General features: G+C 38.3%; 2 protein-coding genes and 1 pseudogene across 2 annotated transcripts; 1 reads left to right on the forward strand and 2 right to left on the reverse strand.

The window, feature by feature from the left end:
- Window positions 1–36,291: 36,291 nt before the first annotated feature.
- LOC119512596 lies at window positions 36,292–43,663 on the reverse strand (annotated as a pseudogene).
- Window positions 43,664–43,684: 21 nt separating this feature from the next.
- Window positions 43,685–44,872, forward strand: LOC119517043 (olfactory receptor 6N1-like). The gene is made up of 2 exons (XM_037813521.1): window positions 43,685–43,727; window positions 44,364–44,872. Exons 1-2 carry the CDS (start codon window positions 43,704–43,706, stop codon window positions 44,634–44,636), a joined length of 297 nt encoding a protein of 98 aa, XP_037669449.1. The 5' UTR covers window positions 43,685–43,703; the 3' UTR covers window positions 44,637–44,872.
- A 10,136-nt stretch (window positions 44,873–55,008) lies between these two features.
- On the reverse strand, window positions 55,009–55,911 carry LOC119517054 (olfactory receptor 6K6). The gene has a single exon (XM_037813532.1). The coding sequence runs from the start codon at window positions 55,909–55,911 to the stop codon at window positions 55,009–55,011; it is 903 nt and encodes a 300-aa protein (XP_037669460.1).
- Between the last annotated feature and the right edge of the window lie 16,178 nt (window positions 55,912–72,089).

Genomic DNA, 72,089 nt, shown 5'->3' on the forward strand with positions numbered 1-72,089 from the left:
CTCTGGAGGGGGCATAGCTTCCCAGGAGGAAAGGGAGGGGCCCAGCTCTACTGCTTGCCTTACCGGAACCAGGCCCCAAAGCCTGGGGGAGGAGAGCCACGGGCCACACCCCCTTAAACCAGCCAGTGACAAGCTGACAGGTGCACTTGCCAGGCAGAAAAGCACAGGGTGTGTCAATCCTCTGAGAAAAACCATCAAGGAAATGAGATACTGAATATTTCCTCCTTCTGTGACTTGAGCCTGTTCTCATCTAGGAAAACCTGATTGGGGTGGACTAGGAGGTCAGATGCCTAGACAACAGAAAACTACAATCTACACTAAGAAAAATGAAGTTATGGCCCAGTCAAAGGAACAAATGTATACTTTAACTGAAATACAGGAATTTAAACAACTAATGCTAAATCAATTCAAAAAGTTTAGAGAAGATTTGGCAAAAGGCTATAAAAGCTATGAAGAAAACACTGGGCATACATAAGGCAGAAATCAAAAGTTTAAAAAAACAACTAGCAGAATCTATGGAAATGAAAGGCACAACACAAGAGATGAAAGACACAATGGAAACATACAACAGATCTCAAGAGGCAGAAGAAAACACCCAGGAACTGGAGAACAAGGCACCTGAAAGCCTACACACAAAGGAGCAGATGGAGAAAAGAATGGAAAAATATGAGTAATGTCTCCAGGAGCTTAAGGATGAAACAAAGTATAAGAATGTATATATCATTGGTGTCCCAGAAGAAGAAGAGAAGGGAAAAGGGGCAGAAGCACTAACAGAGGAAATAATCAATGAAAATTTCCCATATCTTATGAAAGACATAAAATTACAGATCCTAGAAGTGCAGCGTACTCCAAACAGAATAGATCTGAATAGGCCTATGCCAAGACACTTAATAATCAGATTATCTAATGTCAAAGACAAAGAGAGAATCCTGAAAGCAGCAAGAGAAAAGCAATCCATCACATACAAAGGAAGCTTAATAAGACTATGTGTAGATCTCTTAGCAGAAACCATGGAGGCAAGAAGGAAGTGGTGTGATATATTTAAGATAGTGAAAGAGAAAACCCACCAACCAAGAATCCTATCCAGCAAAGCTGTCCTTCAAATATGAGGGAGAGCTCAAAATATTTTCTGACAAACAGACAATGAGAGACTTTGTGAACAAGACACCCGCCCTACAGGAAATACTAAAGGGAGCACTACAGACTGATAGGAGAAGACAGGAGTGCATGGTTTGGAACACAATTTTGAGATGGTAGCACAGCAATGTAAGTACACTGAACAAAGATAACTATGAATATGGTTGAGAGAGGAAGGTGGGGAGCATGTGAGACACCACAAGAAAGGAGGAAAGATAAAGACTGGGACTGTGTAACTTGTTGAAATCTAGAGTGTTCAACAATTATGATAAAATGTACAAATATGTTCTTTTACAAGGGAGAACAAGCAAATGTCAACCTTGCAAGGTGTTAAAAATGGGGAGGCATTGGAGGAGGGATGCAGTCAATGTAAACTAGAGACTGTAACTAACAGAATCATTGTATTATGCTTCCTTTAATGTAACAAGGTGATATAGTGAGGTAAATGCAGATAAGAGGGGAGGATAGGGGAGGTGTGTTAGACACTTGACATTAGTGGTGTTGTCTGACTCTACTCTACTTTGATTTAAGGTTATCTTTCCTTTTGTTGCTCCCTAGCTGTCATTTTTTTTCATCTTTCTTTTTTCTTTTTCTTTTGCCTCTCTACCTTCTTTGACTCTCCCTCCTGCCTTGTGGAATAAATGTAGATGCCCTTATATAGATAGTGGTGAAGGTGGTGAACACAAATATGTGACCATACAGAGAACCATCAATTGTTTACTTAGGATGGAATGTATGACATGTGAACAAAACCATCTAAAAAAAGAAAAATGGGTTGATGAAGAAATCTTGAGGGCAATATACCAAGTGAAATAAGCCAGACACATAAGGACAAATATTGCAGGGTCTCACTGATAAGAACTAATTACAATATGTAAACTCATTGTGCCAGTTTGAATGTATTGTGTCCCCCAAATGCCATTATTTTTGTGGTCTTGTGGGGCAGATATAATAGTGGGGATTAAGTTGGAATGTTTGGATTTGGAGATACGCCCCACCCAACTGTAGATGATAACTGATGGGATATTTCCATGGAGGTGTGGCCCCGCCCATTCGGGGTGGGCCTTGATCAGTGGAGCCATATAAATGTGCTGACTCAAAGATACTGAACAGAGTGCAGCTGTGAGTGACATTTTGAAGAAGAGCAAGCTTGCTAGAGAGGAATGTCCTGGGAGAAAGCCATTTTGAAACCAGAACTTTGGAGCAGATGCCAGCCACGTGCCTTCCCAGCTAACAGAGGTTTTCCGGACGCCATTTGCCATCCTCCAGTGAAGGTACCCGATTACTGATGTGTTACCTTGGACACTTTATGGCCTTAAGACTGTAACTGTATAGCCAAATAAACCCCCTTTTTATAAAAGCCAATCCATCTCTGGTGTTTTGCATTCTGCAGCATTAGCAAACTAGAACACTCATAGACATGAAATATAAGGTACCAAGATATAGGATGAGGCTTAAGAATGGGAAGTGGTTGCTTATTATAAGTGGAATGTTCAACTAAGATGAACTTAAATGCTTGGAAATGAACAGAGCTGTTGGTAGCAAGATGTGAGAATAGGTAACAGTGCTGAATGGTGTGTGAATGAGGTGGAAAGGGGAAGCTCAGAGTCATATGTCACCAGAAGGAAAGTTGGAGGTCAAAAGATGGGAATGTATAAAATTGAATCCTATGGTGGGCAATGTCCATGATTAGCTGTACAAATATTAGAAATCTCTTCCATGAACCAGAACAAATGTATGATAATGCAATTAGAAGTTAATAATAGAGGGTATAGGGAAAATACATATACCTATTGCAAACTATATACTACAGTCAGTAGTATTTCAGTGTTCTTTCATAAACAGTAGCAAATGTACTATACCAATACTACAAGTCGACAATTGAGAGGGGTTCATTAGGGATATGGGAGGATTTGAGTTTCCTTTCCTTTTTTTTCTTTTTTCATCTTTCACTTTATTTCTTGTCTGGAGTAATGAAAAGTTTCTAAAACTTGAACAAAAATTAAGTGTGGTGATGGATGCACAGCTGTATGAGGTACTAGGGGCAACTGATTGCACAATTTGAATCTTTTGTAAACTTTGAATCTTTTGTATGGTATGTGAACACTCTCAATAAAAAATTTAAAAAAAAGAAAGCTTCCTACAATTAAAAGCCCAGAGCCAAATGGCTTCACAGAGGAATTCTACAAAACTTTCCAAAAAAAACTGCCACCAATCCTACTTAAACTCTTTGAAAAAATTGAAGGAAATGGAACACTACCTAACTCATTTTATGAAGCCAACATCACTCTAATACCAAAACCAGATAAAGATGCCACAAGAAAGGAAAACTACAGGCCAATCTTCCTATGAATATAGATACAAAAATTCTCAATAAAATACTTGCAAATTGAATCCAAAGACACATTAAAATAATCACACACCATGACCAAGTGGGGTTCGTTCCAGGCATGCAAGGATGGTTAAATATAAGAAAATCAATTAATGTAATACAACATATTAACAAATCAAAAGGAAAAATCAAAATGATCATTTCAATAGATGCTGAAAAAGCATTCAATAAAATTCAGCATCGTTTTTTGATAAAAACACTTTAAAAGGCAAGAATTGATGGAAACTTCCTCAAAATGATAAAGGACATATATGAAAAACCCACAGCCAGCATAGTACTCAATGGGAGAGACTGAAAGCTTTCCCTCTAAGATCAGGAATGACACAAAGATGCCCGCTGTCACCACTATTATTCAACATTGTGCTAGAAGTTCTTGCCAGAGCAATCTGGCAAGACAAAGAAATAAAAGGCATCCAAATTGGAAAGGAAGAAGTAAAACTGTCATTATTTATGGATGATATGATCTTATATTTGGAAAACCCTGAGAAATCAATGACACAGCTACTTGAGCTAATAAACAAATTTAGCAAACTGGTGGGATATAAGATTAATACACATAAGTAAGTAATGTTCCCATACACTAGAAATGACCTAACTGAAGAAACACCCAAGAAAAAGATTCCATTCTCAATAGCAACTAAAAGAAATCAAGTACCTAGAAATAAACTTAACCAAGGATGTAAAAGATTTTTACACAGAAAATTAAATAAATGTCTTAGAATGTAGAATGTAGGGGATCTAGAGATAATCAGAAGCTGATGAAGGGGGAATGATAATCTAATATGTACCGATTTGATAATGAGAGTGATCTTAATGGTATGGGAATGGTCAGGTGTGGCTATGGCTCATTAATGGGATTATAAGTATCAGTGATGCATTGAAGGCAAACATATTCATAAATGGTTGTTTAAAGGCATGTAACCCACAGAGTAGCACCACAAACCTAAATAAGTATTAGCATGATATGACGTATGACATTGGAACAGAGGGTTAACCACAGAATGGTATGGAAAAACTACCCATTATGTATTAATGACTATATTTAATAGGAAGATCTTATCAGCTCTACACTAATATTAGGGATGAATAATTAGCTTCTGATAAGAGCTCTGGGATGTATTATGTTACAATAATTGTTTAAAGTTGAGAGTGATCATGATTGTACAACTAAGTGAAGATAATGTAAGAAACTGTTTATCTTGGGTTAGAAAAAATGTTAAGTGAAGTTAGGAACCCACTACTTAATAAATCAAGCCCTTGACTTGAGGCTTGCTCTTACAAAATTTGGGGTGGTAAACAGGAAGCTGAGCCCCCCATAATTATAGTTAAGAGGCACCTCCAGGGAACCTCTTTTGTTGCTCAGATGTGGCCTTTCTCTAAGCCCAACTCAGCAAATAAATTCATTAACCTCCCACCATGAGGGACATGAGTCCCAGGGGAATGTATCTCCCTGGAGACGTGGGACATGATTCCCAGGAATGAGCCTGGCCCTAGCAGTGAGCAATTGAAAATGCCTACTTGATCAAAAGGGGGGCTGAAGGATGGGGGGAAGAAAGGTAACAAGCTGAGGTCACAGTGGTGAGAGATCCCAAATAGAGTCAAGAGGCTATCCTAGGGTTTTGTCTTATTCAAGCTCCAGCTAGACATCCCAAATGGCCACAGTATGCCATGCCCTTACCAAAAGTAGTCCCCAAATACCTAGGTTCCTACCTGAGATTCTATAAAAGATGCACTCACTAAGCTTTATCTTTTAGAAACTTAAATCCCACCAGACTGTTCCTATACCAAACAAGTCCTAAAACCCAGAGGCAACAGTCTCCTTAAGATCAACTATCAGATGCAGCTCCTTTCCCTATACTGTCAGCACCCCCTTTCAATATGAACAAGTTAGGGAGCTCACTGTCCAGACACCTTTAAAGTTGGAGAAAGAGATTAAGTGAGAGGAAGGGGTAGCAACAAACAAGATAAGATTTAACAAAGGTTTATGAATACTGAAACTTTATATAATTATAGTTTATTTTGGATTCTGAGATGTTTGAATGGCCAGAAGGAGGTAAATGACATGGTGGGACTGTAGTCTATAGCATCATTTGGGATTTGCTCTTTAGCTGTTCATTGAATTGTACCTTGAAGGTCTTCCCTTTCTGTATATACCTTGTATTGCATATTAAGGAAAGAACTGAAACATTGGAACTGTAACCCATAAGAATTTTTGAAATTACCTATCTGACTGCTTGCTGAGCTGTACATTGAGAGATGACACCTTTCTGCATGTATGTTAAATTTTACAATATTGGAAATGGAAGTTGTGGAACTGTGACCCATGACATACTTTGAAATTTGCTAAATACTTGTGAAATTGTACTTTGAAAGTTATCACTTCTATGTATATATGTTAAAGTTCACAATAAAAAAAATAAAAAATAAAATAAAATAAAAAAGAAATGCAATTATTCATCATTGAGATAGAGGCAGGGAATTAAAGGGAAGGAATCCAGGCAAGTTACATCAACCCATCTGAGATTAGAGGGTTTAGGAGAAAACTATTTAGAAATCAAGCAGCACTTTCCTGCTTTCCCTGGGATTCTAAGGATTAGAAGTCTATACTTTGGAAACTTGATTTGGGTGTTCAGGTTTTTTCTTTACTCTTTTTTTTTTTTTTTTTTTAATAATCTAGAGAAATTTTCTTTTTCTGCCAATCCTTACTTCCTTGGGGCATGCCAAACAGAAAGAAAAAACATGGGGAAAAACCACAGATGTAAAATCATACCTACTTTGTCACCTGGGACTCGGAATCTACTTCTACCAGGCCCCAGCCCTACTTTTGAGGCAATCTGTAGTCGCCCCTCACAGCCTTGGGTTTCACCAGAGATGGGTCCTAAGGCACTCATTTACATGCAGCCCAGTCTTAACCAGGTCTTCTTTATGATGGCCTCATACAGGAGAGTGTGCAAGACTTATCACTATGACCAATGATCCAGTATTTCTACCCGACCCAGGGAGATTTAGGTTCCCGATCTGCACTTCACCATGTTGCATCCCATTCTAGGGTGCCCACATTGGGTCGGGCTCAGTCTTGACTCTCGTACTAATATGACTATTTTCAGTCTGTAAATGAAAGCGCCCTTTCCATAGCAGCCTCCAGCATCTCCCTACGATTGAACATTTACAATCTGTGACCTACGTGATTTGTCTATACCCTCTTATCTGACCTGTAAATGTTCCACAGTATCTCTGCAGGCATTGGCCTACTGCCCTGTTGCAAAGCTTCATTTCATTGACAGAAATATAAATCCATTCCCCTCATTCTCTTTGAAAGAAAGAAATGTTTATTGTCTACTTTGCATGGGCCCTTTGTATGGTTTAATTCATTTTTTTTCAAGGATGCCTCATGCTGTAGGTTATATAAATCACTTGGCACTCTTTTTTAACTTATGCCTTAATGCCTTGATTGCAGTTGTGTACTAACAGGAAAACCAGTGCTGATGGAAGGCTTTATTAACATCAGCTAGAAGTGGTCTCAATGGACAACTGAACTTGCTGTCCATTTACTGTGAAAAAGAATTGCTTAGAATCAACTCACACACACCAAAATCATCCTCTTTGGCAGATGTCTTCTAATACTTAATTGGGTTATATCTAACAATTCTCTATAGTATGAAATTCACCAGTTATCTAGGGATACATTTTTCAACAAGATTACCTTGAAGTATTCACCAGTAAGCTAAATTACTTATATTTAAATATTCTAGGAATGCTTTATTAAGATTTTTAATGTTCACTAAATGCAAATACCTAGCTGTAAAAATCTTCCTGGCTAAACTTATTAGGGCCAGAGGCTGTCCACAAGACTATGTGTGGTAAGGTCCCACTAATTGAATTCTGAGGAAAATATTAGCTCAGCCCACATCCCTGGAGAGTTGAGACAGCCTTCTATAATTAAGACATATCTTCTGACCAGACTCTTTAACTGGAAAAGAGTGTCAATCCTTGCTTCTTCTTAGCTGGCTGTCAGAGTATATGGATCTGCCTTAATTGGGCAACAGAGAATATTGGCACTCCCCATTTTTTTGCCTGCAAATGTATCCTTAACTTTTATGGTTCCAAATGACTATCAGAAGTCATTTAGGAGAATCAATATTCATAGATAATTGCTTCAAAGATTTGTTCATCATCATCCTAATAAGCTGAACTTGATTCTTAGCAAACCAGACCTCTCAACTGCTGCCAACCTGGAACAAGTCTATTGAATTGTGCTTTGGTGATATATTAGGAACCTATTTTTAAGATATAAAATAAAACACCCTAATGATAATAGTAGTAGGTAGGCTTATTATGTGCAAGGCACTGTACCAAGAGCTTTATATGCATGATCTTATTTGACTCTTACAACAACCCTTTGAACTAATTACCATTATTTCTCCCCACTCTATTGGTGAGAAAACTGAGACATGGAGAAGTTATGTTTCCCAAAATCACACATCTAGTAAGTTATAAAACCAGGATTTGAACCTAAGCAGCTGGATTCCAGAGCCTCTCTGCTTAACTAGTCTACCACATGCCTTCCCTAAAATAAATGTAATTATTAAATAATATTTAATTTACAAATAGTCCTATATTTCACACCTATCTGTGGCCTCTGCAGAGTAAATTCAATTGCTCATCTCAGTACTGAAAGGCCATGGTGAAGGACACCTCTGGAGAAAGCCAGAAGCCATTCTCTTTGAGGAGTCCTTTTCTACAAAGGACCCAGGCTCCTGGGGCAAATGCTTTCCAGTCATTGATGCTAACAGGAGAGTCTTGAATCCCAATGATCTTTAGTTTTTGTTCCTCAAAGGGGAAGGAAGGAAGGAAGGAGGGAAGGAAGGAAGGAAGGAAGGAAGGGAGGAAGGAAGGAAGGAAATGAAGGAAGGAAGGGAAGGAGGGAAGAAGAAAGGAAACTTCCTCTCCATCTCCTATTTTTTTGTGCTCTCCTTTACTGCAAATCTCCTGGAAAGCATTATTTGAATTTACTCCCTCCATTTCCCCAACTCCTATTCTCTTCTCAGTCCATACAAATCAGGCTGTTGCTCACCACTCCAGTGAAAGCAACATAGACAAAAACTCTCTTGTCAATTTAGTCATTAATGTTCAGTCCTCATTTTACTCAACTTTTCTGCAATATTTGACACAGTTCATAACTTCCTCTTGCATACATGCATGTAGTTTAAAAAGTGAAATAATTTTAAAGTCTCATGCCTAAAAAAAGTGGTCTTCTGTCCCATCTCTCTCTACACTTGATTTCAACACACAGCTGAGAGATAGAGAAACAGACCTCGAAGCCATGGTTTGAGTCCCTGAGTTCAGTCTCACCTAATACCAGGTTCTTCTCAGGTCTTCTGAAGTCTATTAGCCAATAAATCCTCTTTTTACTTACCTTTACACATTTTGGTTGGTTTTATGATATTTACATTCAAATAAATTTTGACTGATAGATGCACCTGCACAAAAAATGCCCTGAATGCAAGAGGCACTCTATGTCCAGACAGATTATCACTTGCCTGAATTAATGCTATCATTGGCATGCTTGCCACTGGAATCCCCCCAGATAGACATGGCACCACTCAAGGGGTTTACAGAGTGGACAACACTTAGGCTGAGCCACAAAAGCTAAAGTGGATTGTCAAGACTAAGAGAATAATATGACCAATGGTCACCACCAGATTTCATTTTCTGTTGCTTCTTACACAAACTTCCAAAGGCTTGCCTGAACCTATGTGTCTATTATGGTCCATTTTATGCATTAATTTCTTTCCAGTCTAAAATTTGAATTGATTTGCAAGACAAAAATTCTGAGATATTCTTACTCCACAGATTTCTATCAATTCATTCTTTTTATGCCCTCTATCATAATTGATTCATTAGTGAGACTTCTATAGACATTTCCTTTTCCCTAATCACTATTAAAATTGCTGTTCTGATTTACCAGAAAAATGACTATAGTTGTACATATAAAGTATTATTGTGTGTCTCTATTGCCACTATTTATATGAATTTCTTACCAAAATAATCTCTAGAAAATTTGGGCCTAAGGTCTTTAACATTAATCAAGAGAGGCTTTGAAGGATTCTTGAACTAGGAAATAGTAGAGTCAGATGTGTGTCTTAGAATATTTATTGGCAGCAGTATGAAGAATGTAATGTGGACAGACAGCTTAGCATTCACAGCTGGGGTAGACATCAGGCTTTCCCTGGTGTAGCTGGGAGCTGAAATATAAGCCTTGCAGTTGTAGCTGAACAGCTCTGCAAGCTTGGGAAGGATTAGCCACATAAGTATTCATGGGAAGAGTCACACCTGCCCTCCCCTGGCATGACTGAGGGGTAGGTATCCAAGCCTTCCAGTTGCCAAAGATTGAATGCGTGAATAGTTTCCATGGGCACTTAGAGTATGCCAGCACCATTTCTGGGAAGCCAGCTGCAGAGGATCATTTTGGGCAGGTAAAATAGGTTAATACTTACCTCTCAAGAGGTTTCCTCAAAAATTCAGGAATGATTTGAAAGTAGAAAAATCCATCAATGTAATTTATACCACATTTACAGACTTCAATAGCAACATCATAAAATCACTTCAAATGACACAAAAAATTATAAAAATTGAACATTTATCCATTCTTAGCAAATTAAGAGTAAAAAGAGTAGTGACTAGAAACCTATAGTAAACATGATACTTAAAAATGAAATTTTAAATTTTCCTTTAGAGCCAGAGACACAGAAATACGCCCATCTCACCCTACTGCATTTGTTCAATCCAAAGCAATAAAACAAGGAAAAAAAAAGCAATCTAATAAAAATGTATGATTATTCGCACATATGATTGTCTACATTTATAGACAAACTACAGATAAACTATTAGAACAATAATAGTTCATGATTTGTGTTTATATAAGATGACCATAAAACACATTAATAATGTTCCTGTATAGTAGAAATCAATTAGAAGAGGTAAAAGAAAGATCCTAGTTAGCATATCAATAAAACTCATAAAGCACCTGCTAGTAAATCTAATGCAAATATGCAACACTTGTTTTTAAATTATAAAATATTATTAAAGGAAATAAAAATGAGTAAATGGAGAGCTAAACCACATCTATTGGATGACTCAATATTATGATGATGTTAATTCTCCCCAAATTTATATAAATGTTCCATTAGATCTGTTCATACACAATGATTCAGCAATTCTTCTTCTAGGAATATAACCAAAGTGTGTGTTTGGGAGGATCTCTCTCAAAGACAAGTACAGGAAATTCTTTGCAGCATTGTTTCTAATTGGGAAAAAAAAAAATAGAAAGAATCTGAATGTCCATTAGTCAGGAAATGCATATTCACATGAAGGAATGGTATAGCTAGGTTAAAAGAAGTGAGATAGCTCTGTATGCATACTGTTCTGCTACAAATACAATTACCTGCATGCAAATCAGGCATTCATGATTGGTAAGTAAAAGAATGGTGTCACTGTAACGTAGAAGTTTATTTATTCATATTCCATTTCCACATCAGGTTACTGTAATGAAGCAATCATGACCACGCTTCCTCACAATTAAATAAAAATCCTTATTAATATATGAAGATCTTAATGAAAATGCTGATAATTCTGCCTTTAGTGTGGGTAGTCGCTGATTGAATGTCTTCGAGAATTGCTACACATTCCACAGCATTAAGCTAATTTGTGACACTGCAAGTGCTGATGAAGAAGGTTCTGAGATATTCCTCTGTGTTAATTCTTTTTTAAATCTACACTCTGGATCAGATTTAAAATTTTGATGAAACCTATCTCTATTAAAGTGATAGTCCTCAAGGATGTACATCTCAAAGGAGTTCATGTGAGCCTGGAGTGAAGGCTGCAAAGTCGTGACTAGTTATGAGGCTGGGTGAAATTTTCCCAGGAGCCTTTGCTATGCTAATAATTTCATTGGGATTGTTATTGTTTATGTTAATGCTCTAGTGTGTTAGTGCATAGTCTGCCTCTAACAATAATTATCCCATAAGTTCTGTTACTTTGGGGCACAATTATGCAACACATGAGGTTTTTCAGGAATGCATATATCACATTACAGCAAAAAATGTCTGTATTTCCAAAAAAAAAAAAAGAGATGACCTCAAAAACAATATTGGATCTGAAAGACCAGTTATAAAGAGATATATAAATGAGATATCTCAGTTTTAAAAATTTGAAACAATGCTATATATTGTACATAAATTTTTATATATCAATTGCATTTATAAAAATATTTAAAAATAGGTAGTTTTCCCCAAAACACCCATAATTCTATTATAGCCTTTAGGAAAACATCAGACAAACCTAAATTGAGGGGCATTCTACAAATACTGGACTAGTACTTCTCAAAACTATCAAGGTCATGAAAAACAAGGAAAAACTGAGAAACTGTTGCAGATCAGGGGAGACTAAGGAGACATGAAGACTAAATAAAATGGGATATCCAGGATTGAATCCTTGAACAGAAAAAGGACATTAGTGTAAAAACTGAAGAAATATGAATGGAAGCTGGAGTGTAGTTAACAGTAATGTACCAGTACTGCTTTCTTAGCTTTGATAAATGTACCATGGTAATGCAAGATGTTAAAATCAGAGGAAATTGGGTGAAGGACATCGTGCTAGTTTGAAGCTGTATGTACCCTGGAAAAACATGTTCTTAAAACCGAATCCATTCCTATGTTACTTCAGTTAAGAGATGGCCCACCTCAATCAGGAGGGGTTTTAACCCTCTTATTGGAGTCCCTTATAAGCAGAGTGAAATTCAGACAGAAAGAAAGCAGGAAGGAGCATCCAGAGCTGGACATCAATGGAACCTGGAAGAGAAGGGAGAGACCAGGAGATGCCACCATGTGCCTTGCCATGTACACAGTTAAGGACCAAGGATCACTGTCAGCCAGCCCCAGAACCCCACAGTCTTTGGGGAGAAAGCACCCCCTGGATGATTCGGGCTTTCTCTTCACCTCAAAACTGTAAACTAGTAAATTCCCACTGTTTAAGCCAAACCATTACATTCCAAATTCATGCTCCTCAATTTCTAATTCTGCTTATCCCAGCCAGAGGGGCTCCGTGAGAGCCTGGGTAGAGTCAGATTCCTTCAGCACCTGTTGCCCATGTTTTTCCACCAACAGGCTTGTGATTCCTTCATGCCCTGAGAAATTAAATGAGCCCTTCTTTAAGAGTTTAATGGAACACATGACATTGTCATAGCATTAGCACCACAGCCACAAAATATGGAAAATAAGCTAATATCACAGCCGCTATCGCAGGAAAAATTATTCTCCGTAATCTGGGACTAAGTGCTGCCACAGGCACTAATAGAAAAGCCCTCACCTCTAAGGGAAGGAGAATAACTGAAGAAGACAATCTTGGTTTTGGCTTCACAAGATGCTAGTGAATTGATTTCAGTTGTCCCGAGTCTGTGGCCTATGAACATAAACTCAATTGGGAGAGAGATTAATTTGAGGTCCTTGTATTGCCCCTGTCCAGGAGAGAATCCACCTCTGCACAAACTGAGGGTGGCAGTAGAGACCTTGTTACCCTCTTGAGCAGTTCAGTAATCTGCAAGTTGGCAACTCCATTCACCATGCCTTATTTGATGTGCCTTTCTTCTTTCTGCGTGATCAAACACTCTTGCCTCCCATCCATCCCTTTGAACCTTATGCTTCTGACACCTCCTGTTAAGTCAGGTGTGAACATCCATCTAGTGCCACAGCTTTCTCAAGAGATTCCAGGCCGGAATGTCTGGTTCTGGGCCACAGGCACCGCATCCATCATCTCATGCTTAGGAATTTCTCAGGCCTGTGAAACAGGTTTAGGAAAGATCTCTTCCCTCCTCTTCATGTTTGTTTCATCTTGATAATCACTGAAGTTGTTGATGTTTTTGAAGCTTAGCCCCTAGAGGCCAAACACACACCTTAAGAAATCACTTAATCAGCTTTTGTGTGTTCCAGGTCTTCTTTGAACAGTATTTCTTTTTGCCACATCATTTTCTTATGTAATTAACAAAGCCGGAGCCAACTTTGGAGACCATGATTCAACTTACTTTAAAAGAAAAAAAAAGTGCTTGCTATTCAAATGCAGCTTCAAGATAAGGCCCCCGAGCGCCCCATCCCAGCCGGGCCGGGATTCCTAAGCCCCTTGTACCCAGAAAGTCTAGCACCACTGGTCATTAATACACTCTATTCTGCTACAATAGTTGTTTCTGTTAAATGAATTAATTCGGTTGTAGTTGGTAAGAGAATGATATTAGTGTAATACAGACGTTACATCATTGTTTTTCTCAGCCAGTTGCTGTTTTCTACTACAAAGTAGCAGCAGCTACCACAAAATAAACTAACACAGGGGAATGCTGCAAACTGTGGAGGAAGGCAGAACCAAATATAACACTTACTCACCTCCCACACTCTCTCAGCTCATCTGTCTGTGGGCTCTGTCTTTGAAATACTAACTCAGCTGTCCTCTCCCATCTTGGTGTGTTTTATCTTTGCCTCCATTATTCAATCTTTCTGTATATACCTTTCCATCACATTAGATTTACCTTTTCTTTTTTAAGGTAAAGTCCAATATTTGGTGTATTATATGCTAATTTATCCATGATAATAGCTTTATTAGGATATTCCTGTTTTTGATAGTGCTCTGATTACATTGTCGCATAGGTTTTGAATGGTATGCCTTGAACCATAATTTCCCCACAATTCCTGGTTTTTTGTTTTTTTTTTATTAGGGCCTTATTTTGAAGACTAGCATATTTCTTCATGATAGTTTGTGTTATAGCAGAGATGTCAATATTGAGAAATACTCAGAGGGAGATTGCAACTCTTATGAGATCACTTATATGTGGTTTTCCATCTTCTGGGTTGGGCCCAAAACTTAATTAAGCCAGATTTTGACAATGTAGAAAATGTATACAGAAAAAAAGGTCGGACTCTAGGAAATCTACAACAAATAGATATCCATCAAAAACCCACCAATTGAAGTCTCCTGATGGGAGAATACTATGGTAGAAGAAACATTGTGTAGGGGTCTTCAGTAAAAACTCTTGATTGCAGGTAACATAAAACTGAAAGAAGTCCCTGCAAGGATATTGCTTCATTAGGAACAGGAACCAGGAATACCAGCAATTCTCTCTCTCCAACTTTCAACCCCAAAACCTGACCTACTTATAAACATGGGCTCTGGGGAGGAGCGAGGGATTCCACAAACATCTAACTATTTCCTACAAAACAATGAAGGCCTGACAGTGTGAAGAGCAGACTTCGCTTCTGTCTGTTTTTTATGTTGGGTCTTCCCGTAAGGTCTTATTCGGTATCAATTTAAAAAAATAACAGCATGAAACCACACTAATCCATGTGGTTTCTAAGGTGCCTTAATCTCTAAAAATTTCTCAGTTCTGGTCCATATTGATTACTGCTTCAAAAAGCTGCTCAGTAATGGCGCATTGAAAAGAGTGGGAAGCAGTCCCGTGGGAGCTGAGGTGAGGCTCTGATGCAGAGGACAACAGGACATGGGGGACACAATGCTGAAGAGCTTGGCACCTGGGTAGGGGGAGCGTCAACCCCTGAGGGTCCCTTTCAGGTCCCTGTCCTACGAGAGGGCCACCGCTGGGGCTTGGCAAGCGCTTCACTCTGTACCTCACACATTGGCCCCCTCCAAGCCAGCACAATAGGACTGAAGGCCCCACCATAATACTCTGTCAATCCCATCTAGTGACAACAAAATGTCCCACATGTTTTCACCTCTAATGTCTCGCACAGAAGAATGATTCTTATCAAAGTTACCATCAAAGCAGTCCTGCCCCTGCCCCCGGCCGAGCGTGCCTCTGTCCCCACGGTGCAGCTCTTCTTCAGACTCCCTGTCACCACGGGCTTCCCAGCCAGCCAGATCCCTGCGATCCCTGAGGCAGGCTCCTCCTAGCTCACACGGGGCTGCTCCGGAACAGAGGAGATCTCCTGGGTCTTGAAATACACATGTATCAGAGCACCCACCAACACACTACATTCACCAACCCTTTCCTTAAAGGGGAAGATATCATTGTCTCGCTCTAGGGTGTTATACGAGAAGAATCTGTATTCAAGGATAAGGGCAGTGTAGAAGCTGAGGTACACTGTGAAGGCCTTGAGTGCCTTCTTTGGGTGCATCTCCAGGGCAGCAATGGAGAACATGAAGTCCTTCCTACCCGTGACTGTGGGAGAGAAAAGTAGGTAGAGATAAAAAGTTAGGTAACTTGGTACATAAAGATCTATTCTCTCACTTCTCTATAAACCTTAGGGTTGGAAAGATATACCCCAATCCCTGCCTTAACCCTCCCCATGCTAAGGGGTCCCTGGATTTCTTTGAGCAATCTCAGTTCCCTCAGACCAGCTCACAGGCACAGCCTGGGGCAACTTCTACCTTCCTGGACAAAAACACGGAGGAGACTGATGAGCACCAGGAAAACCGCAACAGCTTTGCCGAGTCTAGTCCCTGCCACTGTGCAGTCGGGCTTTGAGGTTACCTCCAGGAAGAGGAAGTCAGAGGCTGTGCAGGACATCAGAGACTGAGGCTGGGGCAACCTGGGTGCTACTGTCTTGAGACCTATGCCTTTCTGGGTTTATATCCACAGCAGTGAGGGCTTCACAGACAGTGTGTAAATTATTTCCCAGATTTGCCCCCCTTGAGGCCAGGAGTCAAGATTCCAGGGCTAAAGGCAACAAGATCATTCCAGAAACTGATGAATTTTACTTATTAAAGGCTCCTGCAACTGCTGAAATTCCTACTCTGTGAGAAATGATTGGAGATCTGGGAAATTAGGGGCAGCCAGGTATCTACCCGTGTGGGTCTTCTTAGAGACACAGGGAGGTAAAATCTGAGCCAAAAGGAAGAAACTTCACCTCCACTTTAGGGAACCAACATGCCTCCCTTCACCAAGGGCTTTGACAGGTGCAGCAGGGATCCATTCCCAACACAGGGGCATAAGGGATGATCATTAATGCAAATAATGTTTCAAAGCCATTATCAAAGATTCAGAGCTTTTTCAGGAAATGAAGCAAGATTATTTCCTTGCAGTTGATGTAGATTATTATGGATTCCTGTGACTGCAGCTACTCCAGTTCCAGGTAGTAGAGATACAAAGTCAAGGAAGGTAAAACACATTGGGGCAGGACAGGAGGCAGAAGGAGGTCTCTGTCTTCACACTATGGCACTAATCCTCTCCTTCACCCTCACTCTCCCATTCTTGAGGCTCTAGAGTAACAACCTGAACAAAGAACCCACGTTTGGGGGGGTGAAACACAATCGAATGGAAATGTTTAAGGTCACCCAGTCCAAATGCCTTAGAGACATCAAGTGGCTTGACTGGAACCGCAGGTTGGTATTCCTGATCATTCACAGCCATTTCTGTCACACTCCACTGGGAGGTCCTGGAACCACAGTAACTCTGGCCACATTCCAGGCCACAAGCCCACCCAACCCCCACCCGCATCCAGGCTCTGCAGCAACAAGAGGGTCTGCTAGGGAATGCTCACTAATGAATGGCTGACCTGAAAGCACACTTGCTTTGCAAGCATCTTGCCCAATGTTCTTTTATAATAGAGGATCCTAAGGCCCTGGCAGCCTTTATGTTTCTCCTGTAAACTCTTTGGATTCAGACTGTTTCACTCTCTTCTTCAAACACTTACTCAATCATTCAATCTCTTGGACTTCTCACTCAACTAGATACAAAATCAATTTGTTTCACTGGTTCTACTACATTCATTTGCTGTACCCCAAGAAAGTTAATAGGTTTTTTAATTTTAGATGTTTTTGTTTTGTTTTGTTTTTGTTACAATCATCTTTAATGAAATAGACATAAATAAATAAAAATAACTAAAAGGCAGAAGTTGCATTAAATCTGATATAGCCCAGGAAACAGCTGTCTGGATTCTTTCATGTTTCCTTTACAGGCATCATTCTTTACTAGTTTTGTCATTCAGTTCTCTATTCACCAATAGGTTTACTTCATCATCTATGGCTATGGGGCTCAAGAGTCAGCTTTTCCCCTTCACCCAGACCACCCACAAGCCCACACCCTTAGATTTGCCAATCAATTCAATTTTGTAAAAATGATTGAGCAATTACAATGTGTATGATTCTATGCTCAAGGCAGTATAAAAATACAACCTTCCCCATTTTGAATTCAAATTCTTTCAGTCTTTGAAAAGATTCAGTGTCTCCCTTTGCACATGCCCAGTGTGTATGTTCTGTTATCACTGCTGGCTTAAAATGGTGGGAGAAGTATTATATAATTAAGAAAAGGCAAAGAGTAGCAGGAATTTTGGATGAGTGTATTTGTTTCCTATGGCTGTTGTAACAAAATACCACAAACTTAGTGGCTTAAGTCAACACACATTTATTGTCTTATAGTTCTGGAAGTCAGAAGTCCAAAATGGTTTCACTGGCCCAAAACCAAGGCGTTAACAGGTCCATCCTTCTGAAGGCTCTAGGAAAGAATCCATTTCCTTGCCTTTAACAGCTTTTAGAGCTGCATTTCTTGCATTCCTTGGCTCATGACTACATCTTCAAGTCTCTCTCTGTTTCCATTGTCACATCCTTCTTCCTCTTCTGTAACAAAATGTCCCTCTGCCTCTCTCTTATAAGGACACTCGTGATGACATTTAGGGCCCAACTGAGTAATTCAAGATAGTCTCCCCATCTCAAAAACCTTAATTTAATCACATCTGCAAAATATTTTTTGCCATATAACATAACATTCACAGGTCCCAGGGATTAGGACATGGGTTCCTTCTAGGAGACCGTTATTCAGTCTATGACAGTGAGATCCAAAATGCTCTGGTTGAGAAACATGGAGCAACCTCCTCTGAATAGATGTTTCAAGAAAGGGAATTAAAAGGCTTTGCCCATATATCTGTTAAGGGTTCAATATCCAGAATATATTTTTTGAAAAAACTTCTATAACTCAACAACAAAAAGACATATGACCCATTTTAAAAAAAAAAACTTGAGGAAAAGACTCTTGAATAGACATTTCCCCAAAGAAATTATACAAATGGCCAATAAGCACATGAAAAGATGCTCAAAGTCATTAGCCAGCAGGGAAATGTAAATCAAAACCACAATAAAATAACCTCTCACACCCACTAGAATGGCTCTATTAAAAAGCAGAAAACAACAAATGTTGGAGACGATGTGGAGAAATAGGAACACTTGTACATTGTTGGTGGGAATTTAAAATGGTGCAGCCACTGTATATTCTGAGCCACTTCCCTGAGAAAGCTAAATCTGGCATTACCAGCTGACCTGCAATCCCACTGCTAGGTATATAACCAAAAGAACTGAAAGCAGAGACTCGAGCAAACATTTGCACACTGATGTTCATAGTGGCATTATTCACAGTTTCCAAAGTATCCATCAACAGATGAATCAACAAAATGTGGTGTGTACACACCATGAAATATTATTTAGTCGTTAAAAGGAATGAAGTTCTGATGCATGCGGCAACATGGATGAACCCGGAAGACATCGTGTTGAATGAAATAAGCCAGACACAAAAGAGCAAATACTGTATGATCTCACTCATATGAATTAAACAGAACATGCATATTTACAAAGTTGTAAACTAGAATACAGGTCACCAGGGGCCAAGTGAGGGAGAGGAATGGGGAGTTTAATTGTTATGGCATTTCTCTTTAGGGTGATGGAAAGGTTTTGGCAATGGATGACGAAGAAGGAGGCACAACTTTGCATATGTAAATAACACTACTGGACTGTATATTTAAAAAGGGATATAAAGGGAACTTTTAGTTGTATATAAGTTAACACACACATACAAACCCATAGAACTGTAAAACACAAAGAATGAACCTAATGTAAAGAGTGGGCTCAAGTTAATGGTATAGTTATAATATTGTTTCACGAATTTTAATGAAGGTACCACACTAATGCAAAATGTTAATAATAGGGAAAAATGCGGGTATGGGGGGGAGACATGGGAACTCTATTTTCTGCATGATGTTTCTGTTAACTTACAACTGCTCTAACCGAAAAAAAATTTTTAAGGCTTTGTGGAGAAGGTATCTGGTTAAAAGTTTGAGTGGGAATCCCATAGATGGCATTGGATGTTAGAATTTTTCATATAATGGAAAACCTTGAGCCAAAGTTCAATGTATGTTTAGGAGGATGGTGAAGGGACCTGGAGAAGAGTGTGCACTAGAAGGTGCAAAGAGACATATGAATCATAAAATAAGCCCCAGATCAAATATTGAAGGAACATGTAGACGATGATAAGAGCAAACTTTGTTGTCAAGTGAAAATGTGAACATTAAGTTTACGGCTGGAAGAACAGAGAGAGGAAGGGTTAGGACTATGTAGCTGTGGACAAGCTATTCCAATTTCCAGGAGAGTTATAAGCCACAATGTTAAATATCACACACACACACACACACACACACACACACACACACACACACACACACACACAGAATTATGGTTAAAGCTGTTCAGAATGAGTTGAAAGGCAAATCTGTCGGTAATTTCTGTGGAAGGCCACTGTAGTAAATCCTGTAAACTAGTTTGATTCGCTCAAGACACATTCCCTTCTAGCTTGCCTTCCTGATTATCATACCTGTAAAGCTAAAAGTTACATTTCTCTGGTCTTCTGCTGCTAGGGCTCCACATGTGACATAGGGTTAGCCAAGCAGAAACACATGATACCTGGATACACAAAGTCTTTCGAAAGGAATTGGTTTCCAGATCCTCGACTTCCATGTGACTTTTTCCCGGATCTGAGCCATCTGCACACAAATCGATGTTTCAGGAAACTCATAGGCTTTCTTCCCTGCTTCCTGTTTCACAGTAACCCTTCTCCCACTCTACAAAAGAAATTCCATCTCCATAGTAGCTTTCAGACTGATTACTATGGAAAAAGTTTAATTTTGATGTCAAATGAAGTTAATGGAATTTCTGATGTTAATATATGATTCTAGTTTACTTACCCCCAGAAGCCATGCTCCAGAGCTTAATACATGCGTTCACACACATTTACAGAAGAATAGCATGCCTTTATGGTACTTCTTGCTTCATAAAACTTTAGCCTCACATAACATTGAGTTATTACAAATTAAGTAATAAGAAAGAACACATTGATATGTTATTTGATTTTTATAATTTGTTATAAAATTAATAATCATATTGTTTCAACCTGAACCTTACTGATTTTAATAATCTATATAACAAGATTCTTTCCATAATTTATTTCTTAGTGCTTTTTATAATAGTCTTTGGAAATACAAATCTAAATAGTTAAGATATATCCTTGAAAACATATAAAATTAATTATTCATCAACAAAATATACTTTGATACTGACACATATAAAATCAAAATTCTTTTGTATATTTAGTTATAATGGAAAGTCTGCGTGGTGTAATTTTTCCAATATCTGAATAATTTAATGTTATTAAAACTTATAATAAAATTTTACCTTTGATATAAAAGGTGTTTTTCATGCAAACTTGGTGTTTTTCGTACAAATTTAATTTCAATTTCGAATTCAACTGCCATTTTCTAGTAAAAGGAGTGGGCATTGTACATCATTTAAATTTTTTTAATTTGCCGTCCTGTAAATAAGCTTCCAAAAAGGAGGAATTAGGGTGTTGAAGAAAGCAGACATGAGGATTCCCTTGGACACAGTAATGGAGCAGTTTTGGGGTTTTTACAAAAGAGTCAGCTCTAATAAAAATATAATAGAAGCTTTTCAACCAAAGTTCCAAGACTACCAAAGTAGAATTGAAAGCGAAACACCAGTACTGTGATGAATCTTACATAGACAATTCTGCTTTGTGCTCTTCATCACAAAACAATGTCAAACAACAGTAATTTATTTACAGAACATTCAGACTCTAAAAATAAATCCATTAATCATTTGTGAGGGAAGCTAAGGGAAATAATAAAACTCTCAGTAAGCTTAACATTTAAATAAAATTATCAGGGTTGGCTTTGGGAACCTTATAAGAATTAACATCACTCACTAGTTTCACTGGTTTTCTGGGGAAAACTAGAAAAAATACATAAGGAAAAAGTTATGGTACGTGGTGCATTGTTAATAGGTTAAAAGATTTTATACACCACATCTTTTACTGCAATCAAATCAATTCCCTATTTTGACATTATTACTGTGAATGAAATGACCAAAAATTATAGCAGTGATTATAATAGTGATAATAGCTAACAGTTCTATCACACTTACTATATGCCAGAGACTATTCTAAGTACTTTCCTATAATAACCCAATTAATCCTTACAGCTTGGGTTAGGTCAAATATTATCCCCACTTTACAGATGAGGAAACTGAGGCACCAAAATTTGTTCACCGGGTTATGGTAAAGACAGCAGTAAATAAAAGGTATGCCTTACAGATAGGAAAATCTGCAGATGTTTCCAGTCACTCCCAGTGAATAAGTTGTGTCCACATTTATAGAAAAGATAGTCATGCAAAGGCTGCCTTGGTGACATTATTTTTAATTTGGAACCTTTCCTTCGCATTGATTTGGCTCACACTGGGAATGGAGCATAAGTGTCTCTGTGAGCAGGACTGTTGCCCAGGCTGGCTGCATGGGATGTGATCTGTGAGGCTGCACAGAACCTGCCCCTCAAAGGGCCCCGTACTGAGAAGGGCCCAGCGCTGGCTTTAAAGCTCTGCTGTCACCATCTTGAAACTCTTAATACTATTTCAACAAGGGAGCTACATTTTCATTTTGTACTGGGCCCCACAAATTAGGTAACTGATCCTGTTTATTATAATGACTGGGCACAAATTCAGCTTTGTTTCTTTTATCCATGCTGTAAATGTGCTTTAACTTGGGAACATGATTTTATTGATAAATTAGCTTTGGTTGCAAAAAGTGGAGTTCTGGCTTGTAGGGAGTAATAGGTATTGCCATTTAAATTGTAAATATTATTAAATCAAGGGAGTTAAACTTGTATCTTCTTAAATTGATGTGTGAGGAAATGGGACCAACTTATCCCCAGCTAGTTGCTGCATTCAGAAGTGAGATAGTTGTCATGGGAACACGTAATAGCATGTTTATTTGGATTGAAGATGAAGTCAGACTTTTTCTGACAGAAAGAAGTCGATTTGGCTGATTCATTTGACAATAAATAGTGGCTTGTTCATTAGAGAAAGTGACCATACATGCCCTAGTTTGCCCAGGGAGGTTTTTAGGCCTGTTGTCCTGACATGGTGATAAGTAGCACACCATCATTAGGCTATACGGGGGATAATTTTCATAAGTTGACTGAGTTAAGACCCTGGGTTAAATCCCTAGATATAATATTTTACCCCTCCTAAAAAGTTTATTATTAACGTATGTTATTAAAAATCATATTACTCAAGATATATGAAAATTAATATTTAAATTTTCCTAAAGCTTTATAAATATATCAGGATAAACAGGTGCATCTAAAAGACAATAGATAAATGAATGGTCATTCTATAAGTCTTGAAAAATTGTTTCAGTATCATTCCTAGAAACTAAAGTTTAGGAAACAAATCATTTTGCAAGTGAGATTTTTTTTAATTCTTTGTTTTCAACAAAATTTAAGAAACTAATAAGCTGATAGAGTATTATGCATAATTTTTAATAGATGATTTGTGGTTTAGAGCATACGACTTGGAAGGAATTCAAATAATTAAGCAAAAGTGCTATTATACAACTCATTCTCATCTCACCTATTTTTTATGTGAACAGGGTTTCTGGAAGATTACATTTTTTAAAGGTGAAGGGGGCAGGAAGGGAAATGAATTGATACTGAATCCAGCTCATCAAAGCTATAAGAATGGCTAATTCATATACAAATACATAAACTAATTGGAAAAAAGGAGTAAAACTAGTGAGTGAAAGTTCGTTGAGAGAAAAAAGGTATTTACATGGTCTTAAAGTACCTTTCACAAAATGTGTTAATTACAAAAGAGGAAAACAGTGACTTTACAGTGGAGAAACCTGGCAGGCATCACATTAATCAAGCAATCCAAGTTAGCATTACCAGTAATGGGAAAACTTGAAATTGTATGCCCCTAATCAGATGCAATCAGGAAGGGAAAAAAAGCCCCTAGTCTGTGATACTCCTGCCAAAAATGCATAATCTGAATCTAATCATGAGGAAACATCCAACAAACCCTATCTGAAGGACATTCTTCCAAGTCCCTGGCACTTAATACTCAAAAGTGTCAAGGTCATGAAATCAAGGAAAGATGGAAATTAAACACAATGTGGGATCTAGACTGGATTATTTTGCTATAAAAGGGCAGAACTGGAACAACTTGTGAAAGTTGAAGAGGGTCTGAGGATAGGATGATAGAAATATATCGGCATTAATTTCTTGATGGTTGAATCATTGCAGATTTAGAGGAAATTTCTTGTTTGTAAGAATTACGCAGTGAAGTTTGGGGAGGAATAGGACATCACGCTGGCAACTTTCACATGATCAGAAAATGAAAAGTTATTTGTATTATTCTCGGGAAGAGAAAAAAAAAGTACCACCTGCAATGTTTTCCCATGTCACTCAGAGAAAAGCCAAAATCCTGACCATTGCCTACAATTTCTCCATGATCTCTCCCCTCCTTTATTTCTTGCCCCTCTTCACTTGGAATCCTCCCCCTTATTCACCCTGCTCCAGCCACACAGCCCTTCTTGCTTTTCCCAAACCTATCAGGCACATTCCCACCCCACGGCCTTAGCATGAGCTGTTTCCTCTGCCTGGAAAGTCCTTCCCCACAAATCTACCTGGATGCCCTCATCTCCTTCAAGTCTTCTCAATGTCCTCTTTTCAATGGGGCCTTTAAGACCCCCTTATTTTAAATGGGAAGGAAAAAAGCCAACATTCCCACACTCCTGATCCCCAAAACTGCTCCAGATATTTTTTCTTTTTTCCAGAATATTTATCACCTTCTGCGTATGATATACTATTACTATTTATTATGTTTATTTACCATTGTCTGTATCTCCCTCTACAATGTAAGCTCTGTGGAGAGGGGGATTTTTATTTTCTTCACTGATTTATCCCAAGTTCCTGTAACAGTGTTTGGCACACAGTAGACCCTCAGTAAATATTCATGGAATAAATTAATGAATTTCAAATTTTGAGTGAAAGTAGGAGCTATTTGAAATACTGTGTAGTTTTTAATTTTTAATTTCTTATAGTGGAAAATTTGATTTTAAAAGAGGGGGGGAGTCCTCCCCCTGACATGGGGCATGACTCCCAGGTGAGTGAGTCTCCCTGGCAATGTGGGACACAGATTCCAGGAATGAGACTGGCCCTGGCATCAAGGGATTGAAAATGACTTCTTGACCAAAAGGAGGAAAAGGAAGGTAACAAAATAAGGTTTCAGTGGCTAAGAGATTTCATATAGAGTCAAGAGGCTGTCCTGGAGGTTCTCTTATGCAAGCTTTAGTTAGATGTGCAAAATAGGCACAGTAGGACAAGCCCAAATCAACAGTAGTCCCCCAAACCCTAAAGAATACCCTCGTTCCTATCTGAGACTCTATAAAAGTTTCATTCACTGAGTTTATTTTTCAGAAACTTAAATCCTCCAGAGTGTTCCTATGCCAGATAAGTCCCAAAACCCACTGGCAACAGCCTCTTCAAGAACATCAACCAGTTGTGTCTCCTTTTCCCATGATGTCTACACCCCTTTTCAACATGAACAAGTTAGGGTGGTTACTGCCTAGACATCCCTGAAGATGGAGAAAATGATTAAATGAGAGGAAGGAGTAGCAAACAGACAAGACAGAATTTAACAAAGGATTATGAATACTGAATCTTTATATGTGTTTTTTTTTTATTCTTTTAGTTGCTAGGGTATTAGAATAGCTAGAAGGAAATAACTGAAATGGTGGAACTGTAACCCCTAACGTTCTTTGAAATTTGCTCTATAGCTACTTACTAAATTGTGCTTTGAAAGTTATAGCCTTTCTGTATATATGTTATATTTCACAATAAGGAAATAACTGAAACTGTGGAATTGCAACCCACATGCTTTGAAATTTGCTCTCTAACTACTTGTTAAATCGTACTTTGAATGTTTTCACTTTTCCATGTATATGTTATACTTCACAATACAAAATTAAAAAATAAAAATAAAAATAAAAATAATGAAACAGAATAGCAGAGGATAGAAAATGCTGGAGTGCAACGCAGGCAGAAAGGGTGCATAGTATTTTGTGAATCACACATTTAGTGTTACCTGTTTATAAATAAACAAATACAATAATTACAAATCTTTAAAAAGGAGGCGGAAGAGTAGAACTTCCATTTAGGGCAATATAATAATAGACTGACAAAAATCAAAATACAAAAGATTCAGAAATTCTGGGTAAAATATAAGAAACATACTTTTAAATGTGTAGTTTAACTATTAAGAGAAAGCAAATATATATATATATCCCCAAGAGATGAGGGAAAAAAGGAGTGGGAAAGCCAGTGATGGAATTTGATGATCTTAGTCAGTCAAACCTTGGCTTCCGAGACAGGAGACAGAAGACAGACCTTGCGTGGAATGGAAACTGAGACACACACACACACATATGCATATACACATGAGCGTACACACACACACACACACACACACACACACACACACACACATATACACATAAAACCAAGACCATCATTGAGCTAAACACTCAGTGAAATTGTTATACAGAAAAGTATAAGCCATACATTTTTTTTTAATTTACACGTTTAATTTAGCCTTGCTTAGAAAAGTAAAACCAAAGTCACAGCCTGGATGCCTCAATTAACAATTGTTACTAAAGAAACTTAAAAAAATGAGCCTTTATTGACAGGAGTGGCTTAAAGAGTCAAGCAAAGCCAGCCATCACATTTTATTAGGTGAGGTAAATGAGAGTAAATCTTTACATATTTCTTACCAAAAACTTTAATCCCCACCTTAATTGCTTGAGGTAAATGTAACAGAGTAAGTTTCTATTCCTTAAAACCTCCAGAGCCCAGAAAGTAAGGAAGTACCATCTCCCTCCCCACCTCCCAAAAAAACTCTCAATTATGGGAGTACGTCAAAACTCTCAAGGTCATCAAAACAAGGAAAGTCTGAGGAACTATCAAAGCCAAGAAGAGCCAAAGGAAACATGACAACTAAATACTTTATTCTGGAGGGGATTCTGGAACAGAAAAAGACATTAGGTAGAAATGAAGGAAATCAAAATAAACTATGGAAATTAGTTAATAGTAATGCACTGATATTGGTTCATTAATTTAATAGATGTGCCATACGAATGTAAGATGCTCATAATAGGGGAAACCCTGTGGGGGTACATGCATACACACTCTGTACTATTGTCTCAGTTTCTCTGGAAATCTAAATCAGTTCTCAAAAAATAAAGGCTCCTATAAAACTATAGTGATAACAAAACATGAGCTTAACAGTCAGAATCTCCATCGTTATTTTAACATTATTATTAAACTGGTGCAGATTTCTACCAAAAGTTTGAGTCTTCCGATGCACAAGTCAGTTGCCACATTCCTCCTCTTGCCCTTTCCCAGTTCTGAACCACAGCAAAAGGAATATGATTAATTTATGTAAATGTATATATACATTAGGAGAGCAGCCCCTGAGCGGTTCCTGGTACAGTTGGCTCTGCACACAGCCGATGGCCTCACGCTGCAGGTCAGAGCAACGGAGGCAGGAGTTTACTGAGTGACGAGGAATATAGAGCAGAATCGGAGGGACCTTCCCAGCAATTCAGGATCCCGGGAAGTTCAAAAAGAGCTGGGGAGCTCTTCTTGGCAATAACAAGGAATCTCACACCATCATAATTTGGATTACACAATACTAAGGGAAAAAAGGAATGCTTCCACCCATACATCCACTCTGTTTTCCTTCTTGAAACTTAAGTAATAGAAAACATTTAGGGACAATATTTAAGGGGTCTAGAAAAACTAGTGTCCAAAATGACTAGTGAGAAGTGATCAACTATTCCTAAAGAGGTATTCCATGCTCATGGAGATGGAGGCTTACACATAGTTTCTACAAGATAATCCCTTGGGGAAGTAGAATTGGTTATGATCAATATGGGTTTAAAAGTGCTAGTGAAGAGGGATTTTTTTCTTAATCCTTTTTGCCTCTCCAAAGCAGAAATGGAGGCAACCCCTGCGGGTTACTTTCTAATTCCCTTTTCTTTCTTATTTAGAAAGGCAAATCAAATAATATATCATATTTTGCCTATCAGATTAACAAAATGTTTTAATTTGAGAATACTAATCCACTACTGGGAATCCTACAGATACACTCACACAAGTATAAAGATACAGAACTTTTCCCATCAGCAAACAGCAAGCTTTAAAATTTTACCATCTTTAAATTTAAAAAAAAACCTAAAAAGATTTATTTATTTATTTATTATATTAAAACAGCTTCCAGGGCTTATACCTCCCTCCTGCTGAAACCCCACTTTTCTGCCCTTCTTTGTAGCAAAATTCCTGAGGCCATTCTATATTCGTTATCTCCTCTTCCTCACCTCTCATTCTATTTTGAACCTATTCCTTGAGACTTGAGATCCTAATACTCCACCAAACCCACTCTTCTTTTTTCTTTTTTTTAAATCTTTAGATCTCTTTATTCCATGGTCTTCATTTTGTTTTTTAAATCAATCCCACTCTTGACGTGGTCACAGGTGGCCTCCATATTGCAGAATCCAACAGTGAATTTACAGTCTTCATTTTACTCTGCCGCCTCATTTTTGAAACCCTTTTTTTTGAAAAACTTAGCTTCCAGGATAACAAACTCTTGTTTTCCTTCTAAATCAATAACTGCTTTTACTCAGTTTCCTTTTCCAGACTTCTAAATGTTGGAGTTCCCTGGGCTTACATCTTTGCCCTCTTCTCTACTCAACCTACACTTTCTCCCTAGTTTAGATCTTTCAGTGTATGTCTTTAATTCTTTTCTACACTGATCACTTCCATATCAATAGACTGAAAACCAGTCTCGTATTCAGCTGTCTATTTGATATCTCCTTGGGCACCTCAAAATTAATAATGTCCTACATAGAACTCTTGATTTTGCTACTGAGTGAAACTGTTGATTGGCTGACTGAATCTTCATTCTCAACTGCCCTTTTATAACTACTTTAAGCTAAGAATAGCCATGTGACACATATTTGGCCACCAGAACATAAATAAATGAACAATATGAGGTTCTTGGAGAAGCTTACACTTTCCTGGTGCCGGCACCCTCCCTTATCCTTCCTCTTTAACCCTGGTCTTGGATGTGGATGTGATGGTTGGAGCAATAGCGTCACCAAGTGGCCATAATGGAAAGGTCAAGAGAATTGCAAAAATATTAGTGCTGACATTGCCAAGTCACTGAACTAATCCCAAGAACAGGCTTGTTTAATATGAGAAGACATACACACCTTTTTGTTTTAGCTACTGTTATTGGGGAATGTTGAATAAATTCTTAACTGATACAAAATTTGGTACCAAGAACAAGGTACTAAAAAAAAAAAAGTTTCTCAAATGAGGTAAAGAAGTAGATTGTTAGAGTAAATACACCAAGTTAAAAATTTGGTAACCTGTATTATTTAGCTTGACAATATTTGGTCAAATTTGGGATATAAGACACATTTCTTTTAATTAGCAAAAGCAATAGGAAAAATTCAGAATGTTGGCATGGGTTTGCCTTCTTCCTTCAGCTTTCAACAAATCACTGGAAAAAAGGACTAGGCTAGGAGAAGCCAATATAAAAGCAGAGAAAGAAGAATGTATAATTGATCTAAGAGAAGCACTCTTTGTTTATTATACATCCCCAGAGAGGATGTACCTCAAACTAAAATTCTGGGGTTGTCTCCCTTAGGATAAAGGTTTTCCATGTAAATGAAAGAAGAGTATGTATGGAATGTGCATATCCATAGAGCAATTTGTGGCAGTCTCTTGGTTTTCTGAATCTTACCCCTTCTCAATTCTGTTGTCCCTGGACACCTTCCATCCAAGGGTGCACAAATGTACTCTGTGCTATGAGACATAAGTGGAAGTCTACTGAAGGAGTATCGGGAATGCTTTTGCCTTTCTGATGCAGGATCTGCCCCTTCCCCTTCCTTTTCCTTCTTTGAATGTGGGCATAATGCCTGGAGCTATGGCAACTTTTGACCATGACAGAAAAAATAAACAAAAATTACAGGCATTGCCTCAAAGTCAGCAGTCTCCAGAATTCTTGTTGAGAGAAAACAATAAACTCTATTTATTTAATCTACTGTTGGTGGGGTATTCTGTAACTGGCAGCTGAATGTATTCCTATCTAATAGGAAAAATATATTTTCCCAAAAAATCTGTTCTTTCTCCAGTCCTTGCCGTCTTAGTCAAGAAGCTTCCCCAGTTTTTCAGTCCAAAATCCTACAAGTGGTTGTTGATTTGTCTTCCACATCCAATTCATCAACAAGTCCTATTTATTCTAAATCTACAGTGAATTCTACATTTATCCTTTTCTCTCTACCTTCATTGTTTCACCCCAGTACATACTGTCATCATCTCCAGCCTGATTTATTGCAATAGCACCTTTGTTTTCTTAAGTTTAGCTTCCACTCAGCAGTCAGAAAGATCTTTTTTTTAATTATAAATCAAATTCAGAAAGAAGAATAGTTCTTGATTTTCCTTTAGTTCTCACTTTAGAGAAAGCAACTAGGATAATAAAACACAGCCAGTAGACAATACATATAACAAAGCTACATGATAAGCACATCCATTAATTCTAAAGTTCAAGTGGATGAGGAATAATCACCACCAACTAAAGACCTGCAGTTACCAGCATTCATCGGAAAGAGTGAAGGATATTAACGAGGCTTCTGATGGACCCGAGAACAGGAACACCTAAAAACTGCCAACATGTACTCACTGGAAAGTATGAATTGAACGGCAATTCAGTGCAGCACTGAAACTGGGAAGGGTGTACACACACTCCAATTCGCAGAGAGGCGCAAGGGGTCTGCAGTAAAGTCTGAAGGGACTGAAATAATTTGGGCCTAATGAAATCTTGATGCTAACAAACCAGACTTCCCTTCAAGGAGAAAGTTCTAATAAGGAGAAACTGCTGGGAACAGAATCCCAATTGAGCAGGACGGTGACAAGGAATAAAGGAAAAAGCAGGTCCAGACAAAAATGGTAGAGAGATTCAGAGGAAACATCTCAGAAAGTAAAAGGCCACACTTTATATTACTTGGTGAAACTAACAGAATAAATAACTGTAGAACTGTGAAGCTATAAAAGCTATACTGACTCATACCATCCCTTCTAAAAGCTCTAATTAGAAATTTTAAAAGAGCAACAGAAAAAAAGTGCAAGAGATAAATATTGTAGGTGAATCCCAAACAAACAAAGAATAAAGAAAAATTAATAAGGAGCAGAATAGGGTCCCTTTGGACAAGGAAATACACTAGAAAGACAAATCCACAAACAGATTGCATCTGAAACATAATCTTTCAAAATAAGTTTTAAAATTAACAAAATGATACATATATAAAAGCACAACATAAATAAAAATCAAAATCAGAACTGAAGTAATTTAACTCAATATATAATTAGAAATAAAAGAAAAATTATTGCAGAAATGTAAATTTAAGCCAAAAGAAACACAAGAAAGAATAAACAGTACAGATAATTAATATAAATTGGGGAGTGAAAAGAAAATTCAAAAAAAAAAAAAAGAAATAAACAAAGATAAAAATCATTTGAGAGAATACAATAGATATAAACAAAACTCTGTGTGTTCCTCTCTCTCTTTCCTTCAAATGCAAGTTTTTCAAAAAGTACTATTCTCCCCAGCTTATTCTTTGTTCTAGTTTGCTAATGCTGCCAGAATGCAAAACACCAGAAATGGATTGGCTTTTATAAAAGGGGTTTATTTGGTTACACAGTTACAGTCTTAAGGCCATAAAGTGTCCAAGGTAACCCATCAACAATTGGGTACCTTCAATGAAGACTGGCCAATGGCGTGCAGAAAAACCTCTGTTAGCTGGGAAGGCACGTGGCTGGTGTCTGCTCCAAAGTTCTGGTTTCAAAATGGCTTTCTCCCAGGATGTTCCTCTCTAGGCTTCAGTTTCTCAAAAATGTCACTCTTAGTTGCTCTTGGGGCATTTGTCCTCTCTTAGCTTCTCCAGAGCAAAAGTCTGCTTTCAACAGCTGTCTTCAAACTGTCCCGTCATCTGCAGCTCCTGTCTCAGCTCCTGTGCATTCTTCAAAGTGTCCATCTTAGCTGTAGCTCCTCTTCAAAACGTCACTCACAGCTGCACTGAGTTCCCTCTGTCTATCAGCTCATTTATGGCTCCAGTGACTCAACTTAGACCCACCCCAAAGGGGTGGAGCAACACCTCCATGGAAATTATTCGATCAGAGTCATCACCCACAGCTGGGTGGGGCACATTCCAAAGAAACACTCAAAGAATTACAATCTAATCAACACTGACAACGTCTGCCCACACAAGATTACATCAAAGATAATGGTGTTTGGGGGACACAATATATTCAAACTGGCACACATGGTACCTGCTTTTAGCAGCATAGGAAACTAAAACACCACTCCAACTCATTTTGGTTACTATTTGCATGTAATCTTTTTCCAGTCTTTCATTTTCAACCTATTTATGTCTTTGAGTCTAAAAGTGAGTCTCCTGTAGCCACACATAATTGGGTCATGTTTTTATTCTGTCTGCAGATTCTGCCTTTTGGTTGGAGAGTTTTAACAATTTACCTTTATAGGTATGAGGACTGAGGAAGGATTATTTCTGTCATTTTGCTATTTGTTTTCTATATGTCTACCATTTTTGATCCTCATTTCTTGTATTATTCCCATTTTTTCATTTGATTTTTTATAGTGCTATTTTGATTCTTCCTTTTTTTTTTTCTGCATATATTTTTAGATATTTTCTTAGTGATTACCTTGGGGATTACAGTTATTCCAAATTCGCACCTAACAGTTTGAATTGATGCCAACTTGCTTCAATAGCACATATTGACTCTGTTCCTATCTAGCTCTGGACTTCCCTCTTTATGTAGTTATTGTAACAAATTATATTTTGCACATGTTGATTTATAATTATGGTTTAATGCTTTTATATTTTATATCATACAGGAAACAAAAAGAAGAGTTGCAATGCAAAATTAAAATTATACTAGCTTTTATATTTACCTATGTAGTTATCTTTACCAAAGATCTTTTATTTCTTTGTATGGCTTTGAGTTATCATCTAGTGCCCTATTTCTCAGCCTGAAGGACTGCTTTAAGCATTTCTTGTAGGGCATGCATACTGTGCTAGTTTGGATATATTATGTCCCTCAAAAGCCATGTTCTTTAATGCAATCTTGTGGGGGCAGACTTATTAATCTTTTTGATTAGGATATGACCTCTTGATTGAATGTTTCCATGGAGATCTGTCCCCACCCATTCAGGGTAAGACTTGATTAGTTCACTGGAGTCCTATAAGAGAGCTCACAGACAGAAAGAGCTCAGAGCAGCTAAGAGAGACATTTAGAGAGATGCCTGGATGCTGATGCTTGGAGATACTTGGAGAACACAGACAGAAGGACATTTGGAGATGCTAAGCTAAGAGATAAAGCCCAGAGACATTTTGGAGAAAGCCATTTTGAAATCAGAACCCAGGAGCAAAGGAACAGCAGATGCCAGTCACAGGCCTTCCCAGGGGACCATCGACCATTCTTTAATGAAGGCATCCTCTTGCTGATGCCTTAGTTTGGACACTTTTATGGCCTTAGGACTGTAAATTTGTAACTTAATAAATCCCCTTTATAAAAGTCAATCCATTTCTGGTATTTTGCATAATGGCAGCATTAGCAAACTGAAACATATACATACTAGTAACAAACTCTCCTAACTTTTGTTTAGCTGAGAATGTCTGAATTTCTTCTTCATATTTGAAGGGTAGTCTTACTAGACATAAAATTCTTGTTTGATAGTTTTTTTTCCTTTCAGACTTTAAATATATAACCCATTAATTTCTGGCCTCAATTATTTCTGATGATAAAGTGACTGTTAATCTTATTGAGGATCCCTTGTATATGATGAGTCACTTATTGCTGCTTTCAACAGTTTGATTATAATGTGTCTCTGTGTTTTATGTCTGAGTTTATTCTGCTTGCAAGTTGTTGAGCTTCTTGGATGTGTAGTTTCAAGTATTTCATCAAATTTGGAAAGTCTTTGGCTACTATTTCTTCAAATATAGTTTCTACCCCTTTCTTTTCCTCTTTTCCTCCTGGGAATCCCATAATGCACATGCTGGCTTACACCTGATGGTATCCAAGAGGTCCCTAAACTCTGGGAATTTTTCATCATTCTTTTTCTTTCTGCTCTTCAAACTGGGTAATTTTGACTGAACATATTTTCAAGTTCACTGATTCTTTATCCTTCCTGCTCACATATGCCATTGAATACCTCTGGTAAAATTTTCATATCTGTTTTTGTAGTTTTCAACTTCAGACATTCTATTTAGTTCCCCTTTATAATTTCTACTTATTTATTGATATTTTCTACTTGCTTATACATTGTTTTCCTTATTTTGTTTGGTTCTTTGTCCTTGATTTCATTCGATCTTTGAGCATATTTAAGACAGTTAAAGCATAACTAGTAGGTCCAATGTCAGGGCTACCACAGACATTCTCCTGATACCTTTTTGTCTTGTGAATGAGCTTTACTTTTTGTTTATTTTGTATGCTTTGTAATTTTTTGATAACAACTGGACACTGGATACTGTATTGTGGTAAATCTGGGAACCAGATTCTCCCATTTCTCCAGAGATTGCTGCTGTTGCTTGTTGAGGTGTTCATTTATCTGTTTAGTGATTTTTATAATCTATTTTTGCAAGTACTATATTCCCTGTCATATGTAGTCACTGAAGTCTCTTCTGTTATCTTAGTGGTCAGACAGTGGCCTGCAGAGATTTCCTTGAATGTCTGGATGCAAAAAGAAAAGAAAAAGAAAAAGAATAAGAAATAAAAGAAAAAGAAAAATAAATAGAAAAAGAAAAAGAAAAAAGAAAAGAAAAAAGAAAAGAATAAAATTGAATTCCCTCAACAGATACTGCCAGGGAAGCCACTTCACTAAGGGGGGTGAAACTTGGTCAGTTCCTGTACTAATTCCTCACTGTACCAACAGGCAGATAAAAGCATTCAACACTGATCCTTGAAGGACAAGGTCCTCATTTCCCAACATGGCACCAGCAAGCCGCACCAGGAGCCGGAGCCACCTTCCTCACGGCTGCCTGCTGAGGGAATAGGGACTGGAGGATATTAGCACTACATCAGATGCTGAAATTCACCAACATTTACCAACCTCTTTCTTCATCAAGGACTCCCCTGGAAGCTGCAAGTGTTCCACTAGACTCCAGAGTTCTAAAAAACTTTATTTTAACAGTTCTTGACAGTTCAATTGTTGTTTTGGTTGATAGACTGAGTCCCAGAGTTTCCTACTCTGCCATCTTTCATAGCATCACTTTGATGCAATGTATTTTTAATCAAGTCTTATATGAGACTTATGGGAGTTATTGATTATTAATCTAGAAAGGTATGTTGGGACTAGGTTGCAGAGAAACTTAACAAATACAATAAAAGGTATTAGTAGAATTTTAAGAGGGAGAGGCCTCTTAGAATTGGTGGTGATCTCTTTGTTTTCTTTTACAAAAAGGATTTTATTAAATGAGAAAAATCTGTTTGTTGGGTCAAATATGAAATAGGCACAGCAGACTGCTCAAGGAAGTAAAAATGCTATCTAAGGTAGATGCCCTTTTTCTCACAATGCCCCCGGGGAAGGAGGATATGCCAAGGCAGTCTGGGACTGCAGGTGTGGCATGCACCTGAGTGAACACCTGTGCAGCAGGTTTTAGCAAATGCAGCATGCCTTCACGGTCATCATGCCTTCTTCCAGGGGTGGTGTGGGGGTCGGGGGAGGGCTCACAGGGGCTCAGTATTTTATACATGTATAAATTTTTCTCGTCATTTAAATATCCTTCAATATTCTGATAGCTGTAGCTGTGAAAAAAAAGCATGATGAGAAAATCAGGTTCTTGCTACGTCGTTCTTTATGTCTTGCTAATACCCTGAAATTCTTTACCTTAAATATTATGCCACAGTATTTAAAGGGAAACCCCCCTAACAAAACAAAACAAAACAAAACAAAACAACCCACTCACTATTTGACACCAAATCCCAAACTCCAGTCTTAGTGCATGTGAAGTTCTGCTTAGTTGAACAAGAATCTTTAGTGCAGCATACCAATTCCCCTGTAACATGTCTGTCATTTTAAATAGTATATTTTCTTGTAGTGAAACTTCTAAAAAAAACACCTATTTCTGTAAAATAATGTGTTTCTGTTTGTGGAGCTGTGCAAAATATACATGTCTTTCTGGTGAACAGAGAATCCCAACTTGAGTTCTGGTGTAGGGGTTTCTGATCTGCTACAGGAAGGACCTGGGCCCCTCCTCTCCAGAGGTTACGTGCAGTCATCGAGCTTGGCATCCAGCACAAGGCCACCTCGTCTGCCTTGAAGCTGCTGCCCTCCCATCCTTGTTGCTAGACTCGCTGGACTTGCTGGCAGCGTCCTCCTCATTCAGCTTCCTCTCATGGCCTCTGGGCATGCTGCTGCTGGCCTGGCTCCTCTCACTGGATGTCCCTGCTGATCCTTATTCTAGGAGGACTAGGCTGTTCTCCATCTCAGTTATCTGGCAATTCTTCATCAAACATCTACTGTTGATGTGGTTCAACAACTCCAAAGGAAGAGAGCTTCCTGTGGGCCAGCAAGGACAGGGGAAGTGCTGGAGCCTGGGTGTGGGAGGGCAAGCCCCAGCTTGGAGTGCCGTTTCTGATGAGCTTCCCCATGTGGGAGTTGTAGATGTGAACCTCAGGGCCAGGCTGACATTTGGGATGTATGGGTGTAGAGTGGAACAAGGTGGGTGGAAAGGCCAGGGCTGTTGTCCCTCTGGGTCCAAGGGACATTTTTACTTCCTTGAGCAGTCTGCTGTGCCTATTTCATATTTGACCCAACAAACAGATTTTTCTTTCAGAGGGAAGAGCTTCTCCTCCACCTGGTCCCACCACTCCAGGCAACTCCACAACCAGTTGAGGATGACACTGTGGACATGTGCCCACTCCTGCCTGCTGCACCTTCTCCATGGCAGCCCCAGAGGGAACAAGATGGATCACTCTGTTGGCAGCACCTGGACTCAGCAACAGATCAGTGAGGACCTTTGCCCAAGGTACCCCACGCTCGTGTGGTGTGATAGTGCTCCCGTGTCTTTTACACAAGGAAGTTTGTTGGATGCAGCCCACCAAATATTATGGCCACATTTGCTAGCACTTTGCTTTTTAGCTCAGGCAAAATCCTCCAAATATCTGGAGCCTCTGCAGCCTCCTGGTTGAGGTACCTGTTGTACTTGGTGTAATAGTTGGGGTGCATTTACGTGAGGATCTCATCAAGGTGAATCAGGTGTTCATCATAGTCTGAGTCCTTCTCTGCCTCCTTCTCCTCCAGACTCTGGTCCAAGAATTCCCCCCACAGTGAGGCCAGACTGCTCAGTGTTCTGGGACTCAATCTTTGCCTCCTTCCTGTCTGCTCAACTGTTCCCCAGGCTGCAGAGATCCCCTTGGTCACTCTCCTCCTACCCATCAAGGTCATGGCCCTTGTGTGGGCGAGTGCTGCACCCAGGCTCTTCAGAAGGCTTCGCCACTCCAGGCCTCACCCACAGCCTTTGGGACCCTCCCTGAGGCAGGGCCTCCTCTCCAACCCGGGGGGCTGGGTGGACCATCTCCAGCCTCCCCTCTCCTCACTCTCACTCTGAGGCCAATGAGGAGGAGACATTCTGACTGTCTGGTCCACTGTTGCTCTCGCTGTCACGGGCTAAGTCAAAATCCAAGTCAATGCCTGGGGGGTCCTGAGCAGCCCATCTCTCCGGCAACTTCACTCCTCCTGTTCAGCAGTTACCAGGGACTCCCCCACATGCACCAACATGCCACTGCTAGTGTCACAGGCTGAGAGGCCCAGGACAGCATGCAAAGGAGTCCCTCCTGCCTCCTGCCTCCTTTCTTGTGTGTGTGCAATCTACTTCTGGAAGAGTCACTGGCTGCAAGCACCTTTGAGACTTTCCCTCTGCACTACACCAGAAATTGGCTTGCCTTCCTTAAGGTCTTGAACGGACTGAGAGTGTTCTGAGACATCAACACCTTTACAAGAATGATTTACTCTCTTGCCCGCATCTCCCAGGCCCCAGGGAGAACTGATATAACCCATGCCTTGGAAGTATACGTATTTCTTCACAGTTATCAGGTTGGGGACAAACTTCCAGAAAACCTTCCTGTCACCAATGATGCAAATGTCTCCACAAAGAAGACATTTCTGAGGATCCCTGTTTTAGAAAATGGGTCAATATATTCATCCCTCTATAATATTCAATGAGGACAAAGCTCCTCAGCGTCTAAAAATCCAGCAATTGTGTGTGCATACAGCCTGTTTACAAACATAACAACATGCAGCTTGTAGAACTTGTCGATCTTTTCTAGGTACTCCTTGCAGTGAGGACGCAAGAGGTTGTGCTGCATAGACTCCCACCGGCCCAGCTGAAAATGAAATATACCTTTGTTGGACATGTGCGGGCAGTGCTGATCGGTTTTATGGATCAACGTCTGGTCCAGGTCCACCATGAGCACAGGTTTTCGGTTTCAATGCAGTCGCTGCTGGTCTTCCCTTCTTAGCTTTTAGCTTCCTCAGAGCTCATCGACACGGTGGCCATAGATAGAGACGCTTGCGGTGTGCTGGGTTATCTCGACTGCCTTCGGTGCACAAGCCTTTCATAACCACTGGGTGGCTACATCTTCCCAGCCTCCCCAGGACAGCTCCGGATGCCACTACTTGTCCCTCTGTGCGCACAGCACCCGCACCACACCCGCGCGCTCCGACCGCACCCGGCGCGCAGTCCTTGGCTCCGCGCGGTGGCGGTGGGCCCCTCGCCAGAGGCAGGCAGGCCCTCAGCCAGCACTAATCGATGCGCACCGCCGCGCGCGCGCCCACCTTCCTCTCCAGCAGCCGCAGCGGCAAGGGGTTCCGCTACCGCACCTTGGCCACCGCAGCTGATTAGAGGCCCCCGGTGGGGCCGCGCCCTCCTGGCCTGCGCCACCATCTGCGGCGCCCTCGGCCTCCCGGTCCGCGCGCGAGCCGGGTCGTTGGACAACACGCTCGCTGCAGGCAGGCCTGGCGGGACAGAGGGGCGATGCGCCTCTGCGACGGCGTGCAGAGGTCGTGGACCCAGGCAGAGAGGGCCGCCCGGCCGCTCAGGGCATGGCGCCCATTACAGCCGCGAGAGCCATCGCTCGAGAGCTGTTAGCCGGGGTAGCGACGGCGCGGTCTGCAATTGCTGCTTTGCTAGCCCGCGTCCCTTGGCCGGCGGGTCCGAGCCGGCCAGTGGTGATCTTTTAAGGGTAGAGGTTACTCGTGTACACAGAAAAGTAGAGCTGGAAAATGAGTTAGAGAAGGATGGAAAATTAGTAAAAGTTGTGGTTATTAGTCCATGTTTGCTGATGGAGATTTAGAAAACCTGAATAAAACTATAATCATTAAATAAATAAAATTATTAGTTAAAAAATATCCTCAACAATTAAAGAATAAGGTGACCCTTTTTGACTCAAATTATTAGTTCAAAGTGTATCCACAACAAACAAAGAGTCAAATAAAACTCTTAACTCAGTTTGAAAAAAAAACCAGACAGAGATTAGGAAATGGAGAAGGAAAACTATGGAGGAAAAAACCTTGAAGGTTTGGGTGGGACTGGGGAGTTGAAATAGATATCTAAATTCTGTTACAGTATAAATTATAGTTTATAAATATTTTTTCACATTCATTATCACATTTGATTGTTAATGCTTTCATATGAGAAAAGTAGAATTTTCATTTTAACTATGGAAAATCAAACACTCAATGAGATGGCTGATATCACTTAAATGGCTAGAAGAGCAGCCATGATTGAAGTGATTGAAATTCAAGATTCTGGGGCAGGGCTCTTCTCAGTGCAAGATAACACTGGAGTAAACAGGAAGCTCCTGTGTTTAAGGGAGATTAAAACTGCCATAGCTATGAGTGGCAAACTGTATTTTCATGTCCTCAGCCTGTCCCTGTCTTCACCCTCCCAGGGTCCAAGAAAGCCAGTCACATTTTAGGAAGGCCCTATCATAATTGGAAGGTATATGCTTACTCCCTGGTCATGCAACAAAGCAACTGGGATTTGAACCTAGAGCTCCCATGCCAATTAATTTTTCTTTTTTTAGGAAACTCATTTCCCTGAGAAGATGGAGTTCTTCCTTCAACTTGGACAGGTGGTTATTATTGTTGTGATGTGCTAATAGGCTGTAAAGAACTGCTCTCTAGCCAATGACATCATCATATGTCAGTTCCCTTCCTGAGAGAACACTTAGCAACCCCAGGTGGTCTGCTCAGAGGACCCAGGGGCGTCTGCCTCTGTAAGGACACCAAGAATATAGGTCATGGGAAAGGGATCATTTGTGCTTTAATGTTCTCCCACAGGTTCCATCGAAGTGCTAGTCCCCGGAGTAGCTGGAGGTAGCTGCATTGTAAATGAGAGATGGAGAGTGAGCAGAGTTCTCTTACAACCCTAGACCCTGAGCAGTGGCTGGGTGCCCAGCGTTGAGCCTTGCCAGAGCCCTCACCACCCTCAAGCTCCAGGTAAGTAGTTTGTGAGTCCAGCAGTTTTACCTTCATGTTGTTTTCCAGTCTGAGCACTGGAAAGAGACCAAGAACATCGGAAATAGGGAGAAGTATTGGGTAATAAGGGTCAACAGGACACTCATTGGGTACATAGAAATTATCTTTTTAAACAGATATTCTGCATTCCATATGCTATAATGAAGAGTCTGGACTCAGAAAATTTACCATGCTTTTAACTAGTTATTGAGCTTAAGCAAATCATTTCACCTTACTGAATGACAGTTTTCTCTTCAGCAAAATGAAGACACTGAACAAGATGATTTCACCCACCTCCCAACCACTAGTTCTTTGGCCCTATTCCTAAATAATTAGGGGATATTGGTAATGAAACTGTGGGAACTGGTGATTTCAAGGGATTTTCTCTAATAGGCTTCTTGGAGTGAGGGTAATAAAAACTATTGCAAAGGATTGAAGTTAGGTAAATGGTTATTTGTACATGCAGTAGGTTTTTTAAGAATCCTGTCTCCAATATCAGGAGGCTAATGGGAGAAGATGAGTAACTGTTCAATTAAGTAGCTGTATGATTCATCATAATCATCATCACCTTCTTCATTAGCCACCACAACTATGTGTTATCAGGCATTGTGCTAAACACTTTGGGAAATAGAATATAGTATGAGATTTCTTTCTTAATTTCAGAAGAGTCACAGAGAATTACTTGGAGGTGGTAAAACATTGATGTGTGAAAAATAACTGCTGTGTACGATCTGATATAATTGGAGGATCAGTGAAGAAGTACTACTGGAAATTTAGAGGTGGGAAAGATCTGTGTTTGTCTTGGATGGTCAAGGAAAGACAGTGAGAGACTTAATACAGAAAATGGTTTAGGAGTTTATAGATTGATTTAAGATAAAGTGCATTTCTAAGGAGGGTACACTTCAACAAAGGAATAAAGACCAAATGCAGAGACCCGTTTGGTTAACAGTGAATTTTCTATGATGATGATGATGAAAATATTTAAAAGCATGAATCTGGACCAGAGGCAGGAGACACTAGATGGAGGTCTTTGCAATGGGTAGTTCCACAGAACAAAAGCAGGAATAATGGGTGAAAACAGATTTCAGGTTCATGGAAGGAAGAGCTTTTTCAAATTGAAGAATTTCGGCAATGGAGAGGGCTGTCTAAGGGGCAGGGAGCTTCTGGCATTGTCAGTCCAGGGAGAAGCTAGACACCTACCCATGAGGAGCACTGTGGCATGAATTCCTTCATGGGGGAGAAGAGCTGAGTTTTCACTGGTATGAATCAAAATGAGAAAAATAAGGACAACATAAAGTTTTGTGCAGACTGTTCCTTTTTATTCTGCTATTTCAGGCGTACTTCTTTGTTGTGGTGTTAAAAGGCCTTTTATCAATTGTTGGGAATATTTGATGCATTCAAAATTTTCTTAATGATTTAATAAAATCCAAAATTATGGGGGGTCACTGGGGATCCCAGAGGAGTCACAGGGTGGGGAAAAGTTCATAAAGAGCCTTGTGAGTTTAACTCTGAGTAAAATGTGAAGTCACTAAATGGATTTGAACAGAAGAGAAGCAGGATCAGATTTACAGCTTTAAAAAGATTACTCTAGTTGTTATGTTGTGATTAGGTTATAGGGGACAAGAATAGAAGTAGGAAAATCTGTTAGAAGTCTACTGCAATAATCTAGGTGAGAGATAAGAGTGGCTCAAACCAAGGTGGAAAAAAATAGATCTTGGATGTATGAGAGAAAAATAAAAACAATGATGACTATGAGGATTTTGAATCAGGAGCTGAAATGTTGCAATTGCCATAATCTGAGATGGGGAAGACTGTGAGTGGAGTCCACAGAAGTTCAGTTTGAGATGGCTGTTAGATAACCAAGTGGAGATGTGAGCATGTAATTGAATATATGAGTCTGGAGTTGGGAAGAGAAATGACAGCTGAAAATTGATTTGGAGTCTTCAATGTATCTGTAGTGTTTAAAGCCATGACATGGGTGATATCCACAAAGGAGTCAATGTAGATAGAAAGGAGAAGACCAAAGACTGAACTCTGGGCTTGGTGACATTAAAAGGGTAGAGAAAAGAGAAGGAACTATGAATGAGTCTGCAAAGGGGTGACCAGCAAGGTAGGAAGACAAGCAAAAGTATAGTGTTCTAGAAACCAAGTGAAGAAAGCGTGTCCATAAGGAGGGATAGATTAACTCTCTTAAATATTGCTGATACTTAAAATAAGCTGAAGGATGAGAAATGGCCATAGCAAATCTACGAGGAGGAAAGTTTTAATGGAGTGGTGGTAGAGAAAGTCTAATTAAAATGATCGTAAGAGAGGAAACTGAAGAATAGGAATTGGAGGCAATGAATTTTGGCAACTCATCTAAAGAGCATTTTTGTGGGGAGGTGAAGGAAAAGAAGCAATGGCTATGGAGAAAGTGGATCAAAAGAAAAAATTAGCAGCTTGGTTTTTTGTTTGTTTAATAAGTGAGAATACCAGCTTGCTGCTATGCTGATGAAATGTTCCAGTAAAGAGCAGCATAGTAATTAGTTACCTCTCTATTTTCTCTATTACAATATTAGTTTCTTATCATCAGGGGCTATATCTTATTTATTTGTTTAGGCCATGTTCAAAGTATAATGCCTAGAATAAATGAAGTGCTCAATAAATTTCTGTTACATTGACTTTGTCACAGTGGAATATAAATAGTATACAACATCTGAGGAAACAATAAAGAAGAAAAGTGTGTTTGAGATTGGCAGAAGGGGAAAGTGGTAGGAAGAATTGAGGAAGTGACCACTGTTTGGAGTAGACATGCAGAGATAGATTTGCCTCCGGCCTTCCCTTAACCTGGATTGGGGTTCTTACCAGTGTCCAAAAGGGGTCCAGATTCTGATCTTCATGACCCTGGAAGATGTTAGACCTGAGCTCCCATAAGAGAAATGGAATCAAGCAGTGAGTGAAGGAATTGATTCTTGGATAGCAGAACACTGAAGAAGAAAATAAATTGAACTTAAAATCAGAAAATGTAATTCCAATTATATATCATTGATCCAGTATACTAGCAATATTTATTGGTGTAATTGATCATTTATACCTTAGACAGGAATATGTATGAATGATAATATATACTTTAGATGAAGAATACTTAAAATTCTAAAACCTATATGGATTCCACTAAGGGAGACAACTGGGTTACAGAATGGATTTTGTAGGTCAAAAATGGGTATATACTCTGAAGGAAGCTGTTGAGGGGAAACTGAAATATTGGTCTCTCAAAGTATTTACTAAGAGATCTTTACTGTGAAGTTGGGGGCTGGGGGTGTTGGTGGCAAAAGTGCTTTGAGGGTTGCCTCCTCGTTTGGATTTCTGTGGTTCAACCGTCTTCCTCATTCTTCCATACATCACATTTTAGGGACATGAATGGTGAGCAATGGACACTGGGAACTGGAGCCAGGTAACAGAGTTCATCATCTTGGGTTTTCCCTATCTCCAGGGTGTCCAGATTTATCTCTTTCTCTTGCTTCTTCTCATTTACCTCACTACTGTACTGGGAAACTTACTGATATTCCTTGTGGTCCTCCTGGACTCCCGGCTCTACACACCCATGTACCACTTTGTCAGCATTCTCTCTGTCTTAGAGATTGGTTATACGGCTGCCACCATCCCCAAGATGCTGGCCAACCTGCTCAGTGAGAAGAAGACCATTTCTTTCTCTGGCTGCCTCCTCCAGATCTATTTCTTTCACTCCCTGGGGGCTACTGAGTGCTATCTCCTCACTGCCATGGCTTATGACAGGTATTTAGCCATCTGCCAGCCCCTCTACTACCCCACCTTCATGACTCCAGAGCTCTGTGCCAAGATTGCTGTTGGCTGTTGGCTGGGAGGCTTGGCTGGACCAGTGGCTGAAATTTCCTTGGTCTCACGCCTCCCTTTCTGTGGTCCCAATCATATTCAGCACATCTTTTGTGATTTCCCTCCTGTGCTGAGCTTGGCCTGTACTGACACCTCTATCAATGTCATGGTGGATTTTGTTATCAATTCCTGCAAAATCCTGGCCACCTTCCTGCTGATCCTCACCTCCTATGTGCAGATCGCCCGCGCTGTGCTCAGGATTCCCTCAGCTACGGGCAAGCAGAAGGCCTTCTCCACCTGCGCCTCCCACCTTATTGTGGTTCTCCTCTTCTATGGGAGCATCCTCTTCATGTATGTACGACTGAAGAAGAGCTACTCGCTGGACTATGACCGGGCCCTGGCGGTGGTGTACTCGGTCCTCACACCCCTCCTCAACCCCTTCATCTACAGCCTATGCAACAAGGAGATCAAGGAGGCTGTGAGGAAGCAGCTGAAGAGGATGCTGTGGTGAAAAGGGGGGCATTTTGTTTGTGGGGCTGAGAATGTGGAGGCTGTGAGGATTATCAGTGACTAGAGATGAGGAATCAAGCATTCGTTGCTTTTCTACATGGGATGCTGGAGCTGCAGTGAGTGTTGTCTGGGTTTCAGGAGTGTTACTGGGGGCCATGATACTCAGCTGAAGTCACAGGCAGCTTTTAAACCAGAGACTGGAAAAGGTATGCTTTGTCTCCAGCAACAATGGTGTAGTGCAGTGTTTTTTAAATCTCAAGCATTTGTATGCAATAGTTAGGATTTTTGTCAAATCTGTGTATAATTGTAATGCATTAATCTTCAACTTACTTGATTTAACATAAATACATTTAATCATGTACTAAATGATAATACTTATTAAATAAATACAGACTATCTAAAGAAAAAAGTATATGATTTTTCATCTACCATATATAATCAGTTCATGTATATCAGTCATTTATGTAGTATACCAGAAAACCCTGGTGTAGTAGAGAAAAACATTTTTTAAAAATCAGATATATCTTGGTTTAAATCCCAGTTCAGCCAGGCCTTTATTATTTCCATAACTTCAGGAAAGTAACTCAAACTCCTAACTTCATCATTTGCTAAAATATTTTCTTGCAAGTTGTTTTGATAATGAATGATGAAATCTGTAAGCCACAGTATACAGTGTCTGATTTATAACTGATAGCAAAAAATTTATATTTAATATTATTTTCCTTTATTTTATGCTGCCTAGACCTCTCAGCATTCTTCTAGGTCTTAAAACAAAATCCCAGAGAATACAATTAAAAATACTTCCCAGGCACTTTTTCCCAAGGGAAAAGGTCAGCCAGAAAGAATACTTAGAAGATTATAGTTTGTATCATTTCTGTTCTGATCAGTTCTATATATTATTCTTAGTGGTCCTAATATCTATGCACAGTATAAAGTATGAAGTGTGACAGTTGAGACAGAGGCAGGAAATCGGATGGCTGTTTACATTGAAACACTTCTTATTTTATTTGAAAATAATTAATTCCTTAAATATGAGAAATAATATGAAAATAATCCCACAGCTTAATTTATGGGAAATCTAGTATTAGGGATTACTTATGCATCTGAACAACCCTGGTGAGTAGAGGATCAAATGTTGAATACAAGAAATCTTTCAATTCTATGGAACTTCTTAGTAAGATCTCTGAATATTTTTATCCCTACCATTTTAAAGCTATTCATCCATTCGTTCTCTCAATAAATTCAGTATATGTTTAATCAGCTCTTATAGTGTATCACATGCAGCGAGTGCATAAAGTGATGAACAAGAGATATTGTCCATCCCTGTCCTTCAGGTGATCTTGAAAGAATTGAGGATATAGACATTAAAATTACAATTAATTTGTAATCAGTTACAATTAATTAATTAATTACAATTATGATAATTGTTAATAAGAAAAAAGTGCACTCTCTTACTAACGAAGTTCCATTTAAGCTGAAAACTGAAGGCTGAATCAGAGTTAGCCTTTCTTCTGAAAGCAAGAAGAGCAAGAATTGTCTAATTTACAAAAGTAGAAATTTAGACCTAGACAGATAGAATAATTTGTCAAAACTTTGTGGAGCAAGTCAGTCAGTCTTATCTTTCTGGATAAGAAAACCAAGACTTCAAATCCCAGGCTAGATGCCTCTAATTGTTAAAATGTTCAGGGAAGCAAAGGAAAAAGAAAAGACATGAAAATACAAATGAAAAGATAATAGCTAGATTATACATTTGGGCTCAGACAATGGCAGCGAGGAGGTCGGCTTCTGAGGGGATTCAGGGACAGGTGGGAAAAGTATGTGTGAAGTTAGGTTAACCTGCTGATGAATATTTGCTTAAAAAAATGCTGCAGTCCACTGCCTAGAGTTTTCTAGGAAACTGTGGGCCTAGGAGGTGGGTGAACAGTCTCACCAGAACCCTGTGAGGTGCCCACTGCCTTGTTGACTGCATCAACCATATTCTTAATATCTCCACAGGGCAGAAGCCTTTAAACATTCTTTTTAGATTTGGTTCTGGCCTAGAGGACTAAGAGGACTAACTGGAGGCAATGACAAAACTGCTGGAGAGGAGACAGAGAGAGAGAGAGAGAACAAAGGCAAACAAAACAAAATAAAGAACTCCAAAAAAACTCTTAAAGTTAAAATTCTAAAGCATATAAAGTTTAATGATTTGAAAGAGGTTTCATAAAATCATAAATTTATTACAGATGCAATTAATTTTAAGAAACAATTTGATGGGCTTTAAAATGCTAAAAAACATAAATGAGAGCAAAACTCATTGAAAACAATGAAAAAACTGTGAATCAAAAATAGATAAAGATGATCAGTTGAATCTAAAACAGAACCAAGTAGAAATCTTGGAAAGAAAAAAGAAATCACTGAAGAGCAAAGATAAAAGAGTATATGTGAATTAGAAGATTGTTGAATGGAATTCACTCAGAACAAAACAGAAAAGCAAATCAATTTAAAATTATGAAATAGCATATAAAGACATGGAAGATGAATTGAAAAGCTAAGTTTCAACATTTAAAGAAAAGAGAAGTGCAGAATGGGTACAATGTTAGAGAAGTAATATTGAAGAAAAAGTTCATAATTTTCCAGTCTTGAATAATATACGTGTCATCATAATGAAAATGTTCAGCAGTTACAAACCATGGCAAATAAGTAAATCCGTATTTGGAAACATTGTAGGGAAACTACAGAACATCAGGTATAAAGAAGAAATCTTTAAATCCTACTAGAGAGAAAATAAAAAATACTCAATTTAATGAACTATTTTAAAAGAACTTTGTGTAAATACTATTTTTTTAAATAGTAACAACATGTGGCGGTGTTATCTGTGAGTTAGAAAATCTTTGGTTACAATTTTATTTTGGGAAATAATAGAAATGCTGAAAAACTTTAGATTTTGCTAAAAAATATTTAAATATGTATGTTTTAAAAAGTTAAGCCTAATTAGGAAGCTCTCCATGGACTGATACTAAATCATCTCCAAGATATACTGTTAAGTGAGAAAAGCAAAGTATAGAACAATGATTCTAGTGTACCACCTTTTATATAAAAAGGAAAAATATAAATATATTTTTTATTTTTAAAGTATACTTATGGATATTTAGATTTACTTTGAATATATATGTGCAAATAGTTGCATGAATATATACCAGAATGCTAAACTCCCCAAAATAAACATGGTTAGATAAGAGAAAATAGAGGAAATATGGTGGTATAGACAATGTGGAAACAAGATTTCTGTAAATACTCTTTGAATATATTTTTCATTTTGGAGTCACATTAATATTTTAAAAATCCAAAAAATAAATTAAATCTAAAATGAAAATGTCTACAATTTGGAGAATGAAACACTGAAGCAAATGAATTTTACTGTATCTCAAGCTAGTAATATAACAAAAGAGAGAAAATACTTCACGGAATTTAAAAAACAATACTTTGACTGAACATATGTCATGGCATGTATTCAAAGGGCAAAAGAAAATCATAAACTTCATTTAGAGATCTAATTGTGAGAACTTGCAATATTTTCATTTTAAAAACTATTTCATTTGTATTTTAGTGTAAGTAATCACATTAATAATGTTAGGGAATAAGCTTTTCAAGGAAGAGGAAAAATAGATTCAAGTATAAAATCAGATATATCAGGTGAAGTTCAATAATGTAATTTAAATTTGAATTTAAATTGTTATATAAATTAGGGGTTGGAAGAGTAGTTCCTTCTGTTCACTGAAGAAAACCTAGAAGCAATGACAACCCAGTAATAATAAGCATTCATTAGGTCCAGACTTTAGCCTCTAAATACCATTCCCCACCAATAAGAACGAGGACTCCTTGGTAAAGTGGCTGCTTTGAGATATGTCAGAAGAAACATATAATAAAAATCTAGGAATCCTTATGCACTAGAAAGAAAAATCACCAGAAATCAATGTGGCAAAGTTAAAAGAACATCAGATACAAACTGGAGGGCTCTCCAATGGTCAAAGGAAAGTTTGAGTATAAAACAATGACTCAATTGATCATAGTCCTTTCAATATATAAAGCTCCATGAGTTCAAAATGATATATTAAAGAGAGAGAAGGAATGAATGCAAACAAAACTAAAAACCTACTCATCTGTCACCGTTGAGAGTAGACAGTGTACCAACTCCTTACCCAGAAAACTGGTAATTGAAGGGAAAGAATTGGATACTCAATACTCATTATACCTTTTCTATATGAACTGTATTCCAAGGTAACAAAATGACTGAGTTGATAAGAGAAAGTTCTTCCTTTACCACAAGAATTTCAGATAATATGTATAGAAAGAATGTTGGAGTTAGAAAAAAGTCACTATTTTGCAACCCTTAATTAAATAAAGTAATCAATGAGTTTTCTAAGCAACAGGTGGAAAAATAAGGGAAATTTGAATATTCACAGGATGCCAGCGGTTACCTGTTCAGGGAAAACACAAACTAGGAGGCATCAGTTTCCCACAGCAAATGTGGAAAATGAGATACATGAGCCTTCTGATTTGAAGCAGTAGGAACTACACAGCATTTATGAAATATCCATATAAAAAATCATGACCCAGATCTAAACAAGACTCTAGATCTAAATCTTTATTTTAAAGGAAATATAATGGATAGAGAAATAAGGTACATAGTATGATGAGGAAGTAAATCATATGCAGGACACTCTCTCTGTGGGTTAGTTGGCCCAGCCCTTCAACAAGTAAATGGAGAGGCGGGGGGGGGGGGGAGGGAGAGAGAGAGAGAGAGCTACTTAGGGAGAACTATTCTAAATTAGAAAGACTTAGGAGACATAGCAACTGAAAATAAAATAACAACCAAAAGTAACATAGGGGATACTATTGAGATCTTCATTCAAATAAACCAACTGTAAAAAGTCATTTGGGGGAAATTAGGGACACTCGACTCTGGACTAAGTATTGTTAATTTTGCAGTGTGTGCTAATGATTATGGTAGTTAAGAATATATCATTATTTGTTGGAAATGTATGCTGAAGTATTTAGGTAGAAATGTCAGGGTGCTTGGAATTGCTTTAAAATACTTTAGGGAAAAAAGAGATGAAGCAAAAATGACAGCATATTAGAAATCATTAAAATTATGACTATATGAACTTAATATCTTCTCTACTTCCATGAATGTTTAAACAGTTTCAAAATAAAGCAAATTAAAAAAACAAAAAAAACTTAATCACTAAGTAAAATAATTACATGTATCTGCAAACTAGCAGAGTAAAAAAGGTTGTAGGAAAAATTTTATCAATCCAATTAGAAAGAGAAGAGAAGGGAATATCAGAAAAGGACTAAAAAAGAGGAAACACAAGGTAGTAATATTTCCAAATATATTTATAATCATGAAATATGTCAATGTGTTATGCATGCCTATTAAAATGCAGAGATTATCTTATCAGAAATTTACTCTAATTATACGCTGCTTGTAAAATATATAGCTAAACACAGAGACACACAGAAACAAGGCATGGAAAAGAGAAAAACATAAAAATTTGGTGTAGCAGTATTAATAATAGACAAAAATGAATTGAGGACAAATAAGAATTTACCATAATAAAGAGAAATGCTCTAAAGTATTTAAAGGAAAATACTTTGAATAATAATTCTCACCTAGTTTACATCAAACAAAAGAACTTCAAAATATGTAAAAAGAAAACCTGACAATTTTATGAGAAGAAATTAATACATTTTAACATATCTCCAAGGAAAATGGAAAGAAATACGTCAAGTAAATAACAAATTATTAAGGACATAGAAAAATCAAATTTAACAAGCTTAAACATTATATGTGTGTGTGTGTGTGTGTGTGTGTGTGTGTATCTGTGTGTATACATTCCCCACCAAACATAAAGAGGAAATACATATAAATATGAAGCATTTGAAGCATTTGTAAGTTGACATAATTTGTAAAGGAAATACTATTTTAAAATATAGATATTGTATTGATTATATTCTCTGAACCTAGTAGTGGTTTTAGATTAATGAAGGGGATGGGTTGGGAATATATCATGATTATTTTTGCATTACCCAGCATGGGAGTTGACTGGTCTAAAGATATAAGACACATGGAAAGCAAGTCTTGTGTAGCAAAATACACAATAAAACATTTATTTATTTTTTAAAGGACAAATATGCATCAATGTAGGGCCACCACTGGCTAAACTGACCCAATCTGAATCTTGCATGGCCAGCGCATATCATTTATGCAGAGCTGCTGCTTTGTTCCCTGGTTCTTTGATCTCTGTTTGAAAGAAATGAGATTTAAATTGAGGGAGAGAAGACCTCTAATTCCAGTTTCAGAGGAACAGTATAGGAGTGTCTGACTCTTTCCTAAGGGGTCCTATTACTGGGCTGATGATCTTCTAGTTCCAAAATAAAAAAGAGAACTGTTTCTTGGGAAAGAATGTAAATTTTCAGCCTAAGGAAACATTACTGCATCCTAAACAAGACATGGTTTCCATGTGTGCTACAAGAAGGCATACTTTGTGCCAAAAGATTAAATCACAATAATTATTCTTGGGTCTGTGAAACTCACTTTGCAAAATTTGGGTAACTCAATGTTTGACACAGAAACTCAAGAAAGGAAAAACTAGATTGAATGGCTCTCCTGGAGTTATACAGCATGGTGGCCCTGGAAATAATTTTTAGCTCAGAACAATAATGAAAATAGGGAAAGTATTAACTAATAATAACTAATATTTTTTAAGCATTATAGATACAGCACTCAGCATTTTATGCACATTAGCACATTTAATCTTCCCAATCCTGGAAAAGCTTATATTACAGATTGGGAAACTGAGGCTCAGAATACCTATGTCAGTTCTCCAAGGGTGTAAAATTGGTAAGCAGAAAAGTGAGGATTTGTGTTTAGATAGTCTGATTTCAAAGTCCTCTGACTTAGTGACCATATTAAGTTTACTCTAATAACAAAGCACTTTTAGATAATTAGAACTATCCAACATTGGATGAGGTTGTCTTGGTTAAGTGTTTAAGCAGAGGCTGGATTGCCTTTTTTTCATATATGCTGAGAAAGTGTTCATACATCAGATGTACAAAGAACTGCATGTCTTCTAAGGTAACTGCAAGCTCAGAATTAATGGGGACAATGGCTGTTCTTATGCACTGATGGCCTTGAGCAAAAACCAAGGGTGCCCATTACCAATGTTATCTGTATTTGAAATTTTGATATTTTGTTCACCATGGACTTTTTGCATTACTTTTGATTTTTTAAAACCTTGCATTCAAATACTATTTCCTGAGTTTTTTGGTGCCCCTTAAATTTGGGGCCCAAGGCAAATGCCTCACTATCCTTCCCTGCTTTAAAACCTGAAGCACACTTTTTCACTTTAATTATTATTCTGGTTATTTTTGTGCGTGTGGTAATGAGGGTGTTGGGGATTGATTTTGGTGATGAATGTACAACTATGTAACAGTACTGTGAACAATCGAATGTATGATTTGTTTTATATGACTGTGTGGTATGTGAATATATCTCAATAAAATGAATATTAAAAAAAAAAAAAATCAAAAAAAAAAAAAAAAAAAAAAAAAACCCTAAAGAATATCCACATCCCTATCGGAGACTCTATAATAAAGTTTCACTCACTAAAAAAAAAAAAAAAAACCAAGGGTGCCGTTACTCATAGGATCTGCTCCTGTAATGAACTATGGCAAGGGCTGGAAACAAGCCTATGGTGAGGGCTGGGACCAAGTCAAAGGTGGGGCTTGGAAATAAAGCATTAAAATCTGTATGAATTGTTTTCATTATTTGACTCTTGAATTCTGTCTTCCCACCCAGTGGCAGATCCTCCTTCCATTCCTTCTTCTTCTACTCCTTTACGGTATGGAAACATTGTCACTGTTTCCCTCACTAAGATTGTCCCTTTCCTCTCTCTGTTTCATTCCCTCTAACAGGTATTGACCCTCCTCTCCTTTCAGCAGGTGGCACAGCCTGCCAATCAGTTTGTCCACTAGCCAAGAACAGACTTAGATAGTCTACAAAACCCTGTGGACTTCCGGAAGGTTGAGAGAACCTTATTCCTTGCTGTCTGTGGGCCTTAGTCTAATAAGAGATGAGGGAAAATAAAACAGCAGTAACAGTAAGAAAAACAGAAAGACAGAAAAATAGGTCACATCTAAATAAGGGTGGATATTGGGATATTGGTCCTGATAGCAGTGCTGGGGATGTCAATGTGGAGAAGTTTTATTGAGGATTACAGTAGTTTGGAGTAAGGTTGAGAAGCAGGAAGAAGCATGGGTAAAAACAATTATTTTTGAACTTCATACCCAAAAATAAAGAAAATCCTTGTGAAAAGAATCAGTGTGTAGGGTTGAGAGAGAGGAGAGACAGAAGGAGATGCACATTCAAGGATGACTGAAACACAAATATTAAAGTTTGGAAGGTTTAGAGGAAAGAAACAAGCCTAAAGGGGATAATGAGTCTGTTGGGACCATCATGTCTCATAACAAGGAAAACAGTGAATTCAGTGGACAATGACATCCTTACTAGTAGCAGCAATAATGATTCATTAGATGCCAAGTCCTCCAAAGGCCAAGCCCTCTGGTACGATAGTCATCAGTGACTTAGGGTTCCTGGTATAAAGTAGCTATTCAATATCTGAAGCAAATGTTGAAACTGGAAGAGTAAACCCTATCACCACTTTTATATGATTATTAGTGATCACATTCACTCGCTGAGTACCGGATTTCCTGTGGAACTCGTCTTGAGTTCAGTGATTGGTCCAGGCTGAATACCCTGGGCAGTGGTCACAAGATCAATAGTGACTAAGAGCCTGGCTCTGGGATCAGCCCTAGATTTCTAGTTATCAGCTCCATGCACCTGAATCAGTTATTGAAATTCTGTGTTTCATTTGCCTTCTGGAAAAAAAAAATATTAACATTTATTTCCACAGATCGTTGTGAGGATACCCAAGACAATACATGAGATAATTCATGTAAGGTGTTTCTCTTAGGTCCAGGACATGATTTTAAAAATGTTAGTTTTATGAACATCAAATAGGCCTATGTCTGGAAATGATCTTAGTAATAATGTAATCCAGCTGTTTCCAAACCTTACTGATCATAAGAATTGTTGTGGGAACTTTTCAGAAATGAAAATGCCTGGGCTCTACCCTTAGGTTTTTTTAACCATAAATTCTGACAATCAGTTTGGTGAACACTGATCTGATTCAACCCCATGATTTTATAGACAAGAAAACGGAAGTTCAGGGGGTTAAGTGGCTCATCCAAAATAACACAGATTAGAGGCCAAGAAAAAGTATAAAATATTGTTCTCAAACTGCGTAGTACAATAACTTTTCCATGACACCACAATCACCTGTGGACTAAAAAATTTATAGGGGAAAGAGTTAGTGACTCCTATGACTCATCAAGAGCTGGTAAGGTTTCAAGAAACTTTTGGGGAAAGAAGTTTGTGTAATTATTTTCTTGAATACCAAAAAGAGTAAGTGAAATTATGTATTTATTGGGGACAGGGAATGAAGTAAATTATCTGAGTTTAAGTCCCAACTCTGTCACTAACTAGCTACACAACCTTAGGCAAGTCATTAAACTTCCTTGAGCTTGAGTTTCAACATTTATATAATGGTGGTCCCTGATCTAGATCACATATGTGAAAATATTTTAAAAAGTAAAGTGTTACAGAAATATAGCGGGTAACTATTTTTGTTATGAATTTTTGCATCAATAGCTTTGGGTCCAAACTTCTATAAATATGTGATTTGCATACTCAGTCCATGGGTACTGAATTGAGTTTGTGGTCTAAATAGGTTAAATCTGAATTAGATTTCTCCCTAGTGTCAGGAAATATTCATTGGGGCGAGGTGCAGAACGTTGAAGGTATCATTACTGGAAAGGAAACTGGGGGGAAGTTGACAGCATTAATTTTCAGAACTATAATATCATTCCTAGGTTTCTCCTCTACCATGCTTTCTGGCCCCAGCAGCATGTGGGACTACAGAAAAGATGGGTATGAGTCCAATAGGTGGAGTCTGAGGAGGAAGGCAACACATGCTGTGAAGCTGGAGGATCTATGTATAGTACATTCAGCTCTGAAACTAGAATTGTTGGTTCTATCATTGATGTAAACAGGCTGTCCAGTGGTCACCAAAGACCTGGACACAGCAGTTTTTCATTCTTATAATAATGATAATAGAACAAGGATCTGTGACAGTAGACAGTAGAAAAACAGCACAATAATCACAAGATAAAGAACAGCAAAATCCTGAACTTCGGGAGGCTTTTCAGAGTCTCTAGAATTCAAATCTTATCTCCCAGCCCTACCAACCCTCTTCTGAGAGCAGAAAAGCCTACCAATGGCATCTTTCATGTCTTGTTCTCAGGCTGTAAATGATGGGATTGAGGAAGGGAGCGAGGATAACAAAAGTGGCAGCAATTACTGTGTCCCAAAACACTGAGTACGTGGCTGAAAATCGCAAATACATGAGAGCCACACTGCCAAAAAACAGCAAGAACACAGCAAGGTGAGCAGCACAGGTGGAAAAAGCCTTGTGACGTCCCTTAGCTGAGGACATTCCCAGTATCACCACGATAATCCGGATGTAGGATAGGGCGATGACCAGGAAGGAGGCCAGGATCTCCACCGCATGGATGGCATCCACAATGACCACCAGGAATGTATCTGTGCAGGCCAGACTCAGTACAGGAGTGAAATCACAGAAGATCTGCTGGATGTGGTTGGAGCCACAGAAAGGCAAGGTGGCAATCCATGCAATTTCAGGGAGCACGAGGAGGAAGCCACAGAAGCAAGATCCAGCTGTCAACTGGATACAGATTCTGGGAGTCATGATGGTTGGGTAGTGGAGGGGGTTGCAGATAGCTATGTACCTGTCAATGGCCATTGCTGTCAGGACACAGCCTTCTGTGATTCCAAGTGAGTGGAAAAAGTACATCTGTAAGAGGCAGCCAGCCAGAGAGATGGTCTTCTGCTCACTGACAAGGTTGAAGAGCATCCTGGGGATGGTGGTTGTGGTATACCAGATCTCCAGAAAGGAGAGGACACTGATAAAGAAATACATGGGGGTGTGTAGTGCCATGTCCAGCTGGATGACAATGACTATCATCAGATTACCAGTCATTATGAATCCATAGATGAGAAGCAAAGGAATAAAGAATAAGAGACCGCCTTCATGCAGATGTGGGAACAAAGAAAAGAGGAATTCAGTTGCCATTGTCTGATTCCCATGTGCCATCAATCGTGTTATCTGTGAATGGAGGAAAGAACACAAAGAAACTCCTGGAATTGGAATCCTGGTTACCTGTTTAAAAAAGTTTCACTCCTTTCTATAATGAGTTACTTAAAGCTGATTCTGGGAACATAAACAGCCCAGTTAGAAATATCTCTCAACCTGTACATTCATGCCAGAAACATCAGAAATATTTGCTTTTGCACCCACAAATGGTCTTTTTGTAAACATCTACAATTGGTGCCAAGAAACTAAAGAAACACACAAATTTAATTTTTATTTTTTGGAAATATTTCTGGATGGCTAGTCCTTTCTTTAAATTCTGAGTCCCTTTCCTCTCCACTTCTTACCAACTCCCCATGTTTAGCCTTAAATCTTATACCTTTTCTTCAAACCATTCTCCACTTCTCTCCTTCAGAAATTCTTTGAAAATATAAAGGGTCCATCAGGAGCCTTTCTTCCAATGCTTCTTCATGTTGCTCTTCCCATCTCTTCCAGCACTGTTACCTAAACTGAGACTAGGTACAGTATTCACCTTTATGTCTCTGGTGCTTATATCTGTTTCCTTCATAATAGCGTGTCTGTATTTCATCAGATGGTAACAATTCAGATGCCAGGAAATATTCCTCTTTCTATCCTCTGCTCACTCTGTATTTCCTTCTTCTCCTATGCTTTCATCAATGGCTGATATTTTAGTTGCTTACACCAGACTCTTTCCAGAACCACCTTTCATCTAAATAGTGGCCATTAAATTTCAAAAAAGTATATAACTCCACTGCCAGACACCATATTCCCCCTACCAAGGCAATGTCCAAGAGCCTAGAGAAGGAAATCTTTCAGAATAAAAATCACCTCTTCATAAACTATGCTATCTTGGAGAAGAAGTGTCACAAACATCAGCTGCAGTAAAAACCAGATGATAATCTATTTGCTCAGGGGAAATGACAATTAAAATTTTGCAAAGCTAATTAAAGTTAGTTAGAGTATACATTATCTCTCACCTTGACTATTTTGGTATCTTTCTCACTGGTCATATTCTAACAAGTCTCTCTACAGATGAACATTCCTAAGCATGGCTTTTACTGTTTCCCTTAAATTTAAGGATAAGGCTCAAAGGTCCTAACCTGATATTCATTGCTTTCTCTGATCTTGTTCCAATCCAATTTTGGAGCAAAGTATCATTTTACATATTCAACCGTTCAGTAAAATAGGAATAGTTTCCTGCATATTGTCGCATATGCCATTCCTTCTTTCCACTGCTTTGATCTCTTATTAGATCCTAGCTTCCACTGTCCTCTCAATATTCCCACCTTCTTGGAATTCTCACTGATCCCTCCTGCCAGAAGTAGTCCTCCCCCTTCTGAATCCTAAGTGTGCTTTACCTGTCTCTCTCTTTATGACATCTAATCATCCTTCCTTATGTTTTAAATATTCTTGTATCAGCATTAGCTGTTCAAGTAGACTGGAAGTTCCTCAAGAGGAATTATAAAGAAGGTGAAATGAAATAGTGTTTTTAAGGGGTTAAAAAGTAATGGGAATGGGTACTTTACATATTTTAATTTATATATTTTATTTCTTTGATTTTTACCTATAATAAAGATTTTATTATTATTGTTTTATAGATAAGGAGCTTGAGAACCAGAAAGAAGAAAGAATTGGTCCAAAATTGCATGGCAAGTTTCCAAAACAGTAACTGGAACCCAGGCCTCTTTGTCTTAGAAGTCCACTACCATTTTGAATGCCACGGGAGGAATTTTAGGTCAGGTTTCATCAGACATTCTGCCTGTTTCCTACTCTGAGTGCTCCTATATAATTGGACTGTCCTGCATGTGAGATGAAAAATAGATTTTCATAGGCCTGAGCTGATGGAGTTTTTTCAGGATATTCCCATTCTCATAAGGGTGGGCAAGGCAATGCAGAGTTCAAAAGCATATTCAAATAAATATATTTCAGGCTAGGAAAAATAGTTTGTAGAGGATGCCTCTTACCTTGTTTCTCAAGCCTTGAGGAGGAAAGACATGAGAGAGAAACTCAAAAGAAACGGGAAGTGGTGCTCAGCAGAAGGGATGAGTGCCTGAGTGGAGAGGAATGAGAGATTTGAGGTATTTCCTGACTAAAATATTGACTTTTATGTTCTTTCTGCATTTGCCTTTCCTCAGCCTAAAGCACCCAAAAATAGACATTGGGTGTTCACTCTGAGGACATATATGGACAAAGCAGACTATTTGACTAAGAGAAAAGTCAATAATGTCAAATGTGAAATGGCTTATAAGTTGAACAGAGTGACTGTTTTGTTGTTCTGAGTGTGGAGCTTCTCCTATGTATGTCTGGCATCCTTATCATTTATGCATTGATTCAGCAAACACTCATACATTGATTGATCATCTGCTATGTGACAATCACTACCATAGGTTCAAGGTGACATAAAGGTGAATAAAACATAATCCTTGCTCTTGAAAAACAATAAGACATTAAAAATTCCCAAGATGACAGATAACTAGCAGTGTTCCGGGAGCTCAGTGTACAAGTATTCTTTGAACAAAAAAAAAGTCTTGAATTAGATTTTAGTCTTGGACAAAAACAGTAACTTGCTGTGAGACATGCCTTCCCACCAACCCTCTGCTTTGGGCTTTGACAGAATTTTAGTGTTGGAAAGACCTTAGGTATCATCAGTATCTTAATCTGCTAGCTGTACTATATTCTTTCTAATGTTCCTTCCAGATTTCATGTTTCATTATTCTAATTTCTTCATTCATGTGATGAACTTCCAAGAATATGTGACTTTACCCAATCTACTAAAGAGGTTTTATAAGTTTTTAAAATACAGATTTTTATCCAAGTATTGAGGAACTTTACCCTGAAAGACCAGGGCAATGGGTGGGTCCTGAAGAGTTAAGGATAGAAAGAAAATACTGGGCAGACACAGTAGGAGTAAAAAGGCATATTAGAGGTCTCGATTGGATGCTGCCCTCTCATTCAGCAGTCTAGCACTTACCCCTGCCTGAGACCACAAGAACTGCTCCTCATAATCTCTACAGCCACCTGCCCCTTCCTGAATCTGCCTTTGCAGATATAGATGTCTCTGAAGTTCCTTTGGGGAATATCTGGAATGGAGAGATTGTCTTTCCCAGGAGTTTCTCTATAGATGATGCAGGATCTAAAGGAAAATGTCTCATATCACCCTCCCCTCTAAGGGACAAATTAGGGGAAAAGTGTCAGAAAGTAATTTTACATTCCCCAGGGTCAGATATTAAAAGCTTTCCTGTGGCTATGTAACCTTGTCTCTCATAGGGACTGTAGAGTTGGGCGTTGGAGCCTAGAAGAGCTGTGGGGGTCAAACTAGACTTCAGTCAAGGTCATGCTTTTCTGAAGTATGCAAATAGTAAACCTTGATTTCCTCTCAGTGTTTTATTCTTTTCTCACTCTGCTTTCCATATCCTCTGATGATATACTAATGATAATGATAATAATGTTAATTTTTTGTAGTTTTTTATACACAGCATCACATTCGATCCTCTAAAAACTGTTTGTTCAGAAATGAAAAGGCTTATCCTCAAGCTCAAATGGAAATGCTAGAAGCCCTGAAGAGTCAAAACATTTTTGCAAAAGAACAAAGTTGCAGAACTTACACTTCCCAATTTCAGATTGTACCACAAAGCCATGGTAATCAAAACTGTGTGCTATTGGCATAAAGACAGACCAGTATACAAATGGAACAGAATTGAAAGTCCAGAAGTAGACCCACTCATCTACAGTCAAATGATTTTTTTTTTTCATTTTTATTGAGATTGTTCAGATACCATACAATTATCCAAAGATCCAAAGTGTACAATCACTTGCCCCTGGGTACCCTCATACAGCTGTGCATCCATCACCACACTTAATTTTTGTTCAATTTTTAGAAACTTTTCATTACTCCAGACAAGAAATAAAGTGAAAGATGAAAAAAGAAAAAAGAAAAGGAAACTCTAATCCTCCCCTATCCCTAACCAACCCCCCTCAATTGTTGACTCGTAGTATTGGTATAGTACATTTGTTACTGTTTATGAAAAAATGTTGAAATACTAACTGTAGTATATAGTTTGCAATAGGTATATTTCTTCCCTATATGCCTCTCTATTATTAACGTCTACTTGTATTGTCATACATTTGTTCTGGTTCCTGGAAGCGATTTCTAGTATTTGTACAGTTGATCATGGACATTGCCCACCATAGGATTCAGTTTTATACATTCCCATCTTTTGACCTCCAACTTTCCTTCTGGTGACATATATGACTCTGAGCTTCCCCTTTCCACCTCATTCACACACCATTCGGGGCTGTTAGTTATTCTCACATCTTGCTACCAACACCCCTGTTCATTTCCAAACATTTAAGTTCATCCTAATTGAACATTCTGCTCATACTAAGCAACCGCTCCCCATTCTTAAGCCTTGTCCTATGTCTTGGTACCTTATATTTCATGTCTATGAGCTTGCATATTATAATTAGTTCCTATCAGTGAGACCCTGCAATAATTGTCCTAATGTGTCTGGCTTATTTCATTCAGTATATTGCCCTCGAGATTTTGTCATCAACCCATTTTTTTTTAATATGGTTTTGTTCACTCACCATACACTCCATCCCAAGTAAATAATCGATGGTTCTCTGCATGGTCATACATTTATGTGTTCACCACCTTCACCACTATCTATATAAGGGCATCTACATTTCTTCCACAAAGCAGGAGGGAGAGTCAAAGAAGGTAGAGAGGCAAAAGAAAGAGGAAAAAAAAATGACAGCTAGGAAGCAGCAAAAGGAAAAATAACCTTAAATCAAAGTAGAATAAAGAATCAGACAGTACTACCAATGTCAAGTGTCTAACATGCCTCCCCTATCCCCCCCTCTTATCTGCATTTACCTTGGTATATCACCTTTGTTACATTAAAGGAAGCATAATACAATGATTCTACTAGTTACAGTCTCTAGTTTATGCTGATTGCATCCCTCCTCCAATGCCTCCCCATTTTTAACACCTTGCAAGGTTGACATTTGCTTGTTCTCCCTCGTAAAACAACATATTTGTACATTTTATCACAATTGTTGAATACTCTAGATTTCACCAAGTTACACAGTCCCAGTCTTTATCTTTCCTCCTTTCTTGTGGTATCTCACATGCTCCCCACCTTCCTCTCTCCACCGTATTCATAGTTACCTTTGTTCAGTGTACTTACATTGCTGTGCTACCATCTCCCAAAATTGTGTTCCAAACCACACACTCCTGTCTTCTATCACCCTGTAGTGCTCCCTTTAGTATTTCCTGTAGGGTGGGTGTCTTGTTCACAAAGTCTCTCATTGTCTGTTTGTTGGAAAATATTTTGAGCTCTCCCTCATATTTGAAGGACAGCTTTGCTGGATATAGGATTCTTGGTTGGCGGTTTTTCTCTTTCAGTATCTTAAACATATCACACCACTTCCTTCTTGCCTCCATGGTTTCTGCTGAGAGATTCGCACATAGTCTTATTAAGCTTCCTTTGTATGTAATGGATCGCTTTTCTCTTGCTGCTTTCAGGATTCTCTCTTTGTCTTTGACATTTGATAATCTGATTATTAAGTGTCTTGGCGTAGGCCTATTCAGATCTCTTCTGTTTGGAGTACGCTGCACTTCTTGGATCTGTAAGTTTATGTCTTTCATAAGAGATGGGAAATTTTCATTAATTATTTCCTCTATTATTGCTTCTGCCCCCTTTCCCTTCTCTTCTCCTTCTGGGACACCAATGATACGTACATTATTGTACTTTGTTTCATCCTTGAGTTCCTGGAGACGTTGCTCATATTTTTTCATTCTTTTCTCCATCTGCTCCTTTGCGTGTAGGCTTTCAGGTGTTTTGTTCTCCAGTTCCTGAGTGTTTTCTTCTGCCTCTTGAGATCTGCTGTGTATGTTTCCATTGTGTCTTTCATCTCTTGTGCTGTACCTTTCATTTCCATAGATTCTACTAATTGTTTTTTTGAACTTTTGATTTCTGCCGTATATATGCCCAATGTTTCCTTTACAGCCTCTATCTCTTTTGCAATATCTTCTCTAAACTTTTTGAATTGATTTAGCATTAGTTGTTTAAATTCCTGTATCTCAGTTGAAGTGTATGTTTGTTCGTTTGACTGGGCCATAACTTTGTTTTTCTTAGTGTAGGTTGTAATTTTCTGTTGTCTAGGCATGGTTTCCTTGGTTATCCAAATCAGGTTTTCCCAGACCAGAACAGGCTCAGGTCCCAGAGGGAAGAAATTTTCAGTATCTGGTTTTCCTGTGGGTGTGTCTTAGAAAATTGCTCCACCCTTTGATGCCTCAGGTCACTGTGCTTTGCTGCCCAGCAGGTGATGCCTGTTAGCCTATAATTCTTGACTGGTGTGAGGAAGTAGGGCTGTGTTCCCCCAGGCTCTGGGGTCTGGTTCTGAATGGAAAGGGCCCCAACCCTTTCCTCCTAGAGAAGACAGACCCCACAGGTGGAGGTCATTAGCATTTCAATGGTCTCTCTCTCTGTTTTTGCTGTCCCCACCCTTCCCCTAGTCACAGCCCTGGAAACTGAAAATGACTGGGGCTTTCTCCACTGAGCCGAAAAAGAAACAGATAGTCCCCTTCAGACCCAGTCCAAGGTGACCCTCCAGCTCTCTAAGGTCAGTTATCACCCAAAGCCTCTGTCTGTTTTCTGGGGATTCGTACCTGTAGTGAGCAGTTCACACTCGCTACTTAAAACCCCAGTTGGAGCTCAGCTGAGCTATATTCGCTTGCTGGGAGAGAGCTTCTCTCTGGCACAAGGAGGCTTTGCAGCTTGGGCTATGGGGGAGGGGGTCTTGTGACTTGGATCCGCAGGTTTTACTTACAGATTTTATGCTGTGTTCTCGGGCATTCCTCCCAATTCAGGTTGGTGTATGATGAGTGGATGGTCTTGTTTGTCCCCCCGCAGTTATTCTGAATTATTTACTAGTTGTTTCTGTTTTTTTGTAGTTGTTCCAGGGGGCTACTTAGCTTCCACTCCTCTCTATGCCGCAATCTTGCCCCACCCCCCTGGTCAAATGATTTTTGATGAGGATGCTGAGTACATGCAATGGGGAAAGAATAGACTCTTCAACAAATGGTGCTGGGAAAACTGGATATACACATACAACAATTAACTCAATGGAACTAGAACTTAAATATATAAAAGTTAAAAGTGTAAAATTGTTAGATGATAGCATAGCAGCAAATATTTATTACCTGGGAATTAGTGATGGATTCTTAGATATGTAGCCAAAAGCATGAGCAACAAAAGAAAAAAAATGGACATATTCCATTCATAAAATTAAAAAATTGTGTGCATCAAAGAAAATTATCAAAGTGAAAAGACTACCTAGAGAATGGGTGAAAATAGTTGCAAAACATATATCGGATAAAGACTTGACACCCAGAATATATAAAGAACTTTTACAATGCAACAATGAAAAGTCAAGCAACCCAATTAAAAAATACGTGAAGCATTTGAATAGACATTTATCCATAGAAGATCCACAAATGGCCACTAAGTATACAAAAAGTTGTTTGTCATCATTGTCCATTAGGGAAATGCAAATCAAAATCATATAAGATACCACTTCACACACACAAAGATGGCTATTACTAAAAACAAAATTAAAAGAAAAAGAAAAAAAAGGAAATAAGAAGTGCAGGAGAGGATCCAGAGCATTGTTAATGGGACAGTAAACTTGTGCAGCCACTGTGGAAAGCAATATGGCCGTTCCTCAAAAAGTTGAATATAGAATTATCCTATGAGCCAGCAATTCCACTTTTAGGTGTATACCCAAAGAAAGTGAAAACAGGATCTCAGACAGGTACTTGTACAACTTGTATATTAATGTTCAAAGCAGCATTATTCACAATAGCCAAAAGGTGGAAACAACCTAAGTGTCCAACAAATGAATGGATATACAAAATATGGTATATCTGCACAATGAAATATTATTTGGCTATAAGAAAGACTGAAGTTCAGAGACATGTTGCAAAATGGAAGAACTCTGAAAACATTATGCTCAATGAAATAAGGAAGACACACACATAAAGACACAGATTGTATGATGTCTCTTAAAAGAGATGTCTAGAAAAAATATATTCTCAGAGATAGAAAGTGAATTAGTGGTTTCCAGGAAATGGACAGGAGAGGGAATAGGAAGTGTGTATTTGGTGAATATGGAGTGTTTGTAAATAAAACTAACTTTTAAAAACCTGTTTTTTTGTACGAGGTAGCCAAGGCAATAGTTTCTTCCCATTTTGCTGATGGAGAGATTCAAATGAGCAAAACGCTTGCTCCAGCTCATATAGGCAATGCAAGGCAGGGCAGAAATTGATTGAACCTTTATCTTCTAAGTTCAAATGTAGCTAAACACTAACTTCATCTTTCAGCTACACCTCTACTGCTTATTCCCAAATATTTATTCCCTGCCTTTATCTTTCACTTAACTTGTAAAATCATTTAACAGTACTTGTCTTATCTAAGAAAAGGAAGGCAGGCAGGGAAGATAAAGGACCTCCCTGAGCTGGTTTTTGCTTGCATTCTCTAGCTTTATTTCCCACTCTACTCTGCCTTACACTTTAAGCTCCATGTGGTTAGGTATTGTTTCTCTTTTGGTTCCTGCTTTATCTTCAATGCAGTACCTGGCCCTCAGCTGGCAACCAAGAAATGTCATGTGATTGAACTAAAAAGGCAAAAAGACAAAATTACACATAGAGGAGTGAGGAGAGGGGGGTTACCAAGTTAACAAATGGTCATAATAATTTAAGATAATGGCAGATAATTATAGCAAAATGTACTAAGTTCTATAAGACAGGTATATAGAGCACAAAGAAATGACACACAACCCTGGTGTTCCAGTTTGCTAGAGCTGCTCTTATGCAAAATACCAGAAATGGATTAACTTTTTTAAGTGGGATTTATTAAGTTACAAATTTATAGTCCTAAGGCCATTAAAGTTTCCAAACTAAGGCATCAACAAGAGGATACCTTCACTCAAGAATGGCCAATGGTGTCCGAAATGCCTCTGTCAGCTGGGAAGGCAAGTGGCTGGCATCTGCTGGTCCTTTGCTCCTGGGTTGTGTTTTAAAGTGGCATTCTCCAAAATGTCTCTGAGTCTCTTAGCTACTCCAGGGCAATCTCCAAAAGTCTCCAAGAATCTCTCAGCATCACTGTCAGTCCCAAGCATCTCAGCAAAAGTCTTTCTCAATTGGTCTGAGCTCCTTCTATCTGTGAACTCTCTGATAGGACTCCAGTGATTTATTTAAGACCTACTCTGAATAGGTGGGGTCCACATCTCCATGGAAATAATTTAATCAAGTATTTCCACCCTAATCAACAGAGTAATACATCTGCCCCCACAAGACTGCATTAAAGAATCTGGCTTTTCTGGGATATGTAATGTATCCAAACAGGCATGTTCCACCCTCTGGACCCCAAAAAGACATGTTCTTTCCAAATGCAAAAATACATTCATTCCATCACAATATGAGTAGAAAGTCCTAACATTCTCCTCTGGCTGTGGACCTGTGAAACTCAGTACAAGTTATCTGCTTCCTATATACAAAGAATGGAAAGTAATAGGATAAATGTTCCCATTGCCATAGGAGGAAATTGAAAGCAAAATAGGATTCATGGGACAGAAACAGTTCCTAAAACCTGCATGTTATACTTCATTTGATTTCAAAGTCTGAGAGTCTTTTATAGCATGATGTTTTATCCTCAGAGCTTGAGACAGCAGGGGTCTGACACTTTCCAAGGGACATGAAAGCATCCCTTTTCTCTCCAAATGCAGGGGTGAGTGCTCCCACATATCCATGCATTGCAGAGACTATCTGCTTCTCCACCCCACCCTCCTTAAGCATTGGGGTGCCACCCAGACTTTGCCTCTCCAGGGAAAAGGCTTTCCCCACTCTGAACAGTGGAATGGTAGCCAGGTTCTTCCCAATCCCTGGGGAATGCGCTTCACCATCTCTGAGGCCTGGGGTGGCAGCATTCTTCCTGAACATCTGAATGGAAGGCCTGCCCTCTGCCTCCAGGGCAAACTCACCCTTTCCACATGCAGGGGTTATTCTTCTCTCCTTGCCCAAGATTTCTTAGCTTCAGACCTTGACTTTCATGGTTCTGCCTTCTCTGAAGAAATTTTTTCTTTAATTTGCCCTTTTCTGTCATCTTTAGTCCAGACTGGCAGTGGTTCCATCTATACAGATCTCACAAAAAGTTTTTTTGGCTTGGCATGCAACATACAGGGGTGAAAATTATCAGAAAATAGGACTTTCCACTAATCCTTTATGGATAACTGCATCTCCAATCCTGGCTTGTACTGAAATGGCTGGCTGGTTCCAGTTTTCATTAAATTCTCATGTGGGTCTGTTGCTTCTGGGTTTTCACTTTCTGGAAGCCTAGAATTTTCCAGACTATCAAATTTTGGTTTCTTTGTGCCCAATAGTTCAGTCTTCAGCTTATCTCTTTCCTCACACATTTTACTATAAACTGCAAGGAGAAGCCAGACTACCTTTTCCACATTTAGTTTTGAAATTTCTTCAGCTAAGTATCCCAGCTCCTTGCTTTCAAATTCTGCTTTCCATCCAAAGCAAGGACTCAATTTTGCCAAATTCTCTGCCACTTTAAAACAAGAAACACCTTTCTTCCAGTTTGCAACACAGTCATCATTTCTGTTTAAGGCCTTGTCAGAAGTATCTTTAGAGTCCATATCTCTACCAACAGTCTCTTCAAAGCAGTCTAGGCTTTTTATGTCATGCTACTTTTTATGTCATGCAACTCACAATTCTTCCCTTATCCATTTAAAAAGCTGTTCCAACATGTTTGGTATTTGTAAACTCAGCAGCAGCACCCCATTCCTGGTACCAAAATCTGTTCTGGTTTGCCAGAGCTGCCATTATGCAAAATACCAGAAATGGATTGGCTTTATAAACAGGATTTATTAAGTTACAAATTCACAGTCCTAAGGCCATTAAAGTGTCCAAACTAAGGCATAAACAAGAGGATTCTTTCACTGAAGAATGGCCGATGGCATCCAGAATGCCTCTGTCAGCTGGGAAGGCACATGGCTGGTGTCTGCTGGTGCTTTCCTTCTGGGTTGTTTTTCAAAATAGCATTCTCCAAAATGTCGCTGGGTCTCTCTTAGCTTCTCCAGGGCAAACTCTGGGCTAGCATCTCCAAATATCTCCAAGCATCTCAAAGCATCACTGTCAGTCCCAAGGATCTTTCCAAAAGTCTCTCTCAGTTGTTCTGACCTCCTTCTGTCTGTGAACTCTCTTATAGGACTCCAGTGACTTAATTAAGACCCACCGGTTCAGGTCCACATCTCCATGGAAATAATTTAATCAAGCATTTCTACCTTAATCAACAGACTAATCAGTCTGCCCGCACAAGATTGCATCAAAGAATATGGCTTTACTGGGGGACATAATATATCCAAACTGGTATACCTGGGCATAGGGAAATGGTAGGATATCTGAGGTTATTTCCTGGAATAAGTGGTACTTGAGCTGGGTGTTGAATAATAAGTAGAAATTAACCAAGTAAAGAAGGAAAACAAGATGTTCTCAAAAAAGTAAAGAACAGGAGGATGACATAGCATATTCTAAGAATTGCAGGCAGTTTGGTATGATATAAACACAAGGCACAAACTGTGAGTAACAGAACAGATAAGAAAAGAAGCTGAAGATGTATGAAGGGACTTTATCAGAAAGGTCCATCAAGGCTCTACTGAAAACTTGGGTTTTTATCCTGAAAGCAATGGAAAACCACAGAAAATATTTTAACTAGGGAGTGAAATATTTTTAACCGTGTTGTAGAAAGACCACTCTAACAACAATGAAGAGAAGATTTGTAGGAGACAGGGAGATCAGGGAGAAGATTATTCCAATAATTCATGCAGAAAATAAACAATGTGTTATCAGAGCAATGGTAATGGGGATTGAGATAGATTCAAGAGATAGAAGACACTAGAATAAAATAGAGGTATTGTAGACAAATATAAATCAATACATTAAAACAACATCTTATTTGTATCTTTAGAAAATCAAGATGGAGTTAAAATAGGGGGAACACTGTCATCTGTGTTAGAAGCAATGCTCAGAAACAAAGCATTCTAAGGTCATAGTTCAGAAGGACAATAGACATAGTGAATAATTCCAGAATTTAAGTTAAATATGAACATAAAAATTCCTAGGGTAAATCATACACACAAATAGAAATATAATGTAAATTTTCAAAACAACCCAAGTTTATTAACTTATAATTCTGGTAGTGAAAATTCTTAAAATCAAGGTGTCAACAGTGTCAGGTTTCTTTTGAAGCCTTAGGGGAGAATCCTTTTCCTTGCCTTTTCCAGTTTCTAGAGGCACCACAGTAACATTTTCAAATCTACCTCTCTCTCCAGGCTAGTCTGGCAATCTCAAAATACTTAATTTCATCCACAAAGTCCATAGATGTTACAGAAAAAGCACTTCTAGATGTGAAATGGATCATTATAACATATAAAGTACTTGTGCTATTAGGAAGGCATCACACTACGCTTCTATGTGCTTTTAAACATGTTCTCACAATATATTAAGGAAAATTAACAGAACTACAGAAAAATGCATAAATCTGTCATTCTGGTAGCAATTTTAACCATTTCCAAGTAGATATCTCAAATCAGTAAAGATACGATTTATTAGAATAACAAAATTAATGTTAATAAGTTTGATCTCATGCACCATATAGAACCTGATGCCCAACAATTACACACCTGGCATTCTATCTGGGCCCATATAGTAAACTCACAAAAATTCACTGTTAGGCTTTCAGGAAAATTGCCATAAATTTCAAATAATTGGTATCATATAATACTGGTTGTCTGACTCTATTAGGCTAAGTTAGAAATGAATAATTAAAGGAATAAATATAAAATCTCATGTGTTTGGACATTTAAAAACATATTTCTAAATAACAAATTGTTTAAAGAAGAAATTGTAAATAGATATTGGAAAATACTAGCTATCCAAATCTTATAAGATAAAGGTAAAATGGTACATTGAGGGAAATTTATATCCTTAAAGGATTAAAGTAGAAAAGAAGAAAATCAAAAAAGTAATTAGCAAAATGTCCAACATTAGAAGTTATCAAATAACAAAATAAACCCAAAAAAGAAGGATGTAAATAATAAGTCAGAACAAAAAAATAAAGATATAAATAGATGTGATCAACAAAATTATAAGTTGAAATTCTTTGAAAAGGCTAATGAAATTTACAAACCTATTGTAAGACTGATTCACAGTAAAAGAAAGACAGCACAAAAGGAAATATCGGAAGTGCAAGGTAGACGATAATTATGTGGTGTGCCAGTTTGAATGTATTATGTCCCCCCAAATGCCATTATCTTTGATGTAATCTTGTGTGGGCAGATGTATCAGTTTTGATAGATTGTGATTCTTTTGAGTGTTTCCATGGAGATGTGCCCCAGCCAACTGTGGGTGATGACTCTAATTGGATAATTTTCATGGAGGTGTGGCCCCACCCATTCAGGGTGGGCCTTGATCAGTGGAGCCATATAAATGAGCTGACAAACAGAAGGAACTCAGTGCATCTGTGACTGACATTTTGAAAAGGAGCTACAGCCAAGAGGGACACTTTGAAGAAAGCATAGGAGCTGCAGATGAGAGACATTTTGACGATGGCTGTTGAAAGCAGACTCTTGCTCCGGAAAAGCTAAGAGAGGATAAATGCCCCAAGAGCAACTAAGAGTGACATTTGTGAGGAACTGCAGCCTAGAGAGGAATGTCCTGGGAGAAAGCCATTTTGAAACCAGAACTTTGGAGCAGACGCCAGCCACGTGCCTTCCCAGCTAACAGAGGTTTTCCAGACAACATTGGCCATCCTCCAGTGAAGGTATCCGATTGCTGATGTGTTACCTTGGACACTTTAAGGCCTTAAGTCTGTAACTGTGTAACCAAATAAACCGCCTTTTATAGAGGCTAATCCATCTCTGGTGTTTTGCATTCTGGCAGCATTAGCAAACTACAACAAGTGCCAACCAAGATTAAAAGGTTAATAAGAGGATATATAACAACTTTATATCAATAAACTTTAAAATTTTAATAAGATGACAAATTCCTGGAAAATATAACTTCTTAAAACTATTTCAATGTGAAATAAAAAATGAAGAGTACTATTTATATTAAAAAATAAATCATTAGACAGCTTCCAAAAAATAAGGCATCAAACCAAAACAATTCACTTTTGAGACTCAACGAACATTCAAGAATGGGAAATAATAATCATAGAAGAATTCTTCCAGAAACTAGGAAGAAAGCAAATACTCCCTTAATCATTTTATAAGACTATATTCTTGATACCAAAGCTATACAAAAATAGCATAACAAAGAAAAACCATATGCAATTCATTCTCATAAATATTAATGCAAAAATTCCAAATTCTAAACAAATTAAGTGGTGTATTAAAATGCATATTTTATACTGCAAGGCCAAGATAAAATTTATTCAAAAACAAATGTTTGTTTAACATTAGAGATCTGTTAACATAATTCAGCATGCTATCTGATTAAGGAGGAAAATTACACAGTTATGGCAATATATGCAGAAAATAATTTGATATAATTCAGCCTCCATTTGCCATGTAAAGGAAAAAAAGTCTTAGCACATGAGAACCAGAAGGAGACACTTTCTAATCTAACAAACCATATATTAAAAACCTTTTAAAATCATATTTAATTATGCACATTAACCTTCTTTCTAAAGTTAGAAACAAGACATGTATATTCACCATCAAAAACATCAATGTTATGCCAGAAAAGACAAAAAAAAAAAAAACAAAACACATAAAGATTATAAGGAAAGAAAAACACTAGCAGTATTTTAAAATACAAAATTCTGGATAGAAACTTCCAAAACACCTAAAAGCAAATTAAAAGAGAAAGTTTAGCAAGTATATGGATACAAAACAATATATTAAGCAACTGCATTGCTATAAACTAGCAGCAGGTGATAGAAAATATGATAAAAGATACCATATGAAATATCAACAATAAAATGAACCTTCAATAAAACAAATAAAAGATGAGCTATATCTAAAAGTAGCCCATTATAAATTTACTGGAAAATATTAAACACCTAAATAAATTGCTTGATATGCTCTAGTAAGGGATAGAATGTCTCAGTAATATAAATATCCCAATCTTCTACAAATGAATCTATTCATTGCAATTTCAATAAAATCCCGTTCTGAATAGAGAGGAATGGAATATAAAATAAGAATTTTGAAGGAGAAGAACCAAAATGGTGGGACTTGTCTAACAATGTATCAAAGAACATGCAATATAATAGAAACACCAGTGGAAGTAAAGAAGCCAGTGGAAGTCAAATACTATATAGAATCTTGATATCTGCTAGAACAGATAAAGCAGATCATGGGGGGAAAGAAGGAAGTAGCTGGCACAGTGGGGAAAGATTGGATTGTTTAATAAATTGTGTTAAAACCACTGTTTGACCACATGACAAAAATAAAATAAAATCAGGCTCTGACTTCATTACCTGGCCACAAATCAATTACAGATGGATTAAGGATTTAAATATGAAAAACATATTTTAATACCTTAGAATACACTTCAGGAAAATATTTTTACCACCTGCAATAGGAAAAATATTCTTTTGAACAATATAATAGAAATATAAACCATAAGTGAAAAGACTGATGAATTCAACTATATGAATATTTCCATTCACTAAGTGGTACTATAAGGAAAGTGAAAAAGCAAGATACACATTAGGAGCATGAATTTGTAACATATACAACTGACAGTAATTACTCTACTTAGAAATTTATTAAGACAGATAAAAAAAAAACAAAAAAACTCAGTGAGGATATATATTTCCAGTGGCTATGTATGGAAATGTGCTCAACCTCTTTGATAAGTAGGGAACTGCAAATTAAATTACAACAGCATATTATCTGCACAACAACCAAATAGCCATAAATATGGCCACACAAAGTATTGGAAAATATGTGTAGCAATAGAAGCACATACATTGTTGGTGGACTACAAACATTGGAAAGCAATTTGGCAGTATCTAATAAAACTGAAGATGCAAATATCCTACAACACATAAAGTACATGCCTAAAGGATAATTAAATTGTG

Source organism: Choloepus didactylus, chromosome 2 (genome assembly GCF_015220235.1).
Source record: "Choloepus didactylus isolate mChoDid1 chromosome 2, mChoDid1.pri, whole genome shotgun sequence".
Classification (NCBI taxonomy): domain Eukaryota; kingdom Metazoa; phylum Chordata; class Mammalia; order Pilosa; family Megalonychidae; genus Choloepus; species Choloepus didactylus.

Excerpts from the sequence above, each read along its gene's own strand:
- LOC119517043 (XM_037813521.1), top strand. The coding sequence starts at position 43,704 with ATGGACACTGGGAACTGGAGCCAG. Across the intron at positions 43,728-44,363 it reads ACACTGGGAACTGGAGCCAG|ATCGCCCGCGCTGTGCTCAG; the intron begins GTAACAGAGTTC and ends TCCTATGTGCAG.
- LOC119517054 (XM_037813532.1), bottom strand. The coding sequence starts at position 55,911 with ATGGCACATGGGAATCAGACAATGGCAACTGAATTCCTCTTTTCTTTG.